This window comes from Myotis daubentonii, chromosome 4 (assembly GCF_963259705.1).
Source record: "Myotis daubentonii chromosome 4, mMyoDau2.1, whole genome shotgun sequence".
Classification (NCBI taxonomy): domain Eukaryota; kingdom Metazoa; phylum Chordata; class Mammalia; order Chiroptera; family Vespertilionidae; genus Myotis; species Myotis daubentonii.
The window spans coordinates 17,705,556-17,777,644 of NC_081843.1; the positions used below are offsets into that span (position 1 = coordinate 17,705,556).

General features: G+C 45.1%; 1 protein-coding gene and 1 pseudogene across 1 annotated transcript; one reads left to right on the forward strand and one right to left on the reverse strand.

Annotated features, from left to right (window-relative positions):
* Positions 1–19,982: 19,982 nt before the first annotated feature.
* Positions 19,983–20,576, reverse strand: LOC132232340 (ER membrane protein complex subunit 6-like; annotated as a pseudogene).
* A 1,023-nt stretch (positions 20,577–21,599) lies between these two features.
* On the forward strand, positions 21,600–23,624 carry LOC132232582 (protein FAM47E-like). The gene has a single exon (XM_059691953.1). The coding sequence runs from the start codon at positions 21,600–21,602 to the stop codon at positions 23,622–23,624; it is 2,025 nt and encodes a 674-aa protein (XP_059547936.1).
* The last annotated feature ends 48,465 nt before the right edge of the window (positions 23,625–72,089 follow it).

A 72,089-nucleotide genomic window follows, 5' to 3' on the forward strand; every position in this document is an offset into this window, starting at 1 on the left:
AGAAGAGTCGCACCCAGAGCGGCCCTGGGGTCTGGGAGTCGCCAGGCACACAGGGAGGGCTGGGGTGTGATTTATTAGCATGTGCACAGCTCCCTCGGCTTTTTGTCCTTCGAGCAGTGCTGGGAGCCAACCCAGCCCAGCCACTTTGCATACTAATAAAGATTGGTGCATGTAATTATTCAGCAGTCACACCACTATTCCTGGGAGATAAATCATCCCTGGTTTATTTACCCTTCTTCCCTCAAGTTGTTTTAAGTTGCCTGTAATGCGCCACATCTCAAGTTGAGTGGAAGTATCAGCTACTTTAGCTTCTAAGACATTCTTAGATGGAGAGGCTTCCATTTGGGTCCATCTGCTTTTGAAGGGCTCTGCCAGCACCCGCACTGTCCCCCCCTCCTTCATCATCTTGGCTTGATGACCTCTGTGCTTGTGCAATGGCAGGGCCTAAACAACTAGAAGTTGCTGGGAGTTTGTGACATCCTGGGGTAATTTGAATCAGGATGGGCACTGATTTGTCTTCTTAGTTCTTGATGAACTAACTGTATTACCCTCCTTCTACCAAAGTGTTGTGGGCACGCGGCAATGGGACACCAGGTTCCGTCTCAAAGGGAACACATGTGGACCCCCCCTTTCCCTTCAGGAACCTCTTCCCCAGCCCGTTTTTTTTTTCTCTCTCTCTCTCTCTCTTCCCTATTTTATCCACTTTGCAAACCCAAAGATGACACCAGCCACATCGTATGTCCTGGAGGAATTGGTGAAATTTCATCAGCAGAGTTAGGCCAGAATAAATAACTTGGCTTCTGCGACCCTTGAGCTTTGCCCTGGAAGCCCATGTTCCGTGCTGCTTTGTATCCTTTCCATAACCATCGAGACCAGAAAATCCATGTTTCAGTGGATGTCTCAGCTCCGGAGCACCTCTGAAGCTAACAAACACCTGTCATTAGTACATACTTTTTTTTTGACTAGCAGCCAAACAAAGAACATTCAAAGACAAATGGAGAGGAAGCAAGCATCAATGTGGGGTCACTAAGTGACTGAGCGATGAGGAGAGAAGGAGATGAGGCTTGGCTTGCATGCTCTCTGGAGGAAGCCGAGCAGGTGGGGGCTTTAAGGGACAGAGAGAATCGCTTTAACATTCCCTTAGAATACAGTGGTTGAGGCCCGATTGCTTTATTAACCAACATATTCAAAGTGCCTAGAACAATTTAGTGGGGACATAGTAGACAAGTGTTGCATGTTTGTTGAATGGAGAACTGATCATTTTGTCTCCTTCTTTATGCTCATATCTGTCTTGGATTATCCCACAAAAGAAGAAAATTCATATGGGTGAGAAATGGGGTCAGTTGAAACATATCTCCTAACGTAGCAGGTCTGTGAAAATGAAGGTAGAAATACAACCCAAACCAAGGTGATTTCCCCAAATCTTCAGTGTCTCCTTTAGCAGAAAGCCTGCCCTCTGATTTCCCTGGCATTCTTCCTTCATTTGTGCCAGTGAGTCATCATGAGATGATTTAAAATATAGCCTGAGTAGGAGGGAGTTGGTCATTAAAAATGTATTTTCTCTGGGAGTTTGTTTTTAAAACTTTGGGCCAGAAAATATGCACAGGAATGTTTGGCTTTTAATAATTAAATCTTGAATTGTTTTAATTTTCTTCAGAGTGTCTCTCTGGAGGAAAATAAAGTTGCAAATCCAATATTTATGTGTTTCCTATAGCACTGGTTGCCAAATGAAATGAGTTTTGCTATTTTTTTCCCCTCGATGGTTGATTTGTCTCCAGAGGGCTCCCTTTTGAATTTGCAGGAATGGTTTAATGTTCCATGAGAGTGGGCATGGGGGTTGTCACTGGAACAGAGGTAAAGGGTGTGGGTGTTCTTGGCTTAAGAGGGTCTGGCTTTGGAGTGTGGTCCCGCACCTCCAACCCCATCCCACCCTGCAGGCTGTCAGCCGCTCCCTCATCTGACTCCACTCCACACCCAGGCATTTCAGCAGGGAGCTGAGACCCAGTATCCTGTGCAAAATCAATGATTTGTCTGAGTGCTTTAGGCAACCTTTCCTTCCCAGTCTGCCTGTAAGGGGGTGTCCAGACATAAATGTGGAAAATATCCAGCATACTGAGCCAGGATATGGATCGTTAAGCTCCCCCTCCCCTGGCAACATGAACCTCATCATTGGGTATTTTCCTTCAAGACCCCACAGGTGGGACCCACACCTGTCACTGTCTCAATGTAAGCCCAGGAGGAAGGCGGCTCTCTGGGTACAATGGGAACTTCTGGGCTCTGCAGCAGCTGTTTCAGGGGAAAGAATAGCTGCTGTCATTGTTGCTTCTGATGTATTTGGCTTTCCAAGTCAGCTGCTCTTCACTGGCCTGAAGGCGGGCAGTGCATCTGCACAAAGCTGGGGCATCTCACGCCACAGATGGTGAGGGTGAGCACCCTGCTCACAGGCAGTGAATCTGAGGGTTAGGAGCCACAGAAGATACCAGTCCTACCTGGAGAGCTAGCACCTCTGCTGACGCTTGCAGGGACCCCAGGGAGTAATTGAGAAGAGCAAGCAAGCATCATGCCTTCCCTCAACACTCTGGCTACAGACGCAGTGTTTCACAGCTCGGAGTTTAAGCACTCCAGGGAAGACACGGATGGTGTTTGGTGCAGCTCTGTGGTTTACCAGTGTTGCCTCCTTGAGTGGAAACCTTAAGTACTATGAGTGTCAATAGCCTCATCTGTTAAATACTAATAATAGTAGTACCTTAGTGGGCTCCTGTGAGGATTGAAAAGACCTAGGTAAAGACATGGCACCATACTTGGTAGTAAGAAGACACTCAATGAAGATTCCTCAGGAAGGAAGTGCAGTGGCATTTAACAACCCTATTGGAAGCAGACAGACTTGGGTTCACATTCCAGCTCAGCTTTGTGACCTTGGGAATGCTATTTCTAAGCCTTAGTTTTACTGTCTTCAGGTGGAGCCCTGGATATCTACTTTCGAGGAATTTTTTTAAGGATTAAATTTGGCCATATAGCCAAAGTGCTACATGGTGAATTATTATTGATTTTGTTGTTGTTCAAAGAGGGAATGGCCCTAACTTGTTTGGCTCAGTGGATAGAGCATCAGCCTGCAGACTGAAGGGTCCCAGGTTAGATTCCGGTCAAGGGCATGCACCTTGGTTGCGGGCACATCCCCAGTAGGGGGTGTGCAGGAGGCAGCTGATCGATGTTTCTCTCTCATTGATGTTTCTAACTATCTATCTCTCTCCCTTCCTTTCTCTAAAAATCAATAAAAATATATATTAAAAAAACAAAGAGGCAATGGAAAAAGGAGTACAAGTTTACTAAACCATTTGTTTCGTGTTCTCTGGGCTTCTCCTGAAATTCTTTTCTAAGGACCCAAAGTTATCAGATTGGAACTGGGTGTAGGCAGAGAGAAACACAATCTCTCTTGAACTTGAACTTGGCTGACTTCATTAATTCAACTGACTTTATTTATATATTCATTACAGTTCCATTCATTCAAAAATATGTATTGAGAAACTGGAGTGACAGGCACTGTCGTAGGTGTTGGAGATGAAGGACAGAAAGATACAGTCCCTCCTCTTGAGTCCAGATCAATGTCATAAACTTCTGTATATGGAAATACTTTTGAGAGTCTAATAAAAGACAGCAGTTGGGCAGGAGAGAAGAATCTCCACAGACATATAATTTATAATCCTAAACCATTAATAGACCCACCTGCATCCAGCTTGACCTGCACCTTGCATCTTGTTTGATTCCCTTTCTATCTACTATTCTTATAGAAATAGCATCCCACTTATTTAAGAAGTTGCCACCCCCCTCACCGTAACTATATGTTTTCTAGTTTCCAGGATTTGGTATATTTCATAAATTCAGCAACACACAAAAAGACACATACCACCCCTCAAACCTACCACCCACTATCGCTTGGCCCATTGGTGTGTATGATATGGGCTTGATCAGTAAGAATCTCTTGGGGGTATGTTCAAGCTGGGCCTGAGAGAGGATCAGCCTCTCTTAAGAAGAATATTTGGGATGTAGGGCTTGGGTATTTCCAACATTTGGAAGAAACAAGTATCTTATTATTGAGAATGAACCCAACTCTTCCAGAAAACGAGATAGAGATAGATAGATACACAGAGAATATGGGGAGCATATATGCACCGTAGTATTTTTTGAGCCTCTTGTTAATTTGTTCCTGTGACCCAGCTGCATTCTGACCTTACCCAGAATTTGTGTATTCAACCCTGTAATGGATTCCATGAGTCATCACATCCTAATTTTGCTTAATCTTGCTCACGCTGAGTTTCTGTCACTTGCATCCCATGCAACCTTGAACAATATAGCACTTGTGGATCAGTCTCTGGCTCCAATGAGATACAGATTAGAAGGTGCGACTTTCATGGCTTAGTGGAATCAGAGGCATGAAAGAAGTGTGCCCAGGATGCTCTGGCAGCGTGAAGAATAGGCACTTACTCAGGAAGTCCATGAAGAGTGGCTCCACTGTGTGTTTTGGGAAGAGTCAGGACTGGTTCTACTGTTCTTTGATGAGTGAGAGTGTGCATTTATGTGACCTAATGGAGATGAACTAACCTGGCTTAGTCAACTGGCAGAGTAATGTGAATTTGAAACAGATTCTCAGGGTGGGAGGTTTTATCATTCACTTCCTGTCACCTCCCAGGGTAACCTGGGGTGTGTCTTCAGTCAGACAAATGGCAGCTCCTGGCTTGTGCATGTCGATCACAGCATTAATCCATCTCCCATCCTACAGGCTTCCTCCTGACACTTCCTGTTTAACAGCAGGCCTCATTAGTTAGTTGTGTCAGGCATCTATCCTGCTGCATTCTCCCCAAGGAAAATGTTGTCTCTTTCATTCAGGAGCTGAAATCCCTCTGACACCTGATATCCCAATGCACATCCATGTAATGAGAGGCTTGAATAGCTCTCATTTATGAAGCCTCCTACAGTGTATTAGGTTCTATATCGGTTTCCTAATACAATATACATCACCTACTTTATTTTTACAATGACCCTGTGAAGTAGGTGTTATTCTCTTTGGTTGCAGTTGAACATCTAAGACTCGTCCAGGAGGCTTTAGGTCTCTGACTCAGGAGACCTCTTTTTGAATCCTCAGTCCATGTGCTGGAGGCCAACAATGCATTTTCAGAACCTGGACAGCTCCTACCACATTGTTGGTTTCTGATAACTATTTCCTAGATCAGTGATGGCGAACCTATGACACGCGTGTCAGAGGTGACACACGAACTCATTTTTTTGGTTGATTTTTCTTTGTTAAATGGCATTTAAATATATAAAATAAATATCAAAAATATAAGTCTTTGTTTTACTATGGTTGCAGATATCAAAAAATTTCTATATGTGACACGGCACCAGAGTTAAGTTAGGGTTTTTCAAAATGCTGACACACCCAGCTCAAAAGGTTCGCCATCACTGCCCTAGATGGATGGAACATCCAGATATCTGAAGATGCATTTGAGAGATTATAAACTCCCAGGAAATGTCTATTCTGAGACACATGAGTTTAGAGTTAAGGGTTATGTCATCACTGATATGGTCCTACTCTGCCACTTTATAGATGAGGAAACTGAGGCCTGAAATTGTGGATTAGGTAGTCTAACATCACACATTGTGTAAGAGTGGGAGCAAGGCTTGGCATCATGCTTTTTTGCTGTTGCTTGTATTACCCTCTATGTTGGATCTGGGGATGGTCACCTCTTTCTGCTAGTGTCAGCAATAGGTCCCTTTCATCTTTGTGCTTTCTACCCTTCTGGGGTGCAGGCCTCAAAGATGAGGAGAAGAGACTTTGCTGGGGCTGCTGCTGCTTGATAACACAAGTCACAATAGCGCCCTAATTGCCTGTATTATAAGCATGGCAGGCCTGGCACATGGGTGCTCTCCAGGCAGCTCTCCAATTAATCTTTTCCTCTCTGATTAAGGCTCACGTCCTGCACTTGTTGTGGTTGAAAGGTTGGTGTGCAGGATGTTTTAAAGAGTTCCGTGTGATGGAGTGAGTGGAGGAATTTGGGGTTAACCATGTTGACATTATCTCAGACATGATCACTTTGTGGTCCGGAACAGCTGAAACAATATGGGGCCCATTACCGGCTCTTTGTCCCCCGGGAGCCCCGGCTTTTGCTTGGCTGTTGGCAATGGTTTCTTGTAACGCTGCTGCTTATAAGACCTGGGATGGGATTTGAAGGAGGAAGAGGACATGTTGACTAACAAATGGGTCAGAAGGGGTTGGAGAGGCCTCTCCATCTTGACAGAAGCAAGGAAAATATTTACTTATGCTATGTGTTAAGTTTCCTGTTTTAATCAAATGCATATTTATTGCGAACCCATGCTGCACCCGGTCTTGTGCCTGGAACTGGGCTCCAGTGAGGAGCATGCCCCTGGCCTCCTGAGGCTTTTGATCTGGAAGGGGAAACAGTGAGTAATCAAATCATCATGGTAATGAGTGCATAATTGCAGACTTAGAGAGATTCTCTGGAGGCATGGGACGGTTTATTAATTTGATTTAGTAAACACTTATATAGCACTTACTCTGTGTCTGACATTATTTTAAATACTTTAAGAATAATAACTCATTTAATCTCAATAATAACCCCAGGAGGTAGGCATCCTTATTATTGCTACTATTTTGTACACATGAAGAAACTGAGGCACAGAGAAGTTATGTTGCCCAGGGTCACACAGCTAGAAAGTGGCAAAGCTGAGATATGCACCCATGCAGTCTTGATTTCATGCTCTTAACCACATAGGGTGCCATCGCTCTGCTGATAACATATTCCAAAGGAAGCAGTTTCTCTCTGGGGTTCCTTGCAAAGTGACATTTGGGATGGGATTTGAAGGAGAAAGAGGACATGTTGACTAACAAATGGGGAAAGAACATTCCAAGTGGAAGGAACAGCTTGGGCAAAGTCCCCATGGCTGGATGAGGAATGGCAAGTTAGACTGGGAGATGGCCAGTGAAGCTTGGTGTGAGATGGGAGTAGGAGGTAAGCTGCAACCAAGTGTTCCAGGGCAGTGAGGGCCATCTTGAGGATATTTTGGGTCTTTACCCTGAGGAAAATGGGAATGCATCTAAAGTGGTAAGCAATTGAATTTGCTTCTTGCAAAATGTTGCTATGAAACTGGAGGTCCGAGTCCCAGGCAGGTTGGAGACCTTGAGGTGGGTGATGATGACAATGACTGTAACAATAGTGATGACAACAGTAGTAGCAGTAACAACTATTATTTATTGAATGCTTACCCAAGGTTAAGCACCTGCTTCATTCTTTATTAGCAATGTATCAGTTCTCACAATCACATCCTATGAGATGAGGAGTAGTATAACACCCATTTTACAGATGGGTGCTCTGAAGCTTAGAGAAATTCAGCAATTGATTGGCGCTATGTGGCTGGTATCTGGCAGAACCAGTTATTGTAACCAGACCTGTCTGACTCCAGATGTTAGCTTTTATCTATAATAGTGCCTTCTTGCCCTGAGAGAACAGTGGAGGAGGAGCATGTGGCACATCTCAGCTAATGATCATTAGTTAGATGTCAGGGTCTTTCAACATATACTGTCTCATTTAATTCTTATAACATAATAACCAGGTGAACTAGACATTATTGGTCCCATTTCAAAGATACAGAAATGGCAGCTCAGATAAATTGCCCAAGGTCACACAGTTCAGAGTCTGGATTTTAGCCCAGGTCATCTGGCTTCAAGAAAACCAGTGGTTAGTTATCTAAAGAAATTTCTCTGATTCCCTCTGGTCTGAATTCCCAGACTAATGTTCTCTCTTTGGCAAATGCATTTGGCTTTTTGCCCAACTGATGTCCTCCACCTGGTCTTGCTGCAGATTCTAGTCGTGTTGAGCAGCCACTTTCTTCAGTGGAGGCAGGACCTTGATCTGCCCCACAGGTTGTATCTTGATTTATATTGATTAGTCTCTGGGGGAAGCCTTGTAATATCTGCAGGTGTTAATTATTAGGAATGATGGGTGTGACTTCATTCTTGCCAGTGAGAGGTGAGGAAAAGTCTGTTGGGTGGAGGGTGTGGGGAAAGTTTTTCCTCATTGTAGGGAAGAACTCAAAGCTTCTCTCTAGTTGAATTAACCAACCCTGAACTAACTCCCCTCTGGATTTCTTGTTACATGTCTTAATAAGTTTTTTAAATGCATAAGCTATTTGGAGTTAATTCTATTGTTACTGGAGGCCAAGAGTATCCTAAAAGATACACTCCTTTTTGGATTAATCCTCAATAGCCTTTGAGGGAGGGAGGAGAGAGAAGGAGCAAGATGAGGAAGGGGGGAAGGGAGCCAGGGGCTTAAGAGCAGATGAAATGAAGGCAGCTTAAGAGTTCTCCTTGCCCTTTAAGCTGTAGGAATTGGTAAAACTTGCCCTTGTTTCAGTCCTGCTATTTTTTGAATTATAATGGTGCTTTCCCTGCCCAAGATAATCTGGGCTTTAACCCCCTAAATGCCCCAGCTGCTTACCCTGTGTTCCCGGGGGGGGGGGGATGCCTATCTCTCCAAAGGATGCCTCTTTTAAGGTTCTAAACATTGACACTAGTTGATCTGGGAGTGATCTTTGAATATTTTATTTATTTTTTAATCCTCACATGAGAATATATTTTTATTGATTTGAGAGAGAGAGAGAGAGAGAGAGAGAGAGAGAGAGAGAGAGAGAGAGAGATTGGTTGCCTCCCATATGCTCCCCAAATAGAACTCGAACCTGCAACCTGGGTATATGCTCTGACCAGGAATCTAACCCGCCACCTTTTGGTATATGAAATGACACTCCAACCAACTGAGATACCTGGCCAGGGTTATCTTTAATTCCTTTGAAAAGCACATTCTGTAGGGAGCTATACAGAATGCTCTCCATTCAGCAGTACAAGAATTGATAAACTCTCACTGTGTTTCCTTATGGCCACTGATGACACAAGTTGCACACAGCATCACAGAGGGATTCAGCACTGTACATTCTGATCCTGCTGTCTGGGAAAATGGCTCAGGTTTTTAAGGGCTGGGCCTCAACCCCTTGGACAATGAACTAGGATGATTTGTATCTGTTTTAGATGAGGAAGCAAAGGCTCAATCTGTGCTGACCTCCTTGTTGAAAGTCAGGAGGAAGCCCAAAGTGTCCACATGGTGATGGATTAGCTGTATTCTTCAGTGACCTCTTTCTGGGAGATATGGGGGATGTTCTCACAGAGCTAATATCTGCTGAAATTTCCAAAGTTTCAGAAAGTTTACTCTTTGGGCCCATTGACTATTTAGAAGGTAAAGAAAGACAACAAACCAGTTTACGGGCCCCTAAATTGATGGGGGTGGTCTGGGGAACTCTTACCTTCTCTTTGAGACTCAGCTATCAGCTTCCATGAGCCCTCTGTGTCAGCACTATGAACTATCTTTTATATTCACAGCAACTCTGTAGAGACATATGTGGGATGTATTGCACTGATAAACTTAGTTCGTCACCTTTCTCTGCATCCATGCCTTCTGCCATGTAACCTTGCTGCCCCGTCCCACCCGGATTCTGGGCACCACCACAAGGCAGAAGCAGTGTCTCGATTCTGAGCCTAGACCTCAAAATGTTCTGCATGTTTCACTTTTATGGTGCTTCTCTTTGAACTGCTGCCATCACCATAAAAAAAAAAATGCCTGGACCAGTGACTGGTTATAGGAAGTAGATACAAAGGATATGGAATAGGGCACATCCAACTGAGGCCAGCACAAGCCAACCAAAAGTTGACCAACCTCAGACATGTGAATCAATCCAGGTGAGAAGGCAGAGCCATCTGGTCAACCCCTAGTGGTCCTCAGCTGTGTGAGCAATAAACCCTTACAGTTGAATGCCACTAAGCTTTTGGTTTTTATTGCATTGCATTACTGAGAAACGTCAGCAGTTATCACATTGTTTAGAAACAGTTTTAGTTTGTTACCTCTGGAAAACTATAACTCTTTGCAGGCATGGAGATAACAAAACCAATAATGATGATGCTAATGATGGTGATGATGATGATGATGATAAAGTTGTTGATGATGGTGATGCTGATGTGATGATGCTGATGGTGATGATGATGATATATTATACATACCACTCTAAGTTATTTATCATAATCATTATGACAGCCCCATAAAATGGAAATGGTTAATGTCTCCACTTCACAAGCATGGGCACTAAGGCTTCAGTTGAAGAGCAGTGAGCCCAAGGTCACAGCACTAGCACACATCGCATAGCCTTGAGCACCAAGCACAGCGGTAAGCATAGAGTCAATGCTCAATGTCTGTTGGCTGAACGAGTAGCTATGCTTCAAATTGTGTTCAGTTGAATAAGCCTGAAGCAGATTAAAGTAAAATAGTACATCTGCCTTAAGTGAACATAAATGAGAAGAATAACTTTTCCTGCTTCTTCAATCTTTAGCTTATGTAGCCTCTTTGTGCAGTGGACCCTAAATACCTAACATTTATCCATTTTGCTTCATTCCTTGGTAATACATTAACACTAACCATTGGATTCGTGTTACAAACAAGAAAACATGCCCTGTTGTGTGTGTGTTAACAACACTATAAATCAAGTTTGCCTTATTTTGAAATCTAATTCAATTACAGAGAAACTATACCATGCAGGCGATTAAACTGTAAATTGCCAGTGTCCTCTGGGTGATTAGATTACTAAATATGTTCCCTTCCATAACTTACCTCTGTCCGTATTGTATATGGTCTATGCCTGCTCAAGGATGGGAGCGTTTTACCTGACATGCACCACATTGAAGGATATTTATGGTACTTCTCAGATTTAGAATATCTTCTTCAAGGGGATACCAATGCATCATGCAAACTCTTAAGACTTATTACACTTCTCTAAGTGGAAAGGCCCACTTGAAGGATCTCTCTTTTTTTCTTACAAGTGCTCAGCTATTGGAACACAGAATTATGAAATGTGACCTTTCTTGTTGTCCACAAAAATAATCTTCGGCTGTCTCTTCTAAGTCAGGGCATGAAGGCTAAAGGCCTTGCCTTCTCAATGATGAGTTTCTCAGGAAAGCAGGTGATGTGGAGGTTGAGAGTCTTTGAGACGCCTGTGCCTGCATGAGAAATTTCAGCTGCGGGTAGGAATACTGGTTGCCAGGCTTCCTTTCACTGGCCCAAGGCAAAAAGCAGAGAAAGGGGGTTTGATTTCATTCACTGACTCACTGTTTCTTTACAAATATTTATTGAGTGGTGCAATATGCCCAGACCTCTTAAGAACTGTAACAACATAGTTATGTTTGTCTAGTTCTTCACGGCTTATAAAGCATCTTTCGAATAATTCTCTCATTTGCTCCTCATAAAAATCTTATGAAGTAGGCAGGGTAGGAATAATCATGGTATTTTTGAATTGCCAATGATAATGTTGGGCATGAATTGAGCAATTATTATATGCCAGGGATGACATTAAATGCTTCACAAATGAATCCTTTGACGTGAGTGATATATATATATTCTTGTTTGGCTATATATATATATATATATATATATATATATATATATATATATATGACTCTATTTTCTTGTTTGGCCATATATATATATATGACTCAAGGAAGCTTGAGTGACTTGCCTAAGATAATACTACTTCTAAGTGGCAGATCCTGGATTCACACCTGAGTTCTCTGACACCAGAAGTCCATGTCCTAAATCACATAGAAGCCTGCCTCCCAGCACTGGAGCTTGGATTTGATGTCTTCCTATATGGCTCTTTCCTTAACAATGGAATCCTCTAAGGCAGTGGTCGGCAAACTGCGGCTCGGCAAACTGCGGCTCATGAGCCACATGCGGCTCTTTGGCCCCTTGAGTGTGGCTCTTCCACAAAATACCGGCTCTTCCACAAAATACCAACTTCTGCACATGGGCCACGAAGTTTCAGTCGCACTGTATGTGTGTGCCTGCACGTGGTATTTTGTGGAAGACCCACACTCAAGGGGCCAAAGAGCCACATGTGGCTCGAGAGCCGCGGTTTGCTGACCACGGCTCTAAGGGATTTATCCTGACACATGGAGCTGAACTGGCAGTGGAAAACTCTTAACTCCTCCCTCAGATTTTACCTCTATTTTCTTGTTTGGCCATTAGAAATTTCTAAGGGTAGTATTCTCTCAGAGAAGGTCAGAGAGTCCAGTAAAGGAACCCAATTTCTTGGGATTTTTGTGAATCTAGCAGGAAGGCAGAAATTCAAAATAATAACAATAATTTAAAATATCTCTTAATTGCTTAATGTGTTTGTTTTCAAAAGGAATTCTTGGGTGAACCAGACTCTGGTTATACTACCGGTTATCTGTGCATATCCACTTCTGCTTGAATAGCTCCACAAGGCGATCTTTCCAATAGTTTGAAGGTTTTTGCTAACTACTCAGAATAACTCTTCATGTTTGCAAAGAGATTTACTACTTAGAGAACCTCCTACAATCAGTATTTTATTTGATCCTCCCAAACATTATGTTCAGGAATAGGATATTTTTACCTATTTAAAGTGTACAACTCAATAGGTTTAAATATATCCACACGGTTGGACAAGCATCACCTTAATTAATTTTAGAAATCTTTTATTACCAGTAACCCTCCCCCCCACCCATTAAGCAGTCACTGCTCCCAGCCCTGGGAATCACTAATCTACTTTCTGACTCTAGAGAGTTGCCTATTCTGGATATTTCATATGAATAAAATGGGTGGCTTTCACTTCACATAATGTTTTCAAGACTTCCATGTTGTAACATATTTCAGCACTTCATTGCTTTTTATTATTGAAAAATAATCGATTGTACGCATATACCACATTTTATTCATTTATCAGTTGATATACATTTAGATTGCATCCATTTTTTTGGCTCTTAAGAATTATGCTGCTATAAATATTTGTGTACAAATTTTTATAAACATATGCTTTTATTTCTCTTGGGAGTGAAATTGCTAGATCATATGGCAAATACACACACACAGATATATATATATATTTTTTTTTTTTTGTTTAACAATTTCAAGAATTGCCAAACTCTGTTTTCTAAAGTGGCTGCCCCACTATATGTAAATTGCCATTCCCTCTAACAGTGAATGGGGTTCCATTTTTTCCACATCTTTGCCAACATTTGTTAGGATTTTTAAACATTTTATCTATCCCAGTGGGTGTGAAGTAGTATCCTATTGTGGTTTTGATTTGCATTTCTGAATGACTAATGCTTTTTAATATATTTTTATGTGCTTACTGCTCATTTGTATATCTTCTTTGAAGAAATGCTTATTAGTTTCTTTGTCGGTTTTTAAAGTGGGTTATTTATGTTTTGAATATTGAGTTGTGAGAGTTTTTTTTATATGTTTTGGATACCAGTCCTTTATCAGTTTATGATTTTCCAATATGTTACCATTCTGTGGGTGTCTTTTAACTTTCATGATGGTATGATGTCCAGCACAAATTTTTAAATTTCTATGAATTTTAGTTTATGTATTTTTCTTTTGTAGCTTGTGCTTTTACTATCACATATAATAAGGCTTTGCCGAACCTGAGATTATGAAGCTTTACTCCTGCATTTTCCTCTAAGTGGTTTGTGTAGTTTGGGCTCCTATATTTACATCAATGATCTATTTTGAGTGAATTTTTATGATTGGTGAAAGGAGGTCTCACTTACTCTTTTGCACCCACATATCCAGTTGCTTTAACATCATTTGTTGAAAAGACTATTTTCCCCAGTGAATGCTGTTGACACTCTTGTCAAAAACAATTGATCATAAACATGAGGATTCATTTATGGATTCTCAACTATATTCCATCGATCTCTGTATGTCTATCCTTATGCCAGTACACACTGTCTTAATTACTGTAACTTTGTAGAAAATTTGAAATTGGGGTTGTTTGTTCTTTATTTTCAAGATTGCTTTGGCTATTCTGGGTTCTTTTATTTATCTATGAATTTTAGAATCAGCTTGTCAATTTCTGAAATGAAAAAGGCAGCTGGAAGTTTGACAGGGATTGTGTTGAATCTATAGGTCAATGTGGAGGGTATTTTTGACTCAACAGTACTCACTTCCAATCCATGACTGTGGAATATCTTTTCATTTATTTAGTTCTTTTCAAATTTTTTTCAAGTGTTTTGTACATCTCAGTGTAAACATTTTGCACTTCTATTAAGTGTTTTTCTAAGTATTTTATTCTTTTTGATTCTTTGTAAATGGACATATTTCTTAATTTAATTCTCAAGTTGTTCATTGCTAGTGTAAAGAAATATGATTGGTTTTTTAATATTTATCTCATGTCATGCAGCCTTGCTGAACTTGCTTATTAGTTCTAATAGTTTAATATTATAATCATTATTATTGATTCCCCAGGCTTTTCTATGTACAAGATCTTGTCATTTGAAAATAGAGATAGTTCTACTTCTTGCTTTTCCATCTGAATGCCTCTATTTTTCTTGCCTAATTGCTTTGGCTAGAACCTGCAGTTCATGTTAAATAATATATGTATATTATTGATTTTAGAGAAGGTAGAGGGAGAGAGAGAAACATCAAGGATGAGAGAGAATCATTGATTGGCTGCTTCCTACATGCCTCCTATCGGGCATGGGCCCTGACTGGGAATTGAACCCTGGCCTCCTGGTTCATAGGTTGACGCTCTCAACTATTGAACCACACTGTCTGGGCAGCTGTATTTTGTAGATTCCTTTATCAGTGTGAGGACATTTCCTTCTTTTCCTAGAGTGTTGACAATTTTAATCATGAATAGTTGTTGAGTTTTGCCAAATGTTTTTTCCTGCATTATTGAGATGATCATGTCATTTTTGTTCTTTATCCTACTATCTGCCCACTCTTAATTGTTATGCCCTTGATTGTCTCATCTGTCCTGGCCCTGCCCATGAGACCTTTTCAAAGGACCTGCAGCTGGAACATCCATACACTAAACTATGGGGAGCCGGCACAGCCATGGCATACTCAGCCCCAGGGCGCCTTATGTGCCATGCCAGCTCAGCCTGGTTCAGTGACCCTGAGTGGGGGAGGTGAAAGGATTGAGAAAAGACAGACAAGAGAATAATAGCTGGGTCTCGGTGGGACGCTGCCTCCCTGATGAGGAGACAGCGCCAGCGCCCACAAGCCCTGTCTTTATTTTATAGCAGATGCCACGAGGCAAAGTAGGGGCGTGATCAAGTTGTTTACAGCATTCTTGTGAGTTTCAACCTTACTCAACTACATGCACCTGAACTCTAGCACAAGGCACGTGGGGCCACGTGTTTGGACCATAGGTTCAAGCTTACAACCATAGCTGTTGGCTATAATTGTGCTGGGAGGGCCCTGCCCTCCAGCTGGGACTTGCACTTGGCAATGAGAGGACCCTGTCCTTTCATTAGTCCAAGGCTTGAACCTGGCCAAAACACTGTAGCTGCGCCCCATACTAAACAAGTCCCAAACAGAAGATCAAGTGCAAGGTTTGCTGCTTTTAAATACAGAATGACAAATACAGATATGACTTCATGGTTTTGTTTTTGTTTTTTTTTGTTTTTTGGTTTGTTTTTTTTTTGTGTGGCAGGGAGACACCTAGGAGGTCTTGAATATATATATCTTGTCTTTTTTCTGCATGGGTTGGGGTCTAAACAGAAGCTCAGCTTGGTGGAATTACAAACCTGAGGGTATGGGGCTTTGTTAGCCAAGAGCTCTCATAGAACCAGGGTGCTCTACTGACATTCTGTCTTTTCCACAGTTACATTGTATAATATAACCAAGTCCTATAAAATTAAAATCAAGATTGAAATAGGGTTTGTTAATTACAGTATTTAACTGTTGTCGTTATTGTTTCCTTGGAGATTAATGAGGTGAATTATTGTAACATAATTAAGCTACAGTGTAGCTAATCTCTTACAAACTCTTGCAATTCACTGTTGTTCCAGTATCGTTTGAAGGTTAATTTTACTTTGCTGGTATAGACTTGGCAATGCGCTATCTATTGAAATATGTTTTAAATTATATTTGAAAGTCATTAGTCAAGGACTCTGCTGGGCTGTTCTGCACACGCTTGCCATGGAGAAATCCAGATACAATTAGACTCATTACAGTCATCCATCCCAATGCCCAGGTGCCCCCAGGGCATTGAGGGGAATCACTGACAGATGGTACACACGAACTGCTTTGGGCCTCAATCTGGTTCCAGCCAGGATCCTTTGTTAGTGGAATATTTGGGGAAAGTCCCCACCGTGGCATTAGGTATGGGGGCCAGCATCCAAAGTGGACTCTTAAGTGACCTGACCGCAGATGTGGACTTTCTCAAACACACCTAGGTCTTAGATCTTTCGCACCTTAAGGCTCATGGATACCTTTCATGCTTAGAATATCCCTTATCTGGCTTAGGACTCATCATTCATCAGGTCTCAGCTTAAATATCACTCCATCCGAAGAGTCTTCCAGGATCCACCTCCCCTTCCACCCCGTATCAGCTCTCCTGTTATCAGATCTCATTTTGCCCCGGGTTTTCCTGTGTGGAACTTATCACCTTGTGCAATTGCACATCTTTGATTACCTGTTTGTTTCCCTCCTCATGATATAGAGGATCTGTTTGCTCACTACCCTCTTCACAAGCTCTTGGCACACAGAAAACCCTCAGGTGTGGTGGTGGAACGAACAACTTGCTAATCTCCGACAGCCTAACTCAGTGGTTGGCAAACTGCGGCCCCTTGAGTGTGGCTCTTCCACAAAATACCGTGTGCAGGCGCGCACATACAGTGAGTTTGAAACTTCATGGCCACACTCAAGGGGCCAAAGAGCCGCATGTGGCTCGTGAGCCGCAGTTTGCCGACCACTGGAATAACTGGCAAGAGAGCCAGCCTCAGCTTTGCAACTCTTCTTTTCACTCTAGTTTCATCCATGCTGAAGGTCTGGACACTCCTCACCTCACCCTTCCTCCTGCCTCAATTCACTCATCTGCCATGTGGAGAAGCACACGGGATCTTCCTCAGAGGGTATGTCTTGAGACAGCAGTGACCATCACAAGGCAGATAGTCATCAAGGGCCATTTTCTCATTTGTCTGCTGTATGAGGGACTTGGCCTGGTGGTGTCTGAGGCCTGACTTCTAAGGTCCTCAATCTGAGATGGAACAGGTGGCTGACAGCTATGGAATAGATAATGGGAATGGTAGCCATGGACTTCTCAAATCAGAAGTTTGGCACCAGACTTGGCCTTGCTCTTTTGGTTTCTCTAAGACAGTGGTTCTGAACCTTCCTAATGCTGCGACCCTTTAATATAGTTCCTCATGTTGTGGTGACCCCCAATTTCATTGTTACAAATTGAACATAATTAAAGCATAGTGATTAATCACAAAAACAATATGTAATTATATATGTGTTTTCTGATGGTCTTATATGCGAAAGGGTCGTTCAACTCCCAAAGGGCTCGCGACCCACAGGTTGAGAACTGCTGCTTTAAGGCAAAGCAGGTCCTATAGGGGTACCTATCTAAAGAACGCAAAACAAGTAATATATTTCACAATGTCTTCCATTTTTTAAAGTGACTGCTGCTTACAAAAGCATTTTGGAGGAGACTATGCTGGTTGTAAGCAGGCCAGAGCAATTCCTTGTTTTGTTAACTCCCTTGTCTAAGATATCTTAAGGTAAATTCCCATCATTAGGTACCCTCATCCTCCCATAACCACATCAAAATTACAACTTAACTACAGAACAACCATCACTCAGAACCATCTGAAATCTAGCAGAATGGAAATTCTACAAGAAGGGATTTAAAGAAGAAGCTACATCAAGACTGGTAGGAGGGGCAGAGACTCAAAACAGGCTGGTTCCACATCCACCTGTGTTGACTAAAAACCAGGAGGAATATTTCCTATGGAGGTCCTGCCTGAGGAGCTAGGGGTCCCAGCCCCACATCAGGCCCCCCATCCCAATTTCAGGGCCAGGAGGAGAAGTCCTCATAACTTCTGGCTGTAAAAACAAGGAGGGATTGTGACTGAATGAGACAGAGGTTGCTGGAGTCCCAGGCAGTTCCTCTTAAAGGACCTGCACATAGGTTTACTCAGATTCACTCTCTCTGAGCTCCAGCACCAGGCAGCAGCTCAAAAAGGACCAGGGGTATATGGGAGGGACTGAATTGTCTGGCTTTAGGGCAAGGGCTGGGAAGGGGGCAGCTTTCTCCAAGACAAAAGTGGTGGCAGAGGCCATAGTTCCTTTTCTGGACTCTCCCCACTACTTCCCCAGAGCCAGCAGGTAGCACCATATCTGAGTCTCCATCAACCAGGCTCACACTATTTGCCCTGCCCTAGTGATTCTGTGAGACCCCACCCCACCCAGCCTGCAGGCCCACCCAAGCTGTTTCCAGTGGCTTTTCCATGCAAATGACTTGTCTTGGCTCATGCTTCAGACTTTCCTAAAAGCTCTCAAACAAGCAGCATCTGGCTTCAACATACCCTGTATCTCATAGTAAGTGGCCCAGGCCTGGCACTAGCAGTAGCTGGCCTTGATTTGCAGCTTGGCCTTACTTGGGCACCTCCAAACTCAGCATAAATAGCAGCCATCTCCAGATCACTTTGTAGTCATGCTGGATGGCCCTGGACAGAACATTGCTGGTGGCTGACCTTGGCCTGCACCTTTAGGGAGGCCCCATAACCAGGCACCTGATTTACAGCTTCAGATTAAAGCACCACCCAAATACCTCCACAAGTGACACACTCAATAGGCAGGCAGTAGGTCCCAGAGGAGGCCTGCAGAAGTAAGTCCTTCTTTGTGGGGTGGGCCCTGTACAGCTCATCCTCCACATGGTCAATGTTTGGAGGTTGTTGGGCATAGCCTGTCCTTGTAACCAAGGGGTAAATCCCTTCTATTGATGTGCCAACAGCAACCAAGTCTCAACTACAACAGGAGGGTGTGCACAACCCACATGTCACCCAATGCCCAGCTTGGGTGATCTGGTAGGCTGTGCCTCTGGATCCTACAGAACACCTATTATATTAGGCCACTCTATCAAGCCTGGGAGATGTAGCAGTTCTACCTAATACAAAGAAACAAACACTGGAATGGTGCCAAAATGCAGAGACAAAAAAAAAATGTCCCAAATGAGAGAATAGAACAAAACTCCAAAAAGAACTAAACAAAATATAGACAAGTAATGTAATTGATGCAAAATTCAAAACACTAGTTATAAGGATGCTCAATGAACTTAGTAAGAACTTCAACAGCATAGAAAAAGGACACGGAAACCATAAGAAATAACCAGTCAGAAATGATTGATACAGTAACTGAAGAAAAATTTGCAGGAAATCAACAGTACAATTGATTAAGGTGAGAATCAAATCAGTGGTTTGGAGATAATAAAGCAAAAAACACCCAATCATAACAGCAAAAAGAAAAAATAATCCCCCTAAGTGAGGATAATGTAGGAAGCATCTGGGACAACTTGAAGCATACCAACATTTGCACCATGGGGTTGTGGAAAGAAAAGAGAGAGAACAAGAAATTAAAAAGCTACTTGAAAAAAAAAAATAATGATGGGAAAATTCCCTAACCTGGTGAAGAGAATAGACTTGCAAGTCCAGGAAACGCAGAGAGTACCAAACAGGATGAACACAAAGAAGGACACACCAAGGCATGTCATAATTAAAATGCCAAAGGTTAAAGACAAAGAGAAACTCTTAAAAGCAGCAAGAGAAAAGCACTTAGTTATCTGCAAGGGAGCACCCATAAAACTGTCATCTGATTTCTCAGCAGAAAACAGAAACTTTGGAATACATTATTAAAAGCCAGGAAATAAACCACTGAAAAGGATTTTTTTTTTTTTTTTTTTTTTTTTGTCTCACGCTTCATTTAATCTGAAGAGTATTACAGGCTCTCCGTCCTCTGGTATAAGTTCTAACGTTACAGAACAAGCAGTGAATTCAACCATTTAAAAACTAAGTAAGTCTACACGTTGTTACTGTCTGGTTTCCTAAAACAGTCACCCGCCCCATTTCAGTAGACGTGCACCATGCCATGCAGTGGTTCTCAACCTGTGGGTGGCGATCATCGGAAAACACATATAGCATATCAGATATTTACATTATGATTCATAACAGTAGCAAAATTACAGTTATGAAGTAGCAACGAAAATAATTTTACGGTTGGGGGTCACCGCAACATGAGGAACTGTATCAAAGGGTCGCGGCAATAGGAAGGTTGAGAACCACTGCGAGGAACGTCCAGAACAGGACGTAGGTGAAGAGGCCTCCCGTGAAGAGAGGTCTTCAGGACTTAAAGTATCTGTTCCACCTCCTGCCCGCCTTGAGGATGAGGAGCAGGGAGAGCAGGATGGAGGCGAGCAGGTAGAGGCCGGTGAGGCCGAGGATGCCGGCCATGGCCCCCGCGCCAACACCGAGGTCCAGGACCGCGGTGTTGCCTCGCAAGGCTGCCTCACTGATGAACGGCGGCCCTTCCCGCTTGGCCACCACCAGGGCCATCGCAGCCCGGGCGCTCGGCCTCTGTTTTCCCGTGGAGCTGGAACAGGGTCGCAGTCCCCTGGCGTCCACAGTTGGTGGTGCAGACCCCCGCAGCGCCACCTTGCCCCAGAGCCTGCTGGGAGGGCCCAGGCTGCGCACACATCAAGACCGAGCTCCCGCCCCCTAGCGCATGCGCCGCGGGGCGTCCTGAACAGGATTCTTGATAACTGATCCTCACACAGGGCCTGCAATTAGCGACCTTTACTGTCAGCCAGACTAGAAAACCTCTAGATGCACAGGCATTGAATCATTTACGTGGAAGGGTCTTGCTGCAGTAGTGAGGAACAATTAACCATACAACATGGTATAACATTATTTGGCCATGTACCATCACAGGGAACTGCTCTGTTTATTTCAATCAAATCTTAAAAAGGACCCCAAAGAATCAAACTCTTTCCAAGCAACATAACAGTATCCAAAAAGGGCAAATAGTATTTGTAAAAAAGGAAATGGATAGTGAACAACACATGGGTTTTAAATAAAGACAGGATCAGTAGTAGAGTGCTGATCTACCCTTTGCCCTCGGGCTTTAATATGGCACTGTTTTTCTGATTATTGTTGAAAATGTTACCTTAAAAGATAATTGATCTTGATTTCTGAGGGGTTTTTTTGGGTGCCACGTTAAGTTGTATACCCAGTGCCTCACTCACCTCACCCATATTTGGGCAAATATCAAAACCTGAGGGCTGTGAGTAATAAGAAAAACACACCTCTCACAAGCTCCCGCCTTTCAATTCCTAGCTATAATTTACCCAGGAGAAATGAAAGTACTTGTATGAAGATAGGAACACTTGAAATATCCGTGGCCCCTTGATTTCCAAATAGCCTCAAACTGGAATCAATCCAAAAGTCCATCAAAAGATGAATGGGTAGCTGAACTGTGGTGTGCCCATACATGGGAACAGTTCTCTACCACAAACAGGAAAGCAACCTTGCAGGCCATCCCGGGACAATGCAGGCTGTGCAGGGGCGCGTGCTCACCCGCCTCGGGAAAGAATAAGAGCGCGGCCGCAACCGGCAACGGTCTCTTAGCGACTGAGCGGCAGGGACAACAAACTACTGAGGCCCCTGGTCGCCCTGGGTCAAGGGCACCATGGCGGGCCAGCAGTGGCCCTTACCGGAGCCCCACAAAAGGTGGCTGTTAAAGTCGGACCTGAGGAAGAAGGCGCTCATAGAGTCGGGGCTGATCAAGCGGTGGCTGTCAGGGCCGAAGCTGGACAAGAAGCCGGAGCTCAACAAGAAGTGGCTGCTAGGGCCGGGGCCGCTGGAGCCCTTGCCCCTGGGCATGAAATGTAAGCCCTGGTTCAAGGACAGGGACAAGTTGCCTTCCTGCTATTTCTCCAGGCAGAACAACAAGCTTGGGAAGTGCCCCACCTCCATGGACAGCCGGCGGTGGGTATTTGTGAAGGAGGGAGTGGATGACTTCAGAACGGGCTGTCCATCTACTGAAGATGTGATCATTCGTGGCCCTCGGGAGGGCTTTCTCCCCATGATTGCTCATAGAATTCCTCGCCCTCCGCCCAAAAAATTTCACAGGCAGCCGCCCAAGGGAGCAGACCTGTGTTCCAAGCTCTCACTAGCCCAGCAAGCACGGAAGGCCTTTGTAGAGAACATTGAAGCCAGCCTGACCCAGCATCCCTTGGCAAACTGCCCGAATCTGGAGGAAGATCTCCCTCCAGACCTCCTCCTCAAGGTGCTGGAAGTGCTAGATCCTGACAGGGAGCTGGAGGACACGTGGGCTTATTGTGAGGGCGCCAAGGAAAGAAAGAAGGCCCCCACACACCCATGTGAAGAACATCCTGAGGAGGTCAACCTGCAACCTCCTGGGGCACTGAACCTGGAGCCTCCCCAGGCAGCGAACCTGGAACCTCCTGGGGCACTGAACCTGGAGCCTCCCCAGGCAGTGAACCTGGAACCTCCTGGGGCACTGAACCTGGAGCCTCCCCAGGCAGCGAACCTGGAACCTCCTGGGGCACTGAACCTGGAGCCTCCCCAGGCAGCGAACCTGGAACCTCCTGGGGCACTGAACCTGGAGCCTCCCCAGGCAGTGAACCTGGAACCTCCTGGGGCACTGAACCTGGAGCCTCCCCAGGCAGCGAACCTGGAACCTCCTGGGGCACTGAACCTGGAGCCTCCCCAGGCAGTGAACCTGGAACCTCCTGGGGCACTGAACCTGGAGCCTCCCCAGGCAGCGAACCTGGAACCTCCTGGGGCACTGAACCTGGAGCCTCCCCAGGCAGCGAACCTGGAACCTCCTGGGGCACTGAACCTGGAGCCTCCCCAGGCAGCGAACCTGGAACCTCCTGGGGCACTGAACCTGGAGCCTCCCCAGGCAGTCAACCTGGAATCACCCTGGAAGTTGAAACTGGAGCCTCCCGAGGAGGAACCTGAAGAACAAGCCCACGTGGAAACGGCCAAGGAGAGTCTCCTGTCATATTTATTCAGTCTGTTTCCAAAGGAAGACACAAATGCAGCAAGCACAACAGATATCCCCAAAGATCCTGTTTTCCAAAAAGCAAGAAGAACAATTCGTGAATTCTGCAGATGGATCGATGATAAATTTGGAGACATAGGCATTGATGAAGAGTCCATCATGAAAAAGTTTGAAATTGACTTTGAGGGCCCACTCACCCATAATACAGTCAAAATAAAGAAAATAAACCAGCTTCCTTCAAATATAAGGCCCTGCAAACAGCTAGATGAAATAAAGCAGAGAAAATTCTCCCTGCAGGAAGATGACTGGGAAAGGAAACTCCGCAAACAACAAGACCCTTATAAACCCAAACGGGAGAAGATAAGGTATGGAGCATGGTACCTGGACCCCAAATGCTGGAAAAAGCTGGTCAATGACCAGCCTTTTCCTAACCCTAAAGCCGTCCATGACAGGGAATATTGGACCTATCGAAGGCATCTTGAACCAGACGTTATTGATGAACTTTATGGACCAATTGCCTTCAAAGATTTCATTGTAAGCAAGGGCTACAAGATGCCAAGTGTGATTGAGAAGATGTTTTTAAGGAAGGGATGGAAATATGAGTCTGTAAAGACTCCTATACACCGTGTAATGAAACTCCTCTCCAAACCCAAAGAGGATGACTCAGGGGACGAAGAGAATTAGACAATTTTATATTTACTACTCACTTGGCTACTGTCTCTCTCTCATTTTAACATCAGTCAGAATTCACCATGAGTGCCTCACTGTGTATGGACAACTTTGATTCCACAACATCTATAAATTTAACACCTAGTGCTAATAAAAATTTCTAAATGAAAAAAAAAACAATACAGAAACTTTGCAGGCTAGAAGAGGTTGACAAGAAATATTCATTTATGAAAAGCAAGGATTTACAATCAAGATTATTTTACCCAGCAAAGCTATCCTATCCTATATACTAAAACCCAGCGACCAAAATGGTGGAACGACCAGAACGACCAGAGACCAGAACACCACGGCCCCTAGCCCAGGCTGGCCCCGCCCCCCCCCTGCACCCCCAGGGAGCGGTTAGGGGTGCCCCTAAGCAATGCAATAGGGTGTGAGTTTGATAGGGGAAAGTCGAAGAAATAGGAGGGAAGGTCTTAAGGGACTGTGGGGTTGGGGTGGTCAGCCTGGAGTAGGTTTGGAGTGTTCTGGGGAAGGAAGAGGAAGATCTGATTGGAAAATGGCTCAGCACAGTACCTTTCTCGTTGTGAACCAGGATGTCACCAGCCATGGACTGAATGGGTGGTTGTTTCATGAGTGCACTTGGGACTGACATGTTCATGGCAGTGGCAGTACTCCTGAAACTTCACTTCCAAATAGTAAACAGCTATCAACGTCAAAGAACAGAAAAATCCTCTCCAACTAGAGGCCCTGGATATTGCAATGGAACTGAAGGAAACACCACTTAAGGAGGAGCTAGAAAAACCAGAAGTATGTGACCAGAGGATTGTGGGATTGTGGAGGACGCCTGGGCACCTACTGCTAGAATGTGAGCCTATTATTGTGCATGTACATAGTCAGCCCTATAGTCCTCAGTCTCACAGTATTTGGACGTGACTTCTGGCGGGAAATTATTTCAATTGAGATTTTCTGTTCCCTTGAGGTGAGGAAGATCGGAATTAAAGGTTTTGTTTATTACCTTGGTTTGAAGCAGAGGAAAATGGGATAGTGACGAATAAAAAACTTTGGAGATAGTGAAGGGCAGTTTGTCCAGACTGTTGAGAGCTCAGAATTAGAGTTTAATTGGGATTAAAATCCTGCTAATAGCACCTGATCCTTGAAATCTGAGCACTCTACTGTTAGGTTTTCCAGTCAAGTTTTTGGAGACTGCCTATTAAAGCATTCCTGGTTGGAAAGTGTTTGTATAGAAGCCCGTAAGTTTTAAGTATTTGCTGTATTTACCATGCTTTGCTCTCTGTAAGGAACATGGAATAATATTAAATGCCTCATGTTCTCCAGAAGTTTGAATTTTAAAATAGAAAATAAAGAAGAAATATAAATATTAAATATAAAACAGAAGAAGCTTGAGTTTTAGGGGCAATCAGACAGGCAGGCTAGCAATTAGGGGCGATCAGGCTGGCAGGCGAGTGGTTAAGGGCAATCAGGCAGACAGGCAAGAAGTTAGGAGCCAGTGGTCCCGGATTGCAAGAGAGATGTCTGACTGCTTGTGTAGGCCCGATCCGCAGTGGGATCAGGCCTAAACTGGCAGTCGGACATCCCCCAAAATGTCCTGGATTGTGGGAGGGTGCAGGCCAGGCTGAGAGACACCCCCATGCATGAATTTTGTACACTGGGCCTCTAGTCATTTATAATCAAAGAACATATAAAGAACTTTCCAGTCAAGAGAAAACTAAAAAAGTTCATCACCACCAAACCAGTATTACATGAAATGTTAAAGTGTCTTCTTTAAGAAGAAGAAAAAAGTTAAAAATATGAACAATAAAATGGCAATAAATGCATACCTATCAACAATTGAATCTAAAAAAACCCTAATTAAATAAAAACAGAACAGAAACAGATTCATATATACAGAGATCATTTGACAGTTGCCAGATGGGAGGGGATTTGGGGTAATGAGTGAAAAATGTGAAGGGATTAAGAAGTACAAATTTGTTGTTACAGAATAGCCATGGGGATGCAAAGTATAGCACGGGGAATATAGTCAATAATATTCTAATAACTATGTATGGTGTCAGATGGGTGCAAGATTTATTGGAAGTTGTATAATGTTAATCATTAGAGTGTACACCTGAAATTAATATAGTGTGTTAACTGTAATTGAAAAATTTTAAAAAAAAGATTTAAATTTCAAAAAAAAAGATAAATCCCCATCACCAAGGAGCTCTCTGTGGGACTCTCCCTTGAGCCACAGGAATGACAATATGATTTCCACTTTCTACCCAAGGATGCTTGTAAAGGCAATTTGAAGTCTACAGTCATACAGCTGGCACACACAAAACCATTGGAGCACTTTGGGGCCTGCTCACGTGTCAGGACCGGGGATGGGACCAGCTGCCATTACCACCTGGCATTGAGCCTGTGCTTTCTAAGGATAGCACCACCAGCTGCCTTCTCACCCATCAGAGATGGTCCAGATGCCAGGTCTCCACATCCTCTTGGCTGGCACCTGGCCTGATGAGGCTGCTGGATTTAGCAGCTTAGATTCAGGTGGGAGTTAATTCTCAACATCAGCTTTGCAGCTCTAACCATATACAAAATTGCATTCTTGAGGTTGGTCACCAAAGGGTCTCTCCTTTAAAAGTGGGACATTTTGTTCCATTGTCTTTTGACCAAAACTGAACCCACTTCTCCCAACCCCTTCTTTTTATATTCTCCACCTCATTTTTTAAAAAGAAGACCCCCACCATGCCCCCCTTTTCAGGTGAAATAGGTTTCTTTGATTTAAACTCCTTCAGTCTCAGTTTAATTTTCTTTCCCTAACATACCATATTGGCCTTTACTAATCAATCAGTTTTGTCATACCAGATCAGATGCCTCCCTGAAATGCAGATAAATTGCCTATTATGGAACCATTGTCTACCAATTCTGAGATGTAGTCAGAGAATTCAACCAGATTTGTCAGGCCTGACCTTCTTTTAATGAACTATGCTATGACCAGCCCTTTCTAAATTAAATGCTACTGAGTGGCCTCTCCACACTGGACCCTTAGCTGTCTTCCTATCCACCCCACCTCCCTTTCCCCCAACCCCCTCCAGTCCCCAGCCTTAGACAACAACCTTCCATCGCTAAGGAAGCATCTACATGCAGGGACCTTGACCTGCTTTGACCTGCCTTGACCTCCTCCACTTTGCAGTGGCCCCACTTGTCAGCCAACTCTGTGCCTTGAGGTCAGCCAGGGACAAATTCTCATTCACAGCCTAGAGCCCAGAGAACAGGGGCCCAGATCAAGGACTCTGCCACTTCATACCTCCCTGTCTGCTTTGCTCTTGACCTAGCACCAGCATTACTATTCTCTGACTACATCTCAGAATTGGTAGACAATGGTTCCATAATAGGCAATTTATCTGCATTTCAGGGAGGCATCTGATCTGGTATGACAAAACTAATTGATTAGTACAGTATATTAGCAATCCTACTAACTACTAACAATCCTACTACTAATTATGATCAATAATATAATATCATTGCTCATATTGTGACACATGATCATTACAAATATTTCAATATTAACAACAGTAACAATAGTGTATGTCGCCATGCTGTACCCTTTTATGCTTTGAGCCTTTCACTCCTTCTATCACCTTTGTGACTCAGGTACATTTGTAACAACAGTAGCAACAGCAGCAAACCACAGTGATGAGGAGAAGAGATATTCGAACCTTTTATGTGTTCCAGGCATCTGCTAAATATGAAGATTTCAGTTTCCTCTCCCAATAATCCGGGCACTGAGTCACTTTCTTCTACCAGTAACCCACTACTATTTTTTATTGTCATTATGGTTAAGGAAACTGAGGCTCAGAAAGGTTTTATAACTTTCCTAAGGGAACTCATATCTGGCTCTGAGTTCAAACCTAGGTGTGAAGACTGATTTTTTAAAAATTTATATAGGTTAGGAGCGCTTACATTTAAAGTTCCTAAGTGGAAACTCCGGTGAGCATAGGAATAGGACCTGATGGGACCTCCATGAGGATATTTGCATATTTTAAAGGGTTCAGTGGCACCTCACCCCAAGGGAAGGTGTCCATGCTGGGTGGAATTCCCCGACTGCCTTCCTTCTGCCCATCCCAGCCAAAAGTCTGTACCTGAAGTACCCCTTCCTGAGGGTACCAGACACAATATCATCTTTCTCTTAAACTGACAGTGACAAGCAGTAGGGGAGGGGGGTTGAACTTCACCTGCCTAGTCCTGGCTCCTATTCAACATATCCACTGACAGGTGAGAACCCTGAAATTATCCTAGGACTTTCAGTATCCAGCTATAGGGCAGAAGGTCAGGGAGGCAACGATGTCCGTTGAGAGCGGCTGTGGCTAACTAAACACAGACTTTGGAGACCGACTGACCTAAATCTGTCACTTGCAAGCTGTGTGTCCTTGGGCAAGTGACCTAGATTTTCTGAGGTTCAGTTTGTTGGGGATACTAGTACATTCCATGGGGATGCATATAGAACAGGGAGTAGGAAGTCTGGTAATTTCCCAGTGATTTCTAATACAGGCAGAACTTGGTTTATTGTGTTTCACAGATGTTGCATTTTTTTTTTAAAGAATAGTTTATTGACTTTTTTTCTAGAGGGGGCGGGGAAGGCAGAGAGAGAGAGAAGCATCAATGTGAGAGCGGAACATCGATCGGCTGCCTCCTGCATGCCCCCTACCTGGGATTGAGCCTGCAACCTGGGCATGTGCCATGACCAGGAATCGAACCAGCAACCTTTCAGTGCACAGAACAACACACAACCAACCCAGCCACATGGGCTAGGGCACAGATGTTGCGATTTTTACAAAGTGAAGGCAAGACCATCCCCCAGCCAAAAGATTATGATTTGCTTTATTTCAGAGGTCTGAAAACAAACCCACGATATCTCCAAGGTATGCCTGTAGATGTCTTTCTATCCATCTCTCTCTCTCTCATACACACACACACACACACACACACACACACACACACACACACACAAGAAGGCATCACCACATCTCACACATTAGCCTCTCCATCAGAGGCCCATTATCTCTCCTGTTCAGGTGTTTAATGGAAGCCCCTCTCTCCCCTGACTGGGGAGCTTAATGAATGTGGAATCCTCAGCCTGCCTTAGTGAGCTGGGCATTCCCTTGCAAGGCAGCCTCATTGCCACTGCGAACAGGGTAATATTTTCCCCTTTCTTCATATTCTAATGAATAAATGATATTCCCATTGGTTATTTATCTGCTCCTAGAATTTGAATGGAATTCTACTGATAATTACAGCATTTCACCATTTGATAGGAAATTGGCACCTGGTGCCTGGAGATAATAGCCCAATTCAGTATCTATGAAATATGGAATTTTCTGCTAATTCCTGCCTTGAAATGTGTAAATCATCAGTGGAGTTGGTTATTAAAATTCAGGAGTTGAAAGACCTGGGGCTAGGGGGAGTGGCACTCCTTACTTAAGATGATAGGAACAGTAATGACTGGACCGGCCCTCTCGGCCCGGGAAGGCTCAGAGCAGCTCAGCGGCAAGGAAGGCTCTTGGTAATGTGCTTATCCAGGGGGCTCAGCCCACAGACCTGTGGGCGATCATCGGAACCTGCAGAAATGGGAGACAGCAGCTAGTCACAGGATAAAGGCGTGGGCTTTGGGGTCAGGCAGATCAGGCTGGGATTCTAACTGTGTGTATCTGGAGGCCACTCTGAGCCTCCATTTCTGTGCAATAAATAACTGCTTTCTATTTAACCTTTAAATTAACCTAAGATGAAATCCATACATTGCTCATCCATTCATTTAATGACAATTCACTACAGATCATCCTTGGCAGACACTGTGCTGGGAGCTGGGGTGCAGTGGGGAGCAAAGCCAGGTTTATTCTCTGCTCATGAAGATTATTCATGGAGGGTGGGGTGTGAAGTCTGCCACGATGTCTTCATTGATGCAGAATGAATGTAGAGGCCTAGAAAGGAAAACGGACAAATCGTACCCCCCTCCCTGATTGAGGGGAATGCCTGCCTGCAATTAGCTCCTCATAAGTTTGAATTGGGGAAACTTTTGGGGGTGATGGAAATATTCCATGTTTTGATTGTGGTGATGGACTTACATAACTGTATATGTTTGTCAAAACTCATCAAACCATGCACTTAAAAAGAGGGTTCATTATACTGTACAAAATTCCAGCTCCGTAAACCTGACTTTTAAAGCAAACAAACCCAAACTGCCCCCCTTAGACATTAAACAGGCAGTGTGACAGCCTGGAGTAGTTGCTGGACCTAAAGATTTCACTAACCAGGAACTCAGAACTTGAAGCAGATGACCAGGACTAACACAGGCTTCCTAACCTTGCATGTCAGCATGTGAGGATGCAAAACACTGCCACTCAACGATGCAAAGTTCAGAAACTGCGCTTTGGGAGTGTCGCCCACCTGGGCCTGTTGGCAATAGGGAGAAAAAGGCCATTGGGGAATAATTGTCATAATTATTCATGTCCGCAGCTAAGCTAAAACCCAACCCCAATGCAGGAATGGGGTCTCTTGTCCCCAGCCCTAAAATGTCTTTCCAAGCTACAATGCCATCCCAGGAACAGCTGTAGTGAGGTGGTGGTCGTCCTGCCTCGCTCCTTTACCTCACATTGGCCAGGTCAAGGATTGCAGGCTTCCGTGCCCAGAAGGCGTTTGAATTCAGCAGGTCACTTAATGTCAAGTTCATCTCTCATGATGTTACTTTACCGTGCCCACCTGCACAAACTCTCAAATGCCCTTCCCTCCTCCCTGATTCCTCCTTCCTCCTTCCCGTCCTCCCTCTCAGTCTCTCCTTACTCCTTTTCTCCTTTCCTAGTATTCCCTTCCTTCCCAACTGCCCCTGCACTGCTCTTCCCTGGCACTGCCCTGGGGAAGCTGCTCACAGCTGGAAGGAACTCTGACTCCCTTGCCCTGCCTAGTTTCACGCCCTCCTCCTTGCATGCCCGGGCATGCTGGTAGGCGACATCTCTAGTCAAAGGGCATCTACTTTAATCCCCAATGAACCTGAGCCCATGCAGTCTTGTCACTGCAAAAGAAGCCGTGATGAGGAAATGAGGTAGCATCAGCTGCCTTGATAATCTTGCCTAAGTCCACTGAGCTCAGCACCAGGTAAGTGAGACTCCACATGCACTCGGATGATATTTTCCTCTCTGGGGCCAAGCTTCGAAACTTGCAGGTGGGCAGTGCTGGGCTGGCTACATTCTAACACCCACCTGGACAGTGACCTGGTGCAAGGCAAGGACAATGCTCCATTCTCGCAGTCCCAGGACTTAGTATAGGATTTGTTAAGGGACCATCTTTTACCAGCATCCCTATCTCACCTTAGCTCAACAAAAGGGTCAAGACAGTCCATGGTATCAAGGTGCTTTCAAACCTTTCCACATTTCATGGTTCCCATAGCTTTTCCTGAAACCCAGACAATGTCAGTCCTGAAACCGCAGAGCAGAGCAGGCCAATTCCCTGGCTCTGTTCTTCTCTGTCATGTCTCAGCTCCTTCTAACAGAGTTCAGAGGTGCCTAGTGGCCCTGGCGTTAGCGACGCATCTCTCTAAGCAGCTCTCTCTCTCTCCAAGGCCACCCAAAGGACATCTTTCCCGCCTACCCTTTTGTGATTTTCTTCTCATCCCAACCTTAATCCTTCTCCTGCTCTGATTACTAAGCACACCAGTGTCTGCTGCTTGAGCGGGGAGGACTTGGTTGTGAGATCTATGGGAATGTGCATGAACCTTGTTCAGGGAGAGTGTTCACAGTTGTGCCAGCCGTGTGCGTGCACCTGGCGGGTGAAGGTGTGGGCGGACAGATAGGTGTGTGCTCTCTGAGGCTGGGATGCTGTGGTGACCTCCCTGTGACAGCTCAGCCTTCCTGCCTGTGGAGGGATTTTCCCATCCACGATCTCATTCATTTCTTTAACTACTGACTACAGTGATGGTGATGAGCCACTGGCACCCTGCTACCCACCCCTTTCATGCAGGGACAGGGATGTGGTGAATTTAGTGTCCTGGAGAGATGTTGGGTAAGGTTAAGGCTGTAGGGCTTTGGAACTCTCAGCTGTATCCTTTGTTGCAGAATCAGACACGTCATTATCTATAGCAACGCTCCCTGCAATTCTTTCCACGTTCTTGAAAGTGCCCCGAGTGGCAGTAGGGGGAGGTGGGACTCAGCCACCCACAGCCAGATGGGGGCCAGATGGGGGCGCTTCTTGTCCTGGCTTCTGGCTCCTACTCCCTTGTTCTCACTGCCTCCCAGAGAGAGGACTCTGGCACCCAGCTTCCAGATTCCTAGATGCCCTGGAGGGAGCAAGGGAGGGCATTTGAACCCTCTGTGAAAAGTTCAGGATGAAGGCTTTAGAGATTGGGGGGGGGAATATTTTCTGAAATTATTTTTGAATACTCTGTCTCTCTGCACTTTCCTGCCAGTGTCTCTCTGGCCTTCTGTCTCTGCCTCTCTCTGCTTCCTCCTCTCTCTCCATCTGTATGTGTCTGTCTCTTCACATCTCTGCTTTTCTCTCCATCTGCTTGTGTGTCTGTGAATGTCTTCCTCTCGCTCCCTCCCCGATCCCTTCCCACTCTATCTCCTCCTCAATTCTCCCCATAATTCTTCTCTCTTTGATTCTGTCATAGTCTCCCCTCTCTCCACCTTGAGCACCCCCAACAGAGCTGACAGTCATGGGTATCTTGCCTTTACCTGGGCTCCAAAATGGGCCTCCTTTTCAGCAAGCAGCAGCATCACATGAGATCTGTACCCTTAAAAAACAATGACTCTGGAAAAAAAAATATTTTGGCTTCACATTGCTTAGTCCCACCCATGCTCTACAATTTCCACTCCTCCAGTCCCTGGTTGGAGGACTCTTCATCTTATTTCTCCGGTGCTGGTAAATCTATGTTTCTCACTGAGTGGAGGGCACTTGAGGCTGTCCTGCCTATCAAACGTTTCCCTTACATAGAGCTCAAGCTTGAGGCAACGGCTGAAGACTCCCGAGTAAACAAAAAACCATTGACTTGCACACTTTCAATGGATGACATGTATGGGATGTGAATTATATCTCAGGCAAGTTTTTATAAAAGTAAACCTAAGGAAGATAGAAAGCGTGTTCCATTGTTCTCAGTTCAGCCTTTGATTTTCTTTCATTGAATTTAGAGACATTTGAATTTTTGAGGTGGAGGACTCACAGACACAGAACTTATCCATGACTCCAGATAAATGCATCACAGGGAAACGCAGGCACTGACTTCCACTGAAATCAGCGGGCTCACCTCCACCTGCAAACAAGGGCAGATGCGTGAACGCATAGCAGGCTCGGCCCTCAGTGAGGATTCTCTCCAATGAAGACAGGCTAATTCCTCTCTCCCCCGGGGCTTAGCACAATTGCTCTTCCTCCAGAAGGCTTTGCCTGAACCCCAAGTTTAAAGAATGATCCTTTTATTTATTTATTTTTTTGGCGGGCTGCCCACTTGCCCTGAAAACTTTCTAACAATCATCGTGCTGTACTGTCCCTGGTTTAAGTATCTGTCTTCGCCATAGGATGGTAAGCTCCTGGAATATGGGAGTTAGGTCTGTTACATTTAGTGGGCATGAAATAATTGGGCAAGGGGAGACGAAAGAAAGGAGGAAAGAAGACAAGAGTGAGCAAATAAATAAGGGGACTTGGTATCCAATATGGACATTAAGCTGATCCCAGTCAAATAGGCAACATCCAACATATATTTGTTGAGCACGTGTGTATGATGTTGTGTGTGTCCAACACCATCCTGGGCACTGGAGCCCAGTGGTAACACAACAGACAAGAACCCCTCATGTCATGGAGTTTGCCTTCTAGCCGGGGAAGAAACAGATGATGACGATAAGTCAGTAAACCACGTGGACTCGTAGAAAGTGACACATGTTATGGAGAAACAGAAGAGTGGGGGAGTGCTGGAGAGGCATGTGTGACCACTGGCTAGACATTGTTCCTTGTTCTGTGCTGGCCTGACATCTGTGGGGAGATGGAGGCTCAATAGACAGGGGGAAAGTGGAGCATCTGGCACGGGACTGAGACAGACACAGTGATCACGCTTTGGTGTTCTCTGTGCACCCAAGACTTTAGGCAGGGGTTCCAGGAGCAGAAAGGGAGATGCCTGGGGCTGGGACAGACTGCCTTCTGGCTGGGGAACCAGACCCCGAGTTGGAGCCCATGTTAGCACCACCCCACCCCCATTCCAGTTTTGTAAGCACAAGACTTGGCACATTAAAAGCATAAAAAGGGTTGAAACAAATGGTGCAAACCACAGCTAGAGAAAGAGGAGGCGGGATGAGGCCATGAGGCCAAGCTGATCACAGGCCCCAGGGAGGGGAGAGAGCGCGTGGCCAGCCGCGGGAGGGGTCGCTGCTGCCCAGCTGCTCTCTTTGAACTTGGTATTTTTCCACAGCAAACAGAAGCCCAAAGCTTGTTGGCAGTGGAGCCACATCCCGAGGGTAGAGAGGGCAGAGCAGCTGGCTGAGGGGAGCCAGGCTGGGCTGAAGCAAACACAGGAGGAGGAGGAGGAGCAGGAGGAGGAGGAGGAGAAAGAGGAGGAGGAGGAGGAGAGTTTCAGGGCTTCTTAGTTGGAAGCTCCAGGGGGAGTCAGGGCCAGAGTTAATATTCACCAGGTGCCCTGGCAATCCGGCAATCAGTCATGGGAAGTGAGGGAAGAGCAGGGAAGCAGGTCACCTGAACGTGGTGTGGTCCCTGGAGACCCTGAAGGGGGCTCTGCCAGACATGTGCACAGCGTAGCAGCCAGGGCAATTATCATCAGGATGATAACAGCATCAGCCAGCACTTAGTATTATTTTTTAAATATATTTTGTTGATTTTTTTACAGAAAGGAGGGGAGAGGGATAGAGAAGTAGAAACATCAATGAGAGAGAAACATCGATCAGCTGCCTCCTGCACACCCTCCACCCGGGGATGTGCCCGCAACCAAGGTACATGCCCTTGACCGGAATGGAACCTGGGACCCTTCAGTCCGCAGGGTGACGCTGTATCCTCTGAGCCAAACTAGTTAGGGCTATTTAAATATATATATATATTTCAGAGAGGAAGGGAGAGGGAGAGAGGGAGAGAAACATCAACGATGAGAGAGAATCATTGATTGGCTGCCTCCTGCATGCCCCTCACTGGGGATTGAGCCCATAACCCAGGCATGTGCCCTGACTGAGAATTGAACTGCAACCTCCTAATTCATAGGTCAATGCTCAACCACTGAGCCATGCCAGCCTGGCAGCCAGCACTTATGGAGGAATTGCTTCTAGGACACTGTGCAAAATAAAACATGGATTATCTCACTCATCCTCATAGCAAAACCAGGAATCATTCTGTGAATTATGAATCATTTGGCAACAAATGACCAAAAACCAAACTCGAAATGATGAGAAGCAGAAGGGGAATGTGTCAACTCATGCAACTGAAAACTCCAGGAGTGGCTGGCTGCAGGCATGGCTGGATCCAGGGACTTAAATGTTATAGGGCCCAGTCTTTTTCCTAATCTCTTGGGTCTGCTTCCCATTTCTTGGTACCCTGCTCAGACAGGTTTTCGTGGTAGGAATGGACTGTAGCTACTCAAGCCCACTTCAAGGTAAAGTACAGCAGGCGGAAAAAGTATCTTTTCACTTTCCTGAAGTCCCAGTAAGTCTCATGGCTTCTCATTGGCTCAGATGGGCATCATGAGCCCACGTTTGGCTTCTCATTGGCTTGGACGGGGATCTCGAGCCCATCCTTGAAAAGATTACCGTAGCTGGAGGGCCATCTCGGCTTACACATACTACTCAGTCAGGAGTGGACACTATATCATAATGAATTGGACTGGATGCTCAAATGAGCATTAGAGGTGGTGCTAGAGATAGGTAAATGGCGACAGGTGGTAAAAAATAAAAATGCCCATACTTGGCGCTGTTATCACCTCCGTTTTGTAGATGGGGAAAGTGAGGCTTGGAAAGGTGCAGGCACTTGTCCAAGCAGGTCAGTGGTGGAGCTGAAACAGGAGCTGACATCATCTGTGGCCGCTCTCAGCTCCCAGCCCATCTCTCCCCACCACCAGCTCCTCAGCTCCTGCTGCTTGCTCCCGGGCCCTCCCTCTTTCCTGATGTGTCCTTGGAGCTGCCAAGTCCTCCAAGACACCGGGCAAGCATTAGGGCTGACCTGAAGACAGCAGGAGTTGTCGTGAGGCCACAGGCCCATCAATCCTGTCAGTTTCAGAGGACCATTCCCAAGGCAAAGGGTCACTGATACCATCCTCTCCATCTTCTTTAATGCTAATTACTTTTTTTCCCACGTCAACATAAAAATCATCGTAAATGTCCTCATTAAAGTGGCTGTAATTTCTGGTCGCAGAACCATCAGCTCAGCCTGGGAAAGACTTTCGGGGGAGAAAAGGTTCTCCGAGCCACGATGGCAATTCCGAGTGATTTAGAATATCAAGTTTGTATGATTTTTAATCATTAAAATAGATGTAAAAACATATTTCATACACAATCTTTTATCTTACACTTATTTTTATATTTCTCTATAACAATTTATTGCGATGCATATATCACCATTACATCAGACATTTATGGCTCCATTAAAATTCAATGCCACCATAAATTTGGGCCAGTTAAAGTGGTGACATTTGTAACAGCTTCCACAAGGGCATATTTTATATGTAAAGTGAAACTTTGAGAAGAAACTTTTTGTTAAAGAAACAAAAAAAACACACCTGTGTAGGGTAGGAAAGGGATGCAGGACTTTCCTGTTATCTGAAACACCTAATGCCTACGTATTAAGAAGCCAGACTTTTGCTAAATACTATGCTATTTCCAGTATTTAGGGATTAACGGGAATCCCATGGTAATGCTATCATTGACTAGAAATCCTTCAGCAGCCTCAGACCTGGGAGAATTTTAGAAGTAAGGGAAATAGGAAATCAGATGCCTAAACAAGGCAGTGTCCACAGTGAGAGGTTTTCTGATTCTGGAGCAGAAGAGTTTTGAGGGAGTGGCAGGATGAGGGGCTGTGGTTTTCCATCACTTGGTCCAAGATGATGTGAGCTTCTTCCAGGAAACATGAGATCTCTTCTCTCTCTCTCTCTCTCTCTCTCTCTCTCTCTCTCTCTCTCTCTCTCTCCCTCTCTCTCTCTCTCTTTCTCTCTCTCTCTCTCACTCTCCATCAGAAGGTACTAGAGCAGCCTTTTATGAAGTCTTTTTATCGATGACTTGAAAAGTGGCGATATATTTCTTCTTCTGAAGGAACCTTTATCCTGGAATGCTCCAAAGGAAAGGAACAAGTCCTGATCGCTTCTGCATCCTTGGGCTCTAAGAATATCTGATACACAGTAGACATATATCCACTAACACCTGTATTCAACTTATTGAGACTGATGGGCAAGGCGTCCACATAGAAAACTTTGGTAGTCAATGCCTAACTGGACATGATTGAGGGTCCAGTTCTACAGAACAGAATAGTATCTTATAGGACTTGAGAGAGAGAGAAGTGAGGGCCTGTGAAAACTTGAAGATTCATGGAAGAGTAAGGGGTCAGGTGGGTATGACTTACCCTCCACAAGTATGACAAGGGTTATAGTGGGCAGAAAGAACCTGGAGGGCTAAATTTGAGCAACCTCAGGGACTTCCTGTGGAGAATGACCATCTGGCAGAGGGGTGGGATAAGGTGAAGTTGAGTTTACTCAGCATCACCATCTGTATAACAACACGGACAACAAGCTCTCATTGAGCACGTGTTGTGTTGTGGAGGTTACATGCTATGCATAACAATGCAGATAGCAAAGGATTATTTCCACCTACTGTTAGCCTGGCAAGCTTCTAAGTGCTTTTTTCAGATGAACTCACTTTAATTCTCACAACCACAGTAAGGGTGGGTATTCTGTTGTATTCTGCTGGAGAGAATGGAGAAAGGGATTAGATATGCAGGTTAGAGAGACATTCTCTATTTCTCCAGGAGTGTCTCTGCTCATGAGAAGAAACAGGAGCTGATACACTCATGTCCCAGGGGTAAACTTAATTGGGGTATTGAGTGGACACGTTTTGTTATCCTTTCTGACTAATGCCACTGGCTGTGGGTTGTAATCAAGTGTCATCAGAGGCAATGCCAGCGAGATCCGACAAAGCAGAGTCCTACTAAACCGGATAGCTCCCCTCGAAAGTATGCCCTGTGGAGAGAGGAATTCTTTTCATTCTCACAAGGGGATCAGGACACCTGATAACTGTGCTGTCCAATACAGGAGCCTTAGCCACATGTCTACCCAGCACTTGAAACATGGCTAGTGCCACATATTAAAATGATAACATACAAAGTTCAATTGAGCATCTAAAAAGAATTCCATCTCTTGATTCTTGCTTGTTTTAATGTGACTATTGGGACATTTAGAAGCACATGTGGGGTTGCATTATATTTCAAGCAGACAGCGCTGACTTCGAGTGTTTACCTTCTTTTAGTAGAAAGGACATATCTTATGAAATAAAGACATCTGGGGGGCTCCTTCTTCATCGTGCCACCAACTTCTGGGCGAGGCTGCATTTGTATAAAACTTTGAATCACATCTAACTGGTGTGAATCACATGTCCCCAGAACACCATCTATACCTCCTGCCTTTGCTGGTGCCATGTTCTGTCTCTGGAGTTCTTTTCTGTTATCTCTCACCGTGCTCACCTGGCACACTCCTAGCCATTCTTTAAACCCCATCTCAGAAGCCCCTGCCTACTTGTAGCTGCTCTGTGATTAATTGCTCTGTTCTTTGGGCTCCAACAGCACCTTGAAATTCACTTTCTCTACTACTGCTCTGATTATCTTGTGTGTTTAATCTGTTCATAAACCTATCTCCATAGCAGCTCATGAAATCTCTTGAGGTCAGTAATTTTAAGGTCATCAAAGGCTGCTGGACATGGCTCATATCTGATCACAGGAGCCACTGGGTGTCTGTCTTCCCAACTCCACTTTCAGTAGCTTCATGTTGATAACTTGAAATTGGCCATAGTGGAGTATTTACACCACAGAAATTGGCACACAATGTAAATCAGGAATTTTAATGGAGTGGGAGGAGGGGAGAGCCAGTTCTTAAACATTTATCAGCTCACACTGTTTTGAAGTTGAATAAAATAAAAGGCTTTTGTCATGTGAATCAGTTTCAGAAAACGGTGGTCATTTGGCGGGGGGCGGGGGGGGGATTAGATAGAGAAATGTCACTTTCTCTCAGATCCAGACAGTTTAAGGAGCTCTCTCTGCAGGCTGCAATCTTTAAGCTCTGGTAGAAAGATGATGGATTATACTAAGCGATTATAAAAACTTCCTTCCCAGCTCTAAAATTCACTGATTCTGGGCATTATGCATATCACTTACCAGTAATTAACATTAATAATGCCCTACATTTGTGCAGCCCTTATCTTTCTTTTTCCCCAAAGAGCTTTCATATCCATTATGCCATTTGACACCCCTGTGAAGCAAGATGACTTCTCCACTGAATAGAGCACTTAGTAAGTCCAGCATAGACTTTTGCTTAAAATAAAGCAGATTTGTCTGTAGTTGTCCTTGGTCTGAAAGGGGATAGGGGCCACAGGATGAAGTGGAACAAAATTTTCTGAGTCTAGGCACTACAAGCTCTGAGGGGGGGCAAGACACTTACCTAAAGCACTGCAGGTACAGGCTAGCAGAGCCTTGCAAGTTCCAGGACAGCATTGATGATGAGGGACATGGGGGGTTGGTAGTGGCCAGAAGAATTGAAAAATAGTGTCTCAACTACTCTAACAGAAGGAAAACATATACTGAGTCAAAATTAGAGGTCTTATGTTTGATCCCAATCCTCTGAACGTTAAAACCACTTGCAGGACTTCCTTCCATTTCACCACTCACTGAGCCATTGGGCTCTCAGAATCACAGCACTGAGCTTTTTGGGAGATAGTTTGCTTCATGGATCACAGAAGCAAACTCTCCTTTCCCCTCAGAGAGTGATCTCTCACATTGAAGATGAACAGGCATTTTACAAAGGTTTCAGTAAAGGTTGGTAACTCAGCTCTTTGAATTACCTGTGATGTGAGGACCTTCTTAGGAGGCTAAGGAGGAACAATTTAGACAAACTGGATCTAGAACTTCTCTCACTCCTCCACTTTGGATGCATGCAACTTTGAGATGCATATTGTATTTCAGAGTGGACACAGAAGTATATTGAGAGGAAAAGAACTTGCATAGATCATTGTCCGGAAAGAGTGTCCATGTGTGTGTGTTAAACTTTAATAATGGCCTTCCTTTGATATGCCTCAGTTCTTATAACATGCTTATAATAATTCTAGAAATAAGTATTTTTTGTGCCATTATGTAGAATGTTTAAGAGAAAAAAAATCTTGGATGGTTTAAGTTGTCTATAAACTCTATTCTTTGCAGACTAGTTATTATTTTACTATTTATTCTCAATAATTTTTTAATATGATTGTACAGAGTTTTGACTGCATTTTTCACCTGTGAGTTATGTCTCTGTTTCCATATGGCAGAGCAAATCCCTCCAATATGTACAGTGGTGGTGTTTCTCTCTCTGAGACCTGTGTACAAGACTTGTTCTCTAATAGTGCTGGAACCAGCTCCCACTAGCTGCCAAGAGCCTATTGTTAAAGTTTAAGGAAATCTGCCAGGTGATTGATGTCATATTGGCAGCTCAGCTGAAATTGGCCGTAGTGGGAGTATCTACACCATGGAAACTAGAAAATGCTTCCCCCAGAGAGCTGGTTGTTAAGCACTTACTAGCACACCACTGCTATTCTCTACTTAAGGTACTGCTGCATTATGCCATTCGATCTCATTTAATTTTAATATTCATGGAGAAATGGACAACTGTGTTGAGGTCATAGTCTTAATAGGAAAACCAAAGGACTGAACCCTGCAAGAAAGCAGGAGCAATACAGGATTCTCTATTCATTACCCATTAACCTCTAGGCATTTGGTAACTATCTAAGAGTAGCATATAGCCTTTCCTTTTGTTCCATTTCCTCAGTGGTTCTCAAGCTTTATGAGTATGAGTTGACACACAAGCATTGTTAATGCAAAGCCACTTTATGGGAGTATTAGGGGGATTGAGGGTATTTTGGCCATATAAGTCTTATGCTGGAGCTGGCATAATATGGTAGTTAAAAGCCAGATACCTGGCTTTGAACCTGAGCTCTGCCACACAAGCTACTTACCCTCTCCAAACTTCAATTTCTTCATCAATTAGATGAAGGATAATGTTGGTCCCTTACCGCTAAAGTTCTTATTAAATGGTGTTAATATATGTAACATGCTTAGTATTATTCCTTGTATCTAGTTAGTGCTAGATGCATGTTAGCTATTATTATTAGGAAGCAGGGGAGTGTTTAATGGATGACTGGCAGCTGAGCGAGGGTTAAATTGGATGGGGCCAAGACAGGGGGAGTCTCAGTTAGGAGCCTGTTGCTTTAGTCCAGCCTGACTCTTGAATGCATTGTTGATGTCATGTGGCTATTGGGCATTACATAGACTAAACCAGTGGCTTTTCCTGAAACTTAACCTAGAACCCAAAGGGCCATGGTTGACCACAAAAGAAGGCTGCTTTCCTCGGTTATCTGTTTTGCCAACTTCCATCCAATTCACTTCAGAGCCAGAGGGCATGATGAAGAGGGGAGAGTGGTTGGAGATGAAGTTAGAGAACAGGCAGGCCTGGGACCTTGAAAGCCTCAGAGGCTGTAGTGAACATTTAGATTTTATATAAAGTGTAATAGAAAGCTATGGAAATGTAGGCAGGGAATTCTACTGTGCTAGGCACTAGGAGAGATACAAAGATGTAGGTGGTCATAGGGACTCTCACACTAAAAGGGTCCTCTTTATCAGCTATTATTTAATCTCTGAGAGCCCAGTTCTCACATCTTCCAGATGAGCAGAAAAATCCCCTCAACATCCCCCTGTACCTCCTGCAGTGGATAGACATGTGAAAGGCCGCGGGGCTGTAGTATGATATGATAATTATAGGGAAAGGGCATGCAGACTGGGCCTCCCCTAGGAAAAGTTGGAAATCCTACAGAGAGGGCAGGAGACAAGATTAATGTGACCTCGTAGGGCCTCTTCCCATTGCAGCTGCTCCTGATGGCCTTATTGGGGACCACCTTTGCTGTGAAGTTTGTCATATCTCCCAAATTCCCTGGCTTGTCTCTTACCTCCTTCCACATCCAGGCCCTGTCTCATGTCCTGTGGCCAATAATAAAGATAAATTTGAGAAGTAATGGATAAAGACCCAGTCCTTGTAGAGCAATAACATTTATCATGGCTTAACTAATCTGGCACCATTTCTGCCTGCTGCCTGCCTTCCCAACCATCGAATGACTAATTGATAACTAATTTCCTCAATTTGTACTTCATTACTTATTGCAGCAGAAAAGCTTGCACCTAACTCTATGAATCAAATAGACTTCATGAAATCAACGGAGATGTTACTTGCCAGAGTTCTTTGGCCATCTTAGCAGGAAAAGTGGCCTCTTCACAGTAATACACCATGAGTTTTCATGGCATGTCAGGACCTGGGCTATGCATATTACATTTGTGTAACAGAGGACTGTCCTAGATGGTAAAATAGATAAAACCCTAACTGTTTCAGCTTAGCATAGTAGATGCTTATTTCTGTATCGCTGACCATTTAAATCAGGTGGTCCTGGTTGGGAAGGGATGGGGGACCTTTGTTCCATGTAGTCACTCAGGTTGATTGAGACCCAGTTGATTGACACTCTGCCATCATCACGGAATAGCATCCAAGCTTGCCCTTGGTGTTGACAGTCAGCCAGCAGAGGGGGAACAGAACATGGAGGAGCATAGGCGGGGAGTTTATAATGGGTTAGCCCAGAACACATCATTTCAGCTCATATTGTATTGGTCATTTTAGCTCAGTCACAGGTAGCCCGGGAAATGTAATCTAGCTGTGACACAGGAGGAAATGGGTTTTGTTGGACAGATTGCCACACATGTGCTTTCATTTAATCCTTACAGCGATGCTGAGGTTGGCCATCCTCCCCACTTTACAGATGAGGAAACTGAGACTTGGAGAGGTTAAGTAACTTGCTTAAGGTGAAAAGCTAGTAAGTGGAGGAGCAGAGCCTTCCACTCAGATCATCTGATTTCCAAGTCCATGCTTCCAAGCACTGTGGTAGATGGCTCCCTTCAGGTCTTAAGCCCTGGGAAGCTCTGAAGATGAACCCTTCCCCCTTGCTGTGCTCTGATCTGCACTTTTGCTGAACCTGACCCTCCATGAAGTCCTCTGCTTCAGGGGTACGCTGTTCCCCCTCCCTACAGCCCTGACTCTCCTGGTGAGAACAGAACCAGAGTATCTTGTGAACTTCCAGAAACCCAGGATTGGATGCCTGATGGTGCCCAGGTTCCGTGATACTGAATTCTGAGGCTGGCCGCCCACATGTGTTTCTCTGTGGGCAGCCCAGAGCAAGTGTTAAACTGAGTCAGGAAAACTCCACTAATTAAAGCTTTTCTGAACTCTGCTGTCCATGGGCTTTTTAACAAGTGATGCTATTAATCCTTCATGTTCTCAAATTTTCATTTATTTGTTGGGGGGGAAAAAGTTGAAGGCGAGATTGTGGTATTTATCCTTGGAATAATGTTGCCATAGTTACCTCTCAACTTTATTATAACAGTGGTGCAATAATTGAAGCAGGGAGACCTGGAGATGCTCTCGTAACTGTGAGCTTGGCCCCCAGGATGGGCATGAAAAGCATCCCTTAGATGGGGGAGAAAGAAGGGAGCTTGGCCTCAGCAATTAACCCCAAAAAGCAGCACAGTGGTCTTATGTACTTGATGAGAGTGTTGCTTGGTGATGTCCAGAGTGAGCCATTTCTCTGAAGTTGCTTTGTTTCTACATTGTTTTACAGGAATGCTCTTAGAATGCAAGAATGTAGTGTCTCCATGGAAACTGGAAATGTACAAAATTAAGACCCAGAATAGGAAAGCTTCTATAAGCACAGTGCCGCTGATCACTAATAAAGAAGTGATGTGTTGGGAGCTTTTGAGATCCTGCTCCCTGGCATATGTCATCAGTTTGCCTCAAATAAATGCTCATAAAAATTCAGAAAAAGATGTGTTGCAAGGACAAGGTGTTGGATGTCAGAAGAGATAGGGAATGATAAACTGGACATCTTAATCTAACCAATAACTTTTGGAATATGGTGGAGAAACGTTATGAATGCATATCCTGGAATGTGTGATCTGTCAGACAGAAGCAGGCTCGGCAATACCCCATTGAGGGAAAGGGGCTGCTGCCCACATGGCAATGGAACCTTAACCTCACCTTCCTGGGGAGTTCATTTGGAAGCAGGTTTTAGTGGGACGTGAAAGAGGCAACATGATATAATGGAAAGCACTGGGTCAAATCTTCAGCTGCTGAAGCTCCATTCTCACTTTGAAGAATGGGGTAGCTAATGGTGTATACTTTTCTGAGGTGCTGTAAGGATTGTATGTACATGTACATGTACATGTGTATGTATATGTTTCCTTTCTTCAATCTGCTTCAGATAGTCATTTTGGCAGTATCAGTGGGGGCCCTTTAGCCTGCCTCCCTTTGCATGAGGACAAGGTTGAGTTTACATTGTCTGACCCTGTGTGAGGCTTTCCATTATATCATGAGCTCTGTGTGAGGCTTACAGCGTAGTTGATGGAAATGTGAGGCATCTCCTAGTACAACTGCTTTCTGTCCATGGCGGGAATGGTGAAGTCCCTAGTCCCACGCATCTCTGCTCCAGTGCTGCCACTTCTTCTGCGGCTACCTCTCCATGTCTCACACGGTCTTGTGTACTCATTTCCCTCCACCCACATCTTACACATTTCCTGAAATGCCACACAATTCTGTTGGGACATTCACATACATGAAACTCCTGGCTCCCCGTCTGCAGCCACTTGTTAGCAATTTCTGTAGCTCTTCCCATCTCTGTTTTCTATTGTGATAGAAAGGGCTGTACATACTCAATGTGTACAACTCGATGAGCTGGGTGGGGGGGGGGTATTAATACACCCATGAAAGTCTCACTACAGTCTGTGCCATAAATGTATTCTTTGCCTCCAAAAGTTCCCTCCTTCCTCTTTTAATAATAATAGCAACAATAATTATCTTTATGATGATGATGCTAAGAACACTTAACCTAAGTTTTACTCTTAGCAAAATTTTCAGCATGTTGTAATATAGTATTGTTAACTATTGGCTCTATGCTGTGTATAGGACTTACTCATCTGGTTTAACTGGGACTGTGCATCCTTTAATTAATATCTCCCATTTCCCTCCCCGAGCCCATGGGAACCATCATTCTCCTCTCTGTGTCTATGAGTCTCAATATTTTAGATTCTTAATATAAGAAGATTCATGCAGTATTTTTCCTGGCTTATTTCACTTAACATAATGTCCTCCAGGTTTACCCATATTGTCACACAACAGGATTTTTTCTAAGGCTGAACAATATTCACCATTGAATGCATACATCATGCTTTCTTCATTCACTCATTCACCCATCGACTTTCAGGTTGTTTCCATATCTTGGCTATTGTGAATAATGCTGCAATGAACATGGAGTGCAAATATCTCTTTAAGATCCTTGTTCATTTCCTTGTGATAAATGCCCAGAAGTAGGAAGGCTGGATCATATGGCAGTTCTATTTTTCATTTCTTGAAGGATCTCCCTACTGTTTTCCATAGTGGCTGCACCAATTCACATTCCCACCAGTGGTGCACAAGGGTTCCCTTTTCTCCACATCCTCACCAACAAATGTTACCTTTATTTTTTTAAGTAACTATTCTGTCGGGTGTGAGGAGGTATCTCATGGCTGTTCTTAATGGCAGAGACCTGAAGGAGGTTCCCTTTATTTCCAATGCCAACCATCTGCTGGCTCTCTGTGTGGGTAGACCCATAGCTCTCAAACTAGTCTCTGTCCTGGCCCAGGTCTCTGCACTGTTTCTCAGGGGCCTCTGCTTTTTAAAAGAGAGCAGGTGCCACTCTCTGTGATGGGGGGGTGTTCTCCTGATCTGCCCAATCTCGTCAAGTAAAAGGGAGCCATAGTCCTCTCTGGCATTGGGCACATGGAGCAGTTCTCTCTGGAAGCACAGGGAAGGGAGTCTTACCTAATGACTGGACATCTGTGTCCAGCAGTCTTAACGCTGCACTTCAATTGCACTGGAAGTGTAGTGTCTATAATCTTATAAATTGCAATTAGTACCCCATTGGTTTAAAAAAAGATTTGAATCTCAATATGCCGAGGCATGTGTTTGACTGATGTGGAGTAAATGGCAGGGATTTTTTATCTAACAAACTAGAGGCCCAGTGCACGAATTTGTGCATAGGTGGGGTTCCTTGGCCTGGCCAGCAATTGGGGCAGATCAGGGCCATCTCACCGAGCCCTGATTGGGGCTGGTAGGGCTGGCCGGCTGGGGGGAGGGACCATGGGAGGTTGGCCGGCCACAGGAGATTGGCTGTGGGAGCGCACTGACCACCAGGGGGCAGTTCCTGCATTGAGCAGGTCAGTGCTTGTCATAGCAAGCGGTCGTTTGGTCAACCAGTTGTAACAGTCACTTAGGCTTTTATATATATACTAGAGGCCCGGTGCACAAAAATTTGTGCACTCGGGGGTCGGGGGGGGGGGGTCCCTCAGCCCGGCCTGTGCCCTCTCACAGTCTGGGACCCCTCGGGAGATAACGACCTGCTGGCTTAGGCCTGCTCCTGGGTGGCAGAAGGCAGGCCCAATCCCTAGGTGCAGCCCCTGGTTGGGCTCAGAGCAGGGCCGATTTTGGAGTTGGGGCGCCGCCCCCTGTCATGCACAGAGCAGGGCGGATCAGGAGGTTGCGATGCCACCCTTAGTCATGCTCAAGGTAGGACTGATTGAGGGATTGGGGCACCGCCCCCTGCCAAACTCAAGGCAGGGTCAATGGGGAGGTTGCGGCGCCACCCCCTGTCACGCACAGAGCAGGGCCAATCAGGGGGTTGGGGCGCTGCCCCCTGTCACGCACAGAGCAGGGCCCATCAGGGTGGTTGGGGCTCCGTACCATGTCACGCACAGAGCAGGGAGGATCAGGGGGTTGGGGTACCGCCCTCTATCACCCACAGAGCAGGGCCGATCAGGAGGTTGGGGCGCCGCCACTGTCACACTCAGGGCAGGGCCGATGGGGAGGTTATGGCTCTACCCCATCACACACAGAGCAGGGCCCGTGGATGGGGAGTTGGGGCGCCGCCCTCTATCACCCACAGAGCAGGGCCGATCAGGGGGTTGGGGCGCCGCCACTCTTACACTCAGGGCAGGGCTGATGGGGAGGCTAGGGCTCTACCCCGTCACACACAGAGCAGGGCCCATGGGGGGGGGGGGTTGGGGCGCCGCACCCTGTCACACACAGAGCAGGGCCGATCAGGGGGTTGGGGCACCATACCCTGTCACACACAGAGCCGCAGGGCGATCAGGGGGTTGGGGAGCTCCCCCCTATCAGGCAAAGAGCAGGGCTGATCAGGGGGTTGGGGCGCCTTCCCCTGTCATGAACAGAGCAGGGTGGATAGGGAGGTTGTGGCCCCGCCCCCTGTCACACACAGAGCTGCAGGGCAATCAGGGGGTTTGGGTGCTGCCCCCTGTCACGCTGGTCCTGGTGCTGGGAGGCCTCTCAGCTCCGCTGATCCTGGTGCTGGGAGGCCTCGCGGCTCCGCTGATCCCAGTGATGGGAGGCATATTACCCTTTTACTATATAGGATAGAGGCCTGGTGCATGGGTGGGGGCCTACTGGTTTGCCCTGAAGGGTGTCCTGGATCAGGGTGGGGGTCCCAACTGGGGTGCCTGGCCAGCCTGGGTGAGGGGATGATGGCTGTTTGCAGCTGGTCACACCCCCTTCAGGGTGGGGGTCCCCACTGGGGTGCCTGGCCAGCCTGGGTGAGGGGATGATGGCTGTTTGCAGCTGGTCACATACCCTTCAGGGTGGGGGTCCCCGCTGGGGTGCCTGGCCAGTCTGGGTGAGGGGCTGAGGGCTGTTTTCAGGCTGGTGGGTGACTGAAGCTCCCAACTGCTCCTTTTTTTCTTTTTTCTTTTTATTCTGGGCCAGCTTCTAGCTCTGACTCCAGCTCTGAGGCCTCTGCTGCTGAAAGCAGGTATCTGGCTTGTTTTGGTTCTATTATCGAAACACTGTATCAACTCCAGCTCTGAGATCCCAGCGGGCTGAAAGCAGGTTTCTGGGGTTTTGTTTAGCATCTATATTTGTAACAATGTTTCAAACTGCAAGTTTAGAGGCCGGCAAGGCAGGCAGGGAATGTTGGAGTCCTCCGTCACTGAAGCAAGCAAGCCTCATGTTAGTTTCAAGCTGCCTGGCTGCCAGCCGCCATCTTGGCTGGCAGTTAATTTGCATATCTCGCTGATTAGCCAATGGGAAGGGTAGCGGTCGTATGCTAATTACCATGTTTCTCTTTTATTAGATAGGATATATAGACATTAATTGAGTTTCTGTTGCATGTGCCATAATGTACTGGGTATTGGTAGAGGGGCCAAGTCATCCCGGTTTGCCCTGTTCTTCCATTTACATCCTTGAGAGACCCATGTCCTGGGGAACCCCACTGTCCCAGGCAAACAGGACAGTGGTTGCCGTAGGTACTAGGGATCAATTGGGAACAAGATGAAACTCCATTCCCTAGAATCTGACAGTCTAATAAACCAGAAAATAAAAACACCCCGGCAATTGCACTACTAGGTACACACACCCTAAGAACTGGAAACAGATACCCTAATAATACATGTCCTCCTGCATTTGTAGCAACACAATCCTATCTAATAATAGACAAACATGGTAATTGACTGTACCTTCGCTATGCCCCCATTGGCTAATCAGCCCGATATGCAAATTAACCGCCAACAAAAGATGGCGGCTAATTTGCATACTGCAGGCAGGGCAGGACAGCACGAGTTGCCATCCAGGCCCCTGTGTGCAACCCCAGAAGCTGCCTGCCTGCCGCCTGTGATTGGATCAGATCCCGGGCCGGCCCCAGAACCCCCAGAAGCCACCTGATGTGGTAGTAATTCTATCAGTAAGTACTCTGAAAGTCAGTGGCATAAATGCACCAGTTAAAAGACAGATTATGAGGGTGAATCAAAAACAAAACCCACTTTAAATATAAAGATACGTATAGATTAAAAGTAAATGAATTAAGCTGCAGCCTGTTTTGCTCAGTGGATAGAGCATTAACCCGTGGACTGAAGGGTCCCTGGTTCAATTCCAGTCAAGGGCATGTACCTCAGTTGCTGGTTTGATCCCCAGTCCCTATCAGAGCATGTGCAGGAGGCAACCAATCAATGTGTCTCTCCTTTCCCTTCACTCTAAAATTCAATGGAAAAATATGCTTGGGTGAAGATTAACAAAAACAAAGTAAATGGATTAAGTAACATTAAAGAGATTATAAGAAAAATATATTCCAAATTTTGTTAGTTGTATCATGATTATGTTTAAATTATTAACACCTAAGAAAATGGGTGTAGGGTACATATAATATGCTGTAGTATTTTATAGTTTTTTTTACATCTATGAGATTATTTCAAATTAAAATGTTAAAAAATTAAAAATTAATAAAATATTAATTGAAATGTATCTACATTACATGAAAAATCTCCTAATTGCTTGTAGCATAATTTGTTAAATTGTGCTAAAATTTACAAGGGTTCAATTTAAAAATATCTTAATTCTAAATGATATAATAGAAAATATATAATAGTGCAGTTATAAGCACTTATCTGAAAATAAAAATTTAAAGAAGTGAATTTAAAGAAGGGATTAGTCAAAGAAAATATATGCACAACCCATGGACACAGACAACAGTATGGTGATGGCCAGAGAGATGTGGGGGGCAAGAGCTGGGTAGAGGGGTCAAAAGTGGGAAAATAGGGACATCCTATATAATAATAATAAAAGGCTAATATGCACATTTACTGAATGGCAGAATGAAAGGTTGCTATGATGCACACTGGCCACTAGGGGGCAGACGCTCAATGTAAGAGCTGCCCCCTGGTGGTCAGTGCACTTCCATATGGGGGGTGCCACTCAGCCAGAAGCTGGCCCATGGCTGGCCAATGCAGTGGTGGTGGCAAGAGCCTCTCCCACCTCTGTGGCAGCACTAAGAATGTCCAACTAACGGTTTAGACCCGATCCCTTGGGGGCCTAAGCCTTTAGTCGGACATCCCCCGAGGGCTCCCTGGCTGCCAGAAGGATGTCTGACTGCAAGCTTAGGCCTGATCCCCCAGGGAGTGGGTCTAAGTCGACAGGTGGACATCCCCCAAGGGGTCCTGGACTGCGAATGGGCACAGGCTGAGCTGAGGGAACCCCCTCCCTCTCCCAAGTGCACAAATTTTTGTGCACTGGGCCTCTAGTTTATAATAACCAAATAATGAAAACAACCCAATCTTCAGCAGCAGAGGACTGGATATTCAAGTTGTGTTCTGTTCATAGAACAGAATATTATTTAGCCAGAAGGAGTAAGAAGTACTGCTACATGCTACAACATGGATGAACTTGAAAAACATATGCTAAGTGATAGAAGCCAGCTGGAAAAGCCCACATATTGGGCTTTTATATTACACATTTATAGGACATATTCAGAGTAGATATATCACTAGAGACAGAAACTGGGTTAGAGGTTGTTGGGGGCTTGGAGGAGAGACGTATGGGGAGTGATGCTAATGGGTACAGGGCTTCCTTTGGGGTGATGGAATGTTTTGGAATTGGGTAGAGGTTGTGTTCCACAACATTGTGAATGTACTAAGTGCCATTGAATTGTTCACTTTTGAATGGTTCATTTTGTGTTATGGGAATTTACTTTCATGAAAAGCAAACAGACCAGCCATGCAGTATGGTCATTGATGTGATGGCTGCCAGCAGAGGGTGCTGGGGCAAAACAAAACCAGGGGGGTAGATAGTGAACCTACAGGAGTGGGAACAGAAAAGACGAGGAGCAGCGTTCCGACCACGAGGGAAAGGCTACGTAGGAGGGGTTCTCAGGGGACACTTGGCCCCTCTGTTTATTGTGTGATACAGTGACAAACATTGGAACATATTAAGGCTATTTTTAAGGAGTGTCTAAGAATCTGAGAGCTGTGATTGTGGGCAGAATATGCCTCAATTTCTAAATGCACCCTTAGCCACTCAGCTGCCATGAGAAAGATCTGTCTGCACCTCTTGGTCATTATTCTTCCCAAGTATTTCCTAAGGAACTTATTCCTAGAGGCTTTGGGGCTAAAATTATTTTTTTAAAAAATCTGAGATGGCAGGTTCTCTGAGGAAGCCATTCATTGTTAAAAGTCACTTGGTACTGGGCAGATCCCATTGCAAGGACCAAAGCACCTTAGGTTTTGGCCCTTCCACAGCTTCCCCTGAGCCACCCAGAATCCAAGGAGGTTTGAACACCCCCTAAGGGGCAGTGATAGGTTCGAGCTTGAACACAGAGTTCAAATTCTGCTTCTGCTTTTTGCCCCACATCCTCGGGCAGGTGAATGCTCTAAGTTGTCCATCAGCACCCATAAAACAGGGGAAATAAGACACCTGGTATGACAAGTGTTTCTTTGTAAAACAAATAGTACAGACTGGCTGGCAAATGACAAAAACTCAATAATTATTAATTTTCTTCATCCTTTTCTCTTCATCCTAGATTTAACTAAGACATACCATTGAAGCTACAAATAAGTAAGTCATATGAAGGGAAATCCCAATGGCTCATACACACAGAAAGTGTTCAGGCTGGGTAGCAACAAAAGATTGAAAAGTGAAAAATTAAGACATTATTTTCCTTCTATAAAATAGCTCCCCTCCCCATAATAAAAGAAAAGAAAAGATGCTGGCAAAGAGTTTGAGAGGCACACTCTCATACCAGGCTGGTAGGAGTACAGCTGGGAACAATGTTGGGGGTAAGGGGGTGGGACAATAAGGCTACTAGCTTGTTTCAAAGCCTTAAATGCACACCTGTGTTTTGGATTGGCAATTGAACTTCAAGAAATTTATCCTTAGGAAATAATTAAGGATGTGCCCACAAACTTAGTTGTAGAAGGCACTCCATAGATGGTTGTTAAATGAAGGAATGAGTGATGCTCATTGTTGCATTGTTTATAATAGTGAAAATTCCAACAACAGTGAATGTCCAATAAATTATGGTCTCACCATAAAACGGAATCCATTGCAGCCATTAAAACTGATTTGGTAGCCCTGACCAGGTAGCTGAGTTGGTTAAAGCATTGTCCTGATACCCCAAGGTTGCGGGTTCAATCCCCAGGCAGGGCACATACAAAAATCAACCAATGAATACATAAATAAGTGGAACAACAAATAGATGTTTCTCTCTCTCCCTTCCTCTCTTCTCTAAAAAAATCAGTAAAAAACTTCTATAAACTGAATTTGTAAACATATTTGCACAGCTCTCCATTTACATAGGCCTAAGAAGATACTCCCGATTCCTCGAGTGAAAAAAAAAAAACACTGGTAAATGACATACCGTGTGGCTATAGCTTGTTTAAAAATACATATCCATAAATAATATGGGAAAGAAAAATTCTCGAAGGATAGACAGCAAAACACGAAACACAGTTCTTGCTGAGTGGTGTGCCCCTGTGAGTGATTTGTATTCCCTTCTCTTTGCTGTATATTCTAAGCATAGACTATTTATACATATTTTTTTAAACTTAATGTTAAAATAGAGGGACTCGTGAGGCTGAGGGTGGGTGGTTGGAAGCCCAGATAGGAACGCAGAATACAAATGCGGAGTCAGGAGAATGTGGGCATCTGGCTGGGTCAAAAGAGCACAGTGGTTTGGGCAGCCGGTCCTCCCCTCCTTTTGTCATTTTAAGCTTTTTTGACTACAGATCAACACCCTGAGGCCTCCGGAGGGAGGCTCCATTTGGCTGCTCCTCTGCAGGATGTGTCATGTCTGGAAAACACACCCCCTCTCCTTTGTCTCCCCTGCTCATTGGCTTACTTGGGGTGAGTCCCTCCCCACTGGTGAGAGCTGGTGTGCACCCAGAAATCAGAGCATGACTGTTCCGGGGGCCATGTCCTGGAGGGAGAGAGAGCCAGGCCTGGTCTTGACCAAAGCCCCCAGCCCAAGGAGGCCCTGGGGGTGCAGGGGATGCCTTCACCTCTTTTGCTCCCCAGATTTTTGCTGAGTAAATTGCTGCAATGGAACATAATTGCTTTTCATTTTATTTTTAAAAATTGCTGTCAAGGCAGTCTGCTTGCCTCCTGAAGTCAGCACAAATCTGAGAAATTACTCCAAAGGAGTTTTAAAACTTGGGTTTGAAAAGTGATTTACCCCTGACAATCAGCAGGTCGAGGTTCAACAGTGCCGTGGCTACACCCAGACCCAGAGATTCAGAACCCTTCTGCCTTCCTTTCACTCAGGTGTCTGCTCAAATGCTGACTCCCCAGAGAGCACTCCTCTGACCTCCTGTCTAAAATAGCGCCCCCTGCTGTGGGCTTTCTTGAATTTGTTGGCTTTTTCTTTTTAGGCACTTATCCCTGACATTTGATTATTTCTGTATTCACTTGTTTGCTATCTATCTTCCCAACAGAATGCCTGCACCTTGGGGGTGTCCTGTTTACTGCAGTGTCCTCTGTGCTTAGAACTGGACAGGTGCCCAGTAGATGCCCAAGAAATATTTGACTGAACGAATACATGCACAGGATGTAAAAGTCTTTCTGGAAGATGTGGAGGGGCATTAGGATGTGGGGCAGGGTGGTTGTGTTTGGGTCTCTACACCCACATCATCAGGCCTCAGGTCACAGGGGCCTTCCTGTCCCTGAGCTCCCAGGGCTCCTAGAACACCACAGCACTGATCGAGGAGGCCAGCCTCTGTGTCAGGAGGTCCCATTGGCCTGATCCCCCCTTAGTGGAAGGGCAGGGCTCTAAGCTCTTGACCACTCTGTTACTCGTGTGCTGCCAAGCTGGCTTCCACCATCCTATTGGGCTGAGCTCTCTGCAAAGCAACCTGAGCACCCCAGACACAAAGACAGTAACTGAGTGACTATGGGACTAGGGGCTTTGGGGATGGCAGGCACCCGCCGAGGGGTAGGCGTGTCTGCTCCCTGGAAGACCTACACTCTCCCTTTTTTGTTCTTCCCCATTGGTGCCTAGAGCTCTGAGAATGGGTGGCCCTACTTGCAGCTAAGTGAGAGCTGCCTACGCAGAGGATGCAGAGGCAGGCAGCGGGCTGGGTTGCTTTGCTGGCTGATTTTGAAAACACACGGTATTGCTCTTCCCCCATTGCCAAGTCCAACCCTGCCATCTTGGGGTCCATTGGAAAGTACCATGTTGCTCAGTGTTTTTGCAAAGTACTTACCTCAGCCACCTGCTAGAAAGCCATTCCTTTGTATATATTTACTAGGCACCTGCAGTATGCTAGGCACAGGCTTTGCAGCCACGAATAGACAAAGACCTGCCCTCTCTCCTGATGCAACTGTGGATGAGTTTGGGAGAGAAGAGTCAAAAGTCGATTTCACACCTAAGTAATTATTATATAAGGATAGGGGTTTTTAATGTTTTTCCCCCAAGACCTTGGTATTGAAATTGACCCCTACCCCCCTTCCCTGGAGAACACCTGGTGGATTGGTTGAACCTGGCTCTTCGAACAACCACATTCTGTTGCTGGTTTGGGGGGTGTTCCGATGCTAGGCGCCCCGTCCCTACCCCATTTTGGTCTGCACTCCAGTGACCAGAGGTGAGAATGTTCTTGGGGAGTGGACATGTGACTTCTCTGAGCCACCTGCTTTGGTTATGCTGTGGAGTCTCTCAGCTCCCACCTACGGCCTCTCCTATAATTAGAAGAGACGTCTGCAAGCACTTATGGACAAGTTTGGAAAGATTCCTGTAACATTTGCTGGTACTTCCTTATTCCCAAAATACTTGTCAAGAACCTAGTGACTCTTGCCTTGACACCTGCGGGTGAATGGACTCTGGCAGGTGACTTTACCCTCCCTCATCTTTCAGAGGAGCAGCTTGATGTTTCTTTCACAGGCTCTTGTGGGAACTGAAGGAGATACCATACGCAGAGTGCCCACTTCTGTGACCGGCATCTAATCAGCGCCCAATAAATTTTAATAGCAGCATGATGGCAGTTATGATGGTGGGGGGCTGGGCAGCTTGTAGTCACGTACTTGAGCAGGCATTGGAGCTCAGAGAAGTTTTTATTTGGCCAAGTTCCAAGTGTACAGGTGTGACAGGACTAAATCCAGGTCACTTTACCCATATTGTGTGCTCTGTGTACTTCCCTTGGGCTTCCAGCCAGGTGCCAGGCTGTGGGCATCAGCATGCCAAGGAGAAGCTCTCCCCCTGACCTCTCCATAGACTGCCCTGTACCTTCCATCTTGGGGAAATCACAGATGTTCAGGCTATGCCCTCCTGCTGCCTCCAAGGCCCTCCACTCTCTGTCTCTTTCCACCAAGTCCCAACTCACTTCCCTTCAACTCTCACTAGAGAGCCACTGTCTCTAAACTCATCTAGTCTTTAAACATCTACTGCTAGGTCAGTCTATACCACATCTCACAGATAATGGGTCTTCTGCATTTGGTGGCCACCAGCTCATTGTAGGGTTTTGTTTGCTTGCTTCTGGTGGTTGTTGCTTTAAAGCTACAGAGACTTATGTCTCAGCCAGTTGTGTTAGGTGACTCTCAGCCTTAAGGCAGGGTCTGTGTCTCACACACCTTGAGTGTTCTCTCTATAGCCATCAGCCCAGGGCTGGGCATTCAGTTCTGACCACAGGTTGGGGGGCAGGGATGGGTTGGTGAAAAGACTCTGGATATAATGTGGAAACTGCAATACAGCAGCTCATCTTGTATTCTTACAGCCCACACTCCTTTCCTGACTTGGGGATAGATGAGGTGGGAGCTGCATGTAGCTGTGGGATTGCTGGAAGGAGGGGAATGCTCTCAGTCTGGGCAGGTCAGGATGGGATGCTGCACAGAGGCCATTCATGGAGATCTGTAACTGAGAGAAACCCAGCTCTGAGAGTGAAGGTTGGCAGCTGAGTTTCTGAAGTGCCTATCAACTGGGGAGGGTGGATGAGGGCAGGAAGGTCCTGTGGACAGAAGGGAATGGAGCATGAGACTCAGGGGTCCAGGGACCCCACACAGGCGTCACACTGAGTTGGGCCTGTTCCAGTCTCGCCCTGCGTGGGCATCCAGGCTCACACATCTCCAGCTTCCTGTCCCTTCACCAGCTTTCCGAGGACACAACGGGGATTGCTGGGCACTCTCAACATTTTCCCCAGGATATTTATAGGATGGCTTTCCCCTTGACTCCTAAAAAGGCATAAATGAAGTTTTCTTTTGGAAAGGGGAAGCCTGTTTACTGTAATTAGATGTTTAAAGACCCTCATTAGCCATCTTTGCTGGACTAATACTCAGCAGTCTCAAAATGAGAGGCGTCCGCCGTGTTGCCTCCTCGCCTCCTCTCACATCGTTCTTTGAGGCTCCCAATTTTATTTCTCTTCAGTCCTTAAGCCCCGTGACCATACTCTTGACCTGATGAAGTCCCATTAGTTTCTCTCTGCAGATGAAAATATATAGAGATGTATATATATTTCCAGTTAGAAAAGGTTAAGAAACAGGCCACCCGGCAGAGTGAATGCACAGCTCACCCAGCCATGCAATTATCCCAAAATAACCCATTTCCATTTGTAAGAGTAGACTGCGTTTAAATAAGCATTCTCTTCCAATAAACTTTCATTAAGTCCGATTTCTCTATAGCTTGCATGCCTAATGAATGAGTGTGTGCCTGCATGCAGGACAGAGCATTTATCTACACGCTTAGTTTTAGGGAACCTAAGAGAAGCTGGATCATAATGAGATAAGTGAATGCATTTTGGCAGAGATACCATTGATTTAACAAAGGAAACACTAAAATGTGCATCCAGTGGGGGTTGCTAAGATATCTGAGCCTCCAAAAAAAAAACCAAAAAAAAAACAAAACAAAAAAAACCGGCTGGTAACATTTCATAAGCTACTATGGCCTTTAAGAAATTCTGAATCCAACCTGATGTCTCTGTTCAGAACCCTTTAGAATACATTCCCCACCTTCCTCAGAGCATGACGGGAAGTGCTGTGGGGCTGACGGGGAGCCTGGCTACAGGTGCAACATGCAAAATACCATTTTTCTAGTGTTTTCAGCCCCAATGAAATATCGGCATGGATCCTGCTCCAAAGCTACCAGGTGGCAGCATTTATTTTGGCTGAAACTCTGCATTGTCGCCAGAATCAGCTCTTCTGTGCATTGCTCTCATGCAGATTGGAGTCTGCCTGCTGATGATTCTGGGCTCAGCCTGCATGGGCGCCACTGACGTGGGAGGTCAGGCCAGCCCCTGCTTCTTCCTGGAGCTCTAATAGAAAATGACTTCTGTTGTGTCCAAGTGGAGCCAGTCTTCATGGGACGTAGGTATATGATGCCCAGAGGAAGAGCTAGATCACACTGACCACATCTGTCCTTTGTTTCAACCTATTGTACTCAAGCATTGTACATTTTCAAAGGAATGAAAAGTAAGAAAAGCCAGTGGGTGGGATAGAGATGTGGTGAGGGGGTATCTTAGGCCCCAGGAAGGAGTCTCAAATAGTTATGTCAGCAGAAAGCATGTTGTAGAGCCTATAAATTATCATAAGGTCAAAAAAGATGAAAGTCAATTAAATATTGATGTAGCAAGAAGTAGAAGAGAGATGAAGGACTGAATTCTAAATCTGACCTTTTCAGTAGGAAGCACCTTGTCGATGTGCTTCAGGCTGAATTTTGTCCCCCACAACTCACATGTTGAAGTCCTAACTCAGAATAGGACTGGTTTGGAGATGGAGTCTTTACAGAGCTAATCAAGTAAAATGAAGTGACTGGAGTGGCCCTGATCCAGTATGACTGGGTCCTCATAAGAAGGGGAATTTGGAACAGACATGAGCAGTGGGAAGACTGTGTGAAAACACAGGATAAGATGGCCGTACGGAAGCCCAGGAGGCTCTTCCTCGCAGTCCTCAGAAGGAGCCAACCCTGCTGACACCTTGATCTTGGACTCAAAGCCTCCGGAACAGTGGACAATGAATTTCAGTGGTTTAAGTCACCAGCTTGTGTTATTTAGTTATGGCAGTTCTAGTAAACCAGTGCAGAATGCAAGCAACAGGTGCTTTGGGAGAAATCAGGTTGTACATCTATGTACGTCCTGGATATTCGTTCTCCTCTGGCTCAGGAGATGACACAGGCCTGAGGCAGAAAGATGCTGTCCTATGGGACAGACTAACTGTGGGGAAGTACAGGAACATGGAGGCCCTGGAAATTCTGAGAGGTAAGAATGAACAAGGTTTTAGATGCCAGAGTTATGTTATATGTGTATTTGTGTGTGTGTGCATTCATGCTTTGTGGGGGGCGGGGGTGGTGGTGAATGAGGTGATGGCAGAAGCTTAAGTAAGAAGCTCTCCTGTCCAACTGACTTGTTGCACTGTTTGAACATTGGATACCCGATGAACTGGCAGGATGCTTGCTCTGGAATGGGGCAGCACACAGCTCATAAAGCTCTAGTCCATGCCCGTGACAGACATCACCAATGGATCACAAATCTCTTTCTCTCTGAGCTGAGTCTTGCCTCCAAATCTTTCTCAACTAATAAACCAGGCAGGCACAACCAATCATTCCAACATGGCATATGAAATGAAACCTACTTCCTGTCCCTGGTCAAGACCCTTAATAATGAGGGTGAGGTCCATGGGCCAGCAGTGTTAGCATCACAGAACAGCTTGGGGGAAATGCAGAATCTGGGGTCCCTCACAAACCTACTGAGTCAGAATATATGTTGTTGTTTTTTATTAGGACCCCCAGGTGATCATTAGGGTTTGAGAAGCTCTGACCTGGAGGGGTTCTCCTCCTGAGAAGGGGGGCCAGGGTGAGTTCTACGTGTACCCGAGCAGTAAAATCTCTTTTGGTTGAACCAATAGGCAGACACTGTTGTGTCCCTGAGAAGAAGATCCCCCCACCCCCTTTGGGGTCAGGCAGGTGAAGGTGCTCAATGTGAAATTTAATATTTTCTCTATTCTAGCTCTTAAGTTATATGTGTCGCAGTGTTGGTTCAATCAGTATGGTGCTTTTTTTATATTTTATTAATTTTTTAACAGAGAGGAAGGGAGAGGGATAAAGAGTTAGAAACATCGATGAGAGAGAAACATTGACCAGCTGCCTCCTGCACACCTCCCACTGGAGACGTGCCTGAAACCAAAGTACATGCCCTTGACAGGAATCGAACCTGGGACCTTTCAGTCCGCAGGCCGATGCTCTATCCACCGAGCCAAACCGGTTTTGGCAGTATGGTGCTTTTTAAACAGTCTAATTTTGTAGAATAAGAATAAAGAATTCATGGGACAGAGACTTATACTCACCTGGTGCCACAAGAAAGACCTCTTAGTGCCCAATGGGAAACAGCTGGACGCCCTGACAGGCTCCCTGAAGGTGGAGTCCATGGACCGCCTCCCACAGTAACTCCCAGGTGCTTCTCGAGAATCCAAATTCTGGGCTCCACCCCCAACCCACTGAGTGATTTAAGGCCCAAGAGTCTTCATGCTGAGAAAGATCCTCAGGTAATTCTTATGCATCCTTGTGTTTGAGAATCACTTCTCCATGGGGTTGACTTGAAGATTTACCCCAACTACCTGACAGTGAACCTTATGACAGAGTAAACAATGAGTCATTTATACAATAGTATAACTTAGTGTGTATCTGTACCATCATTATTGACAATATGGGTAAATGAGCAGAAAGGATACTGGTTGCTGGTATATTCTGGAAGAAATAGGCAGGTAGGAGGGAGACAAGGGGAAGGGCAGTTTGGACCAGGCAAGATTGACTGAAAGGGGTAAGCTTGAGTGATAAACTGATACCCTCCCCTCATGGAGTTTACAGTATAATTAGGGAAGAGGCAGCCACCAGTGCAATGGCAAAAAGGAATGAGTGCTGTGGGAAAAGCATAATAAAGGGCTGTCTGTTACATTTTAAACAAGATGACAAGAGCAGGCCATTAAGAGGAGGGAGCTAGTTTTATAGAGATATGGAGGAAGATTGCTCCAGGCAGAGGGTGCAGCCTGTGCAAAGGTCCTGAGGCTGGAGAATCCCTGGTGTGCTCAAGGAAGCCAATTGGCTGGAGTGAAGTGAGCAAGGGTAGAAGTAGGAGTTAGGAGGCAGGACACTTAGGCCTCCTGGGAGCATGGCAAGGACTTTGGCTTTACCATGAGTGACATAGGGAGTCATGGGAGGCTTCTGAGCAGAGTAGGGGCATGATCTGGCTTAGGTTTCAGCAGCATAACACCATCTTCTCTGGGGGGGGAGGAGAGAAGAAGCAGGAGATAAGAGTTATTTAGTAATTAACTGGATGGATTTATAAAGCATATAAAGAAAGAAGTAGCATTCTTTTTTATCCCACTACAGCTCACTCCCCAGAGGTAAGCAGCCTTCCCCATTATGTCTATGCTCAGGTGCACACACATGTGCAAACACACACACATTTTTTACATAAATGAGATCCTACTAATCATATGACTCCATAATTACTTTTTAATTCAATGTATCGGTCATATTTGCTGTGTCCTGTCCTATTCTAACAGCTTCAGAATTTCCTATAACATGGCTGTGCCGCCGTTGTTATAGTGATTCCTTACTGACGGACATTTAGGATGTTCAGTTTGTTTTTCCTCACTGTGGGCAATGCTGTGCTGATCATTTGTGCAATGTCTGTTTCTGTGTGCCTGAGCATCTGTGTGGGGAATTATTTCTTAGAAATAGGAGTGCTAGGTTGAAGGGCATGTGCATTTTAAATGTTAATAGATGCTGCTGTCACGTTGCCCTGCAAGTAGGTTGTAGTAATTTACAATCCCACCAGGAGTGTGCGGCCTGCTTTTTATGTAGTGGTATGGTTTACAAAGCCCTTTAGCCGCATCGTCAGCTGGTCTGATGGAATGAGGGAGGGAGAGTGATAAGTTTGTCTCCATAATGCGGATGAGGAGACTGAGGCACAGAACGAGAGCTTGGGGAGATGGGAAGGGAAAAGCTCCATCTGCAGACAAATGGACCGATGCATAGACAACATCACTTATATATTCCTTTGTCAAAAACACTTCAGTATATCATTTATTATGGTATATGAGTTTTCGTTTTAGTTTCATATATATTTTTAAAAAGATTTTGTTGTTTCAGAGGAGTTTTAAGTTCACAACAAAATTGAGAGGAAGGTACAGAGATTTTCCATACACCCCCTGCCCCCAACATGCACAGCCTCCCCCATTATCAGCATCCCCACCTGATTGGTACATTTGTTACAACTGATGAGCCTACATTGACACATCATTATCACCCCCAGTCCATGTAACTCTTGGTGGTGTATGTTCTGTAGGTTTGGACAATCTATGATGATATAAGTTCATTATTATGGTTCATACAGAGTATGAAAATCCTCTGCCTCTCTTCCCCTGCCCCCTCTCACCAAGCTCCACCCTGATAACTATTGATATTTTTACTGTCTCCATAGTTTTGCCTTTTCAGCATGTCATATAGTTGGAATCATACCATGTGTAGCCTTTTCAGACTGGCTTCTCTCACTTAGTGACATGCATTTCATGCCTTTTTCATGGCCTGATAGCTCATTTCTCTATAGAGCTGAGTAGTATTCCATTATCTGGATACATCACCACAGTTGATTTACCCCTTCGCCACTGAAGTATATCCTGGTTGCCTCTAACTTTTTTTTTTTTTTTAATATATTTTATTGATTTTTTACAGAGAGGAAAGGAGAGAGAAAGAGAGTTAGAAACATCGATGAGAGAGAAACATCGATCAGCTGCCTCCTGCACATCTCCTACTGGGGATGTGCCCGCAACCCAGGCACATGCCCTTGACCGGAATCGAACCCGGGACCCCTCAGTCCGCAGGCCGATGCTCTATCCACTGAGCCAAACCGGTTTTGGCAGCCTCTAACTTTTGACAATTATGAATAAAGCTGCTACAAACATCCAGGTGCAGGTTTTTGTGTGTGTGTGTATGGACATGAGTTTCGACCACTTTGTGTAAATACCAAGGAGCGTGCACTTGATGGATGGTGAGAGTATGTAGTTTTGTAAGAAGCAACCAAATTGTCTTCCAAAGTGGCTGGGCCGTTCTGCACTCCCACCAACAGTGAATGAGAGTTCCTGTTGCTCTACATCCTCACCTACATTTGGTGTTGTCGGTGTTCTGGATTTTGGCCATTCTGACAGGTGTGTCATATGGGTGTTTTTAGAAAGTATTTTCACAGAGGCAGCATTATAAATATGTACACACAAATGTTCAATAGTGTTCAACACATGTCAGCTCCTCTCTGGCTCTTTTTAATCTCTTTCTACAGAGGGAAGTTCCTAACTTCCCCAACGCAGGTGGTAGATGTCAATAACTAAGCAGTTGACTTGTTTAATCTTCCATTTAGGAGTCCTCATTCCATCTCATTTACAAGAGTGCCTACTGTGAGTCAGGGCTTCAGGATACCAATGGAGTTTCCTTTCTCCTAAGCCAGGGGATTAATAAATTATTTTAAAAACAGCAATTCTTCCAAACAAAACTTCCACAAAATTAGAAGATCTACAAAGTGCTTAAAGGGTAATGGTGCCTATGGTTTGATCTCTGTGTGCTGGTGTGGACATAAGAACAGAGTTGACACCCTCAAGTCAGGTCAAAGGAATTCACATCTTTTTGTAGGGCTGTCTGAGCACCCGATATGGGATATGTCACCCCAACTCCCTCTGCTCCTTTCACCTGTCATAGCTTGTCTTTCAAGCCTATAAGCCTCTGTTCTCTGTTCTCCCAAGACCACACCCAGGCCTTTCTTGGAGAGGCGCCCTGCCTGGGGCTGAGGGGTGCTGCATCAGAGGGTCTGGTGCACGCCAGACCAGAGCCATTCAGAAGGAGGAGAAATACGCAACAGAAATAAGCTGGAAACAGATGTGTTTATAACGTTTTGTTCCATCAACTGCAAGCTATAAGAACAAAGTTGCCTTGTATGGCCAGAGGTGCGGTTCTAACATCACACCGCCTGGGCTTGTCCAGCACTCACAGGGTCTGTTTCTTGTCCACCAGTCCATCCATAAGTCCCCTCTGGCCAGACACAGGAGCATGGCCTCGGGGTAGCCTCGGGGCTCCAGCACACAAAGAGATGAAGCCAGGGGTCGGCAGTGTGCATTCTCAGAGCGTGCTGGAATACTGGAGACACATTACACTGTCAGGTGCAGACATTTGAGGGTTTTGAAATACAGAACAAGATGAGGAGTGCAGGCCAGATGCCTCTTCTTCATTTTTGGAAGCGATGCTGTTTGACCTTGAGGTGCTCCTGTTCTTGTCTGGGTTACTCCCCAGAATGAGCAATCATCACCTGGCCCAGCCTTCAGGGCAAAGAGCGCTTCAAGAGCTCAATGAATCTTAATAAAAAATGGAAATGGCTTTCCCCCTTCATTTTAATTAACATTATGTCTACATTTCTGGGATAATGGATAATTAAGAGAGTTCCCTTGGCATTACAATGTTCTTGGAAATAATTTATGGTTTTGTTTCACTCTGCGAAGGCTGTTGGGGTTGGTGCTGAAGTTTCATCATAAATATTTCCAAGGAGTATTTGCATTTCAGTGGTCTGTGTCCATGTGGTCGTGGCCGTGATACTGCATCCTGGGGAAGTGTCTTATGTAATATTTCCCCACAGGCAATGCTTCCATTCTTTGCTTGCATTCTGGGCACTGAGTCATTTTCAGAATATTGCAACATGACATAGAGGCCACTGTTTTAACCTGCGCTCACCTGTGCGAAATGGTCAGCCTGAGACAGACTGTCCAGTGGACCTTCTGAAACTGGGCTGGGCTAAGTCTTCCCATCAAAAAGGGAAGCAGTCATAATAATCAGGGCTGATATTTATTAAATGCCCACTAATATGAGCCAGGGACTGTGCTAAAACATTTGTCTGTACTGTCCACATTCTGTCTTCATAATAAACCAACAGGCTAGGTGCTATTGTTGTCATCCCCAGTTTACGCCAAGCTAGGAAGTGGCAGAGCCGAGAGCTAAGCCACGCAGTCTGCCTCCATCACCCAGCGGGGCCCAGTGGACACATCACACCATCCTTATGGAAATATTTGCAGGTGTGGATCTTCCCCCTCCAGAACGACATTGTCCAGGAGACTTTTTATGATGGTGGAGATGTTCTACATTAGTGCTGTCCAACATAGAGACCACTAGTCATGGACAGCTATTGAGTCCTTGAAATATGGCTAGTGTGGCTGTGGAACTGAATCTAAAATTTAATTTAAATGTCATTACCTTAATTTTGAATAGCCACGTGTGGCTGTTGGCTACCGTAATGGACAGAGAAAGCTGCTTGCTCCTCACACAATCATGCTCTCACCCCACTTATTGCTGCTGTTACAAACTTCATGGTTGAAAAAAAACAAATTTATTACCTTAAAGTCATGGAGATCAGAATTCCTAAAATCAAGGTGTTCCTTCTGGGAGAGAATGTATTTCCTTGTCCTTTGCAGCTTCTAGAGCCCCTCGCCCCCATTCCTTGGCTTGTGGCCCCTTCCTCCATCTTCAAAGTCAGCAGCAAAGCAGATCTCTCTATGATTCTGACCCTCCTGCCTTCTTCTTACAAGGACCCTTGTAATCATGTTGGCCCACCTGATAACCCAGGATAATCTCTTCATCTGAAGGTCCTTAACTTACATTTGCAAACTCCTCTTTGCTATGTTACCTGTGTAACATATTCATAGGTTCTGGGAATGAGGTCTGGGACCTCTTGGGGATGCATTATTAAGCCTTCTACATCACCCCGAAATCCTTGTGGGAGGGCAGCTTGGAAGTTAAGGGTACAGCCCCTGAAGCTGAACTGACCTCGGTGCAAATCCCCTTTGTCACTTACTCCCTATGTAACTTGGCTCTGAGCAGGTTATGTAGCCTTTTTGTGTCTCAAGACACAGAAAGGGGAATATTACTAATACCAACCTTTAAGGGCTATTACAAAAGTTAAATGAGATGATGATAAAAACGCTTAGCACAGAGGGAGACACATAATCTCAAAAATTTTAATACTAGTTCTCTTATTTAGTTTTTGTTATTATTGGTGCAATGCTACACCCTACTTTCTTCCTTAGTTTCTTTAAAAAAATCCATGGGGTCAAAGAAATATAGAGATGATGACAATCGTAATATAAGTAGTAATGTCATTTTTTTAAAAGGGGAGAATGATGATTTTTATTTTTATTTTTAAATATATTTTATTGATTTTTTACAGAGAGGAAGGGAGAGGGATAAAGAATTAGAAACATCAATGATAGAGAAACATCGATGAGCTGCCTCCTGCACACTACCTACTGGGGATGTGCCCACAACCAAGGTACATGCCCTTGACCAGAATCGAACCTGGGACCCTTGAGTCCTCACGTTGACAATCTATCCACTGAGCCAAACCAGTTAGGGCAAGTAATGTCATTTAAATGGCTTTTCAACAGACTTACTTTTGTTTCATTTCATCTCTATAACCACCATTTGAAGTAGGTGGGAGCATAGTCATTTTGCATAGAAAAAAAAAACAAAACCCACAAAGGCCCAGGAAGGTTAGAATACCTGCTCAGAACTTCAGAGTTTTTGCACAGCTGAGGTAGAACCCAAATTCTTACCTACTTGGTTCCAAGGTGGATGCTCACTCTGCCTTTTCCCACCTGCCTTCCCTTCTAGGGTGGAATAAGGAAGGGGGTTGGGCTGTGGGCCTGTGCGTGGTATAGGAGGATAAAACGCGAATGGTGGGGAGGAATAGCAGTCACCCATGATTGAGAATTATTGATCCAGAGTCATCCTTGTGTTGAAACACCTGAAATTTCATATACTTCCTTAACATCAAGGCCCCATAGATCGCCCTGTGAGTTCCCTGCTCTCACCAGATATGCCCTCCTCCCAGTAAGAGAGGCTCTAGGTCCTGTATTAGCTGAACTGGCTGTATCCACCCTAGTTCTCAACCTAATAGGTTTCGCCTCCCTGCCAGCCCACAGAATTATTCCAACAAACCAGTCACATCGTCCTGTGGGAACCAGGGGCCACGGTGCCCTCTGTCACCACAGAGTGGCCCTTCCGGCTCCTGCTGGGTCACTTGCTTTGAGTGCAGCTTCTGTTGGTGTGGCTCTGTGGGGTGGGTGGCTGAGCTCTCTGGGCTATGAGTGCACCTGGCTAGCACGCTGTGTTGATCTCATCTGTCCACTGTCCAGTGTTGTGATGTCAGCCATTTCCTACTCTTTAGAGTGGGATCCCCCCACCAATGGGGTAAACAGGAGTTGATCAGACCAACCCCCCTGATTTTGAATTCTAACTGCCGGCTCTCAGTCACTGTGCAATCTTGGCCTCCCTCAGTGCCTCCGTTTCTTCTAAAAAATGGGGCAACTGTTGGTGTCCATGTGGTATGGTTCATTTTTATCTGCTTGGCATATAAAACACTCAAAAACTTTTTTTAGTCATTCATTCATCATCCATCCATCCATCCATCCATCCATCCATCCATCCATCCATCTAACAAATGTATAGTCATCACCCACTGGCTTGTGGGGATGAAACAAATTATTATCAGAAAAATCTGGACTCTTGATTATGAATGTAGCTGGCTATACTATCAATGACACCTGGACATGAACTAAGATATTTGAATGACAAATTCAGGGAGTATTTTCAAACAAATCACATGCCTTCCTTTCAAGAAATGACAGTGTTTCAGCTTTTTCTCCTCCCCCACGCCTTTCACAGACCCCTCTGGATCTATTTCCTCTGCCAGTATCTCCCTCTTCACTGCTCAATGTGTCTTGAATTTAAATTGTGAAGAGTTAAGACATACATAGCTGTTAAACCTCCGAGCTCGAGCTTTGCTGGCTCCTGCATTTCCAACCCAGCACAAAAGTGTTTTCATTAGATGATCACCCAAGCTGTAGTTGGTGTTCTACAATTCCACTCGGAGCATGAAAATGTGTTTCTGACTGCATTATATTACCCTACTTATTGAGCCATTTATCACATAGTGTGGGGCCCAGACTCTGCGTTATTGAAACTACAGAATCAAATATCCTTGTATTCACACATTCCTACATCTCTGCAGGTCCTTTTCTGGAGAGAGTTGCTTCATATGAATGTTGACAAGCTATGCAGTCTTCCAGCTCCATTCCTCTGGGCTCAGTGTGAATTCCACTGGAAATACATCCATCCTATTAAAGGGACCCCCGAGAGGAAGGATGGGAATGCATTGCTCCAGAAGTTGGCATTGGATGCAGAACAGTGGATCCCCATTATGGGTGCTGGGACAGGAGGCTGCCATACCTGAGTTCAAATCCCACCTCCTCCGCTTTCCACCCTGTCACATTGGCCAGCTTTTTAAAAACTGCCTGATCATCAGTCTCCACATTTGTAATATAAATGGGGGTGATAATAGTGCCAGATTCTGAGAGCTCTTAAAATGAGATAAAATGTGTATATTTGCAAGTGTTAGGTGTCTCATAAGTATGTCAGCTATCATGTTTTATTTTCTTTCATATATTGCTATCATCTTGTAATTCCTTCAGGATAGAATGAAAGATAGAGACAATGAGATGAATTTTACTCATTTACTCATTTGTTCATTCATCCAACATGGATTATGTGCCTACTGTGTGCCATGTAGTATCCCTGGCATTAAGGATGCAAAGACATTAAGATGAATGAGACGTAGGCTCAGCGCTCAAAATACTGTGTTTACTGTGGAGACAGACATTTAAGCTTTTATAGACAAAATAGGCTGAATTCTGTCCCACTCCCCATCCCATTCCATTGACTGACATGCTCATGTAATGCTCCCGGCTTCTGAAATTCCACTCTTAAACTGCTTGAGTACAATATTAACAGCAGCTCCTGAGAAAGGCCCCCACACTAGAAGTCAGCAGGCCCAGTATAAGTTCAAGTTGCTTACTTAATCAAGCTTTCTCACTTCTTCATATTCTCCCCTGTATTGCCAGGAATCGTGCTATCTGCACAGTCTGCCACACGAGATTAGAGCCAAGGCTGTTGTCCTTTATCCAGAAAGTACTTTGTCACTCTAAAGTGACAGTTACCAGGTGGGAGGTAGCACCCCGTCTCTAGGTCCCACTGGGAGAAGTGGAGAAGATGTGATAAAACAAGTTAGAACCCTGGTGGGTATTTCTGTCTCCTTCTGTTAAACTTGGGTTTGACAACTTTTAAAATTCTCCTCCTTGTTTCTAAAGCGAGGTCCTAAGGGAACTCATGAGACAGGCTGTCAAACAATAACTCAAAACTTAGATAAAGTTAAAGAAGCTAAGAGGTGAGTGCTTCTCCACTGTTTCTTGCCTGAAGATAGAGAGAGTGGGGAGGTGGGTGTCTCTACGTGGGGGAAGTGGAATTGCACAGTCTTAATGTTCCTGGAAGCCTACGTATTATCTGTAGCTGCCTCCTCTAGGTTCTCAACCTCCTTGGAGAGCAAGTTGCTCAGTGAGGCCACTGGGCAGGGCTGGGCAGGGTGGTTCTTCACTATGCAGTGAAGTAATGATGCCCAATAAATGGTAGTACTGGCCCCAACTCAGTCACTGTAGCAACCCAACACACATCCACATTTTCAAATGTCCTCTAGGGAAGGAATTGGCAAGCTTCCTCTGTAAAGATCCAGATAGCAAATATTTGGGGTTTTGCTAGCCATATGGTCTCTGTCCCAGTAACTCCACACTGCTTTGTAGTGTGAAAGCAGCCATGGACACATCAACAAATGGATGTGGCTATGGTCCCCCTTGAGGATCCCTGTTCTAGGGGATTGTGTCACCCCATTCAGATTCCCTTTTCTATACAAGGAGGAAACAGAGCAGAGAAATGGGTTGGGTTTCCTGGGTGGCATGGATGATCAGAAAATGATGGCTTCCTCAGAGAGATGGAGAGAAAAAGAAGGAAATGCCAAAACAGGAGGTTTTGTTTTGTTTATAAGTTAAATTTACTGAGGTGACATTGGTTAATAATAACATTAAGGGAGATTTTATTTTGACTGTCCTCTTGAATTAGTCAGGATTTTCCAGAGAAACAGGATGGATGATGGCTGGATAGATAGATAGATAGATAGATAGATAGATAGATAGATAGATAGATGAATAGATGATAGATTGAGCATAAGGAATTGGCTCACGTAATTATGGAGGCTGAGAAGTCCCACTAACTGCCTTCTGCGGAATTATAGCCTGTGGTAATTCAGTACAAGTCTGAAGGCCTGAGAACCGAGGAGCCTATGATGTAAATCCCAGTCCTAGGGCAGGAGAATAGGAGATGAGAAGTCCCTGCTCAAAATGGGAGGCAGAAAAGAAGGGATGGATTCCTCTTTCCTCCACCCTTTGTTCTATTCAGGCCCCCAACAGATGGGATGATGCCCACCCACATTAGGAAGGCCAACCCCTGGGCCCACTGATTCCATTGCTAATCTCATCTGAAAACACCCCCATAGACACATACCCAGAAATAGAGTTTAGCCAGAGAGTGGGACATCCTCTGAATCAATCAAGTTGTCACTGTCACACACACACACCCATACTCATATTTAAAATTGAGATATCATTTATATACAATAAGTATACAATACATGCATGCAATTTACATGTAATAAAATATACAGATCTCAAAAACACAGTTCAGTGAGTTTTGACAAAAATATAGCTGTATGATCATTATCCCAATGTACACATAAGACATTTTTCTCTCCCTGAAAATATCCCAGGCCACTGGCCAATCTAGGATGCCCCACCCTGAGGCAACCACTGTTTTAATTTCTATCCCTATAGATTAATTGTCTCTGCTGTTATATTTCATATATGGGAGTATACAGCTTATACATCTTTGTGTCCTGTTTTGACTTTTTCATTAGAAACAGGGGGTATAAAAATAATACAGGAAAAATCTGTTGTAAAAATCAACCTAATCTCATCAGCTGAATAGAATTCCTATTTTCCATCATGGTAAATTCTCCTCCAGATCTGACCCGTGTGTGCACATATTTTAACATTTTTTTCAGTCTTTACACACCATTTCCCCTGATGTTTTAATTTAATGATACACCAGACACATTTCCCTTGTTTCCATGGAATTACCTTAATGGTTGTTTAATGGTTGTCTAAAATTCCAGCCTGCTGATGTGCTCAAAGTTACCCAAACCCCTCCCCCTCTCATGTAGATGGATGTACAGCAGATGTATGTTTATGTTTCATGGAGAGAAGTGGTACATCTAGGTGCATTCTGAGGGGCTGACCCCTGGCCCATGTCCTGGCTCTGTGCCTCGGTTGCTCATCTATGAAATGAAAATCATAATGAGGTCTACTTCATAGGGTTGTTGTTAGGATTAAATGAGTTACACCGTGTCAAGCACTCAGAACAATGTCTGGCACATAATAAGCACCATCATTATTGAGCATCTAGATTGTTGCCAAGTGTTTTATAGATGATGTTGTCACAGTTACTTAAGGGCATACAGCTTTTACCTTTCACTGAATTCTTCCAAAGATAAATTCCCAGGAGAAGAGTCAAGGAGATGGGATACCCAATGTCCCTTGCTGTGTGCTCTCCACCCTCCCCTGTTCCCTTCTCAACTAATGCAACCCCCTCACTCCTCATCTTTGATGATCCTTCTCTGTTACTTCTCACACCCTGTAAATTATCAGGTTCTCCAGATAATGTTTCCAATTTCTTGAATAAAGCTGCCTCTCTTCATTTTCACTGACATTCCCTTAGCCCAGATAACATCACCTTGCTTCTGGATTACTGAACCCACCTCCAAATTTAACTCCCCAACTTCATGCTCACTCTTCTTGCCAGTTTTCCATCAGCTAACAGAGTTGTTCTGCCAATAGGTTCATCTGATCATATCACTCACCTATGTAGGTCCCGCCACTCTTATGATAATGCAAAGTCCTTAATTTGCTTTCCAGGGCCCATGTTGATTTGGACCCTGCTTTTCTTGCCTGACGCTCTGACCCAACATGACCTCTCCTCCATGCTTCTCTGTCCCTCAAATGAAGCCATGATCTTGCTCACCTTCATAGATCTTTCTTCTCCTCCCTCTTAGGCAAACTGAAACTCGGCCTTGAAATTTCAGCTTGGCTTTGAGCTTTAGGGGAAACCCATCCCTGACAGCCCTTTCAGCTATTCCTTGTTACCTCTACACTTCTCTTAGTTACTCAGCACTTTTGGGTCTACTTGTTTATTGTGTGATCTACCACTAGAAGACTCTTGTCCTTTACCCTCCTGAATCCCTCACACTTAGTCCAGTTCCTAGCACATACTAGTAGTAGGCACTCAGTAAATGTTTGTTAAATGAGTAAATGAGGGATTTATTGATGTCAGCAGAGTTGCACTAACTTAGCCCCAGTGGTATACAAATGTCATTTCACCAGTAGGCTTGATAGCTTTGGGTGTTGTTGCTCTAGAAATGTTTTCATTCATTCAGTTAGTCCTGTTCTTCTTTCTCCACATTGTTTCTAATTTACATTTATTCATCTATAATAATAAAAGCATAATATGCTAATTAAACCAGACAGCTGAACAACCTTCTGGACATCATTCCGGACATCCTTCCAGACAAAGCTGCCATGGCCGGGGCCGAGGCAGAGGTGGTTAGGGGTGATCAGGCAGGCAGGTAGAGTGGTTAGGGGTGCTCATGCAGGCAGGTGAGCAGTTAGGGGCGATGAGGCAGGTGGGAAGAGATGGTTAGAGGAGATCAGGCAGGCAGCAGAGTAGTTAGGGGCAATCAGGCAGGCAGGCAAGTGGTTAGGGGCGATGAGGCAGGCAGGCAGAGATGGTTAGAGGAGATCAGGCAGGCAGAGTGGTTAGGGGTAATCAGGCAGGCAGGCGAGCAGTTAGGGGCGGTGAGGCAGGCAGGCAAGCAATTAGGGGCGATCAGCCAGGCAGGTAGAGGTGGTTAGGGGTGATGAGGCAGGCAGGCGAGCAGTTAGGGGCCATCAGGTAGGCAGGCGAGCAGTTAGGGGCCATCAGGCAGGCAGGCGAGCAGTTAGGATGATCAGGCAGGCAGAGTAGTTAGGGGTGATCAGGCAAGTAGGTGAGCAGTTAGTGGTGATGAGGCAGGCAGGCGAGCAGTTAGGAGCGATGAGGCAGGCAGGCAGGGATGGTTAGGGGCGATCAGGCAGGCAGGTAGAGGTGGTTAGGGGCATCAGGCAGGCAGAGTGGTTAGGGGCAATCAGGCAGGCAGAGGTGGTTAGGGGTGATCAGACAGGCAGGCAAATGGTTAGGGGTGATCCGGCAGACAGTCAGGCAAGCGGTTAGGAGCCAGCAGTCCCAGATTGCGAGAGGGATGTCCGACTGCTAGTTTAGGCCCCACCTCAATTGGACCTAAACTGGCAGTTGGACATCCCCCGAGGGTTCCCAAATTGTGAGAGGGTGC

Excerpts from the sequence above, each read along its gene's own strand:
- LOC132232582 (XM_059691953.1), top strand. The coding sequence starts at position 21,600 with ATGGCGGGCCAGCAGTGGCCCTTACCGGAGCCCCACAAAAGGTGGCTG.